At 36.7% G+C, this 53,219-nt stretch overlaps 5 protein-coding genes and 1 long non-coding RNA gene across 7 annotated transcripts; 3 read left to right on the top strand and 3 right to left on the bottom strand.

Annotated features, from left to right (window-relative positions):
- The first annotated feature begins 1,815 nt into the window (after positions 1 to 1,815).
- Positions 1,816 to 7,344, top strand: LOC108999166 (TORTIFOLIA1-like protein 3). Its single transcript, XM_018975968.2, has 5 exons — positions 1,816 to 2,770; positions 3,151 to 3,259; positions 3,745 to 4,319; positions 5,399 to 5,820; positions 6,580 to 7,344. Exons 1-4 carry the CDS (start codon positions 1,997 to 1,999, stop codon positions 5,801 to 5,803), a joined length of 1,863 nt encoding a protein of 620 aa, XP_018831513.1. The 5' UTR covers positions 1,816 to 1,996; the 3' UTR covers positions 5,804 to 5,820; positions 6,580 to 7,344.
- Positions 7,345 to 8,179: 835 nt separating this feature from the next.
- Positions 8,180 to 10,877, bottom strand: LOC118344678. Its single transcript, XR_004798447.1, has 2 exons — positions 10,587 to 10,877; positions 8,180 to 8,454 (listed from the first exon to the last, which is right to left on the bottom strand). It is a non-coding gene; the product is annotated as an uncharacterized LOC118344678 (long non-coding RNA).
- A 2,430-nt stretch (positions 10,878 to 13,307) lies between these two features.
- On the bottom strand, positions 13,308 to 20,218 carry LOC108999167. Its single transcript, XM_018975971.2, has 4 exons — positions 20,012 to 20,218; positions 19,581 to 19,757; positions 16,655 to 18,187; positions 13,308 to 13,690 (listed from the first exon to the last, which is right to left on the bottom strand). Exons 1-4 carry the CDS (start codon positions 20,024 to 20,026, stop codon positions 13,655 to 13,657), a joined length of 1,761 nt encoding a protein of 586 aa, XP_018831516.1. The 5' UTR covers positions 20,027 to 20,218; the 3' UTR covers positions 13,308 to 13,654.
- Positions 20,219 to 21,566: 1,348 nt separating this feature from the next.
- LOC108999165 (pentatricopeptide repeat-containing protein At1g74850, chloroplastic) lies at positions 21,567 to 27,290 on the top strand. Its single transcript, XM_018975967.2, has 4 exons — positions 21,567 to 23,829; positions 25,295 to 25,609; positions 25,690 to 25,797; positions 26,571 to 27,290. Exons 1-4 carry the CDS (start codon positions 21,971 to 21,973, stop codon positions 26,902 to 26,904), a joined length of 2,616 nt encoding a protein of 871 aa, XP_018831512.1. The 5' UTR covers positions 21,567 to 21,970; the 3' UTR covers positions 26,905 to 27,290.
- Positions 27,291 to 44,988: 17,698 nt separating this feature from the next.
- On the top strand, positions 44,989 to 47,179 carry LOC108999209 (transcription factor MYB1R1). The gene is made up of 3 exons (XM_018976032.2): positions 44,989 to 45,537; positions 45,662 to 45,870; positions 46,465 to 47,179. The coding sequence occupies exons 1-3, from the start codon at positions 45,264 to 45,266 to the stop codon at positions 46,900 to 46,902; spliced, it is 921 nt and encodes a 306-aa protein (XP_018831577.1). The 5' UTR covers positions 44,989 to 45,263; the 3' UTR covers positions 46,903 to 47,179.
- An 873-nt stretch (positions 47,180 to 48,052) lies between these two features.
- On the bottom strand, positions 48,053 to 52,247 carry LOC108999208 (serine/threonine-protein kinase AtPK2/AtPK19-like). Of its 2 annotated transcripts, XR_001997458.2 has the most exons (7): positions 51,384 to 52,247; positions 50,908 to 50,990; positions 50,696 to 50,816; positions 50,403 to 50,576; positions 49,411 to 49,518; positions 48,938 to 49,298; positions 48,053 to 48,327 (listed from the first exon to the last, which is right to left on the bottom strand). XR_001997458.2 is itself a non-coding variant. In XM_018976031.2 (6 exons), exons 1-6 carry the CDS (start codon positions 52,038 to 52,040, stop codon positions 49,008 to 49,010), a joined length of 1,434 nt encoding a protein of 477 aa, XP_018831576.1. In that variant the 5' UTR covers positions 52,041 to 52,247; the 3' UTR covers positions 48,368 to 49,007. The 2 variants fall into 2 exon arrangements, 1 of the variants encoding a protein (XP_018831576.1); XM_018976031.2 differs by lacking the exon at positions 48,053 to 48,327 and having other exon boundaries at positions 48,368 to 49,298.
- Positions 52,248 to 53,219: the final 972 nt, after the last annotated feature.

The following is a 53,219-nucleotide window of genomic DNA, read 5'->3' on the forward strand; positions in this document are numbered from 1 at the left end:
AATAATATATATAATTTTTGTGTAATTTTTGCGTAATTTTTGCATACTCTTTTAAAAAAATAAAAATTTTAAATTTATCCATTTAAAATAAATACTTTAAAACTGCACACTCCAAAATACAAATAGCATTCATCTATCCCCTTCATGGAATAATGATACAGTAACTACCAACAAATCAGCAATCAATCCACAAGTTGTTAATAAATTAATATTTTTGAAATTTTATATACATCAAATCAAGATACATGTCAAAATAATTTTTTTTAATATTATTTTATTTGGACATTCTGTGAAACCAATTTATCTATAACGGCGGCAGGTCGCTTGTAAGTTAAAAAAATGCGACGACCGTAGTAGAAGAAAGTATTACCACGTGGCAGGCGGTACTATTAGTCGGCAATGCCCATTTTTAATGAGCTCCAAAGTCAACGACAGAGATCATAATTTTTATATATTAACCAATCACTACCTTTCGATCTAACATGATCGAGATTACATCAACCTAATACACATCTTTTATGGTTTTCTTTGACTACAAATACTTTAGTTATAAATGATTAAATACATAAAAATAAATTTATAACTTAATAAATTAAAATAAAACTATTTTTATTATAAATTAAATCTAAAAAATTACATAAAATCACATCAATTTATAAATTTATTTTTATGTAATTTGTTTTTGTATATATAGCATTTCTCTTCTTTTAAATCCTTAATTTCAAGAATATTGTTAAAATTGGATTTAGATTATTCCTTAAAGGAGATGATTATTGATAAAAATGAGATTATGTCTCTCCTCCTAAAAAATAACATGAACGTAAGCACAAACATAAAATAATAATAATAATAATATTAATATTAATAATAATAATAAATCTATAATTATGAGATAAATGAACCATATATTTAAAATATAATTATTTTTTATTTGAAATATTGTTATTTTCAATCACACTTATAAATCGACATGTTTAGTAGTTTCATAAGGCAATCACTTTAAAAGAGTCAATTTAAAATAAAAAGTTATACTCATCATCTTCACATCATACATAATTTTTTATTTTTTTTCACTTACCAAATGTGCGATATATGGATAATGAGTAGAAGAAATTAATTAGTTTAAGAATAATAATAATAATAAAAAAGAGTAGTATGTGGTTTGTGAGGATAATAAATAACAAAATTCATTTAAAATACCTAGTTCGAACCAACCATAGCGAAAAAAAAATTCTTTTTGTCAACTACTATTCATTATCCACATCTCACATTCTATGAAAAATACCCATACAATCTATGAAAAAAAAAATTATAAGTGTGGGATGTATGAGTGAACAGTGATTGATACATAGTATTTCTCATAACAAAATTTAAAAGGAAACAAATAATCTCTCTATGATATTATAATATTTATCAATTTTCATGAATCATAAAGACAACAACATTAAATAATGTGAAAGTATCACCTTTTTAATAATAAAAAAATGTTTAATTATAAGGATCGTAATAATTGAATTTAGTTTATTTTAAAACTATGTAATTAGGAATATCCAGCTATGCTTGTACACTAAGAAGCAAATTGCCTGCAAAGGAGAAAAAAGAAAAAGCTAAAATTGCCCACTTTGAGTAAAACTGCAGAAAGGGAAACCTCCCTATCCTTTTCATTTCCATGTGTATAAGTGAACGCCGTTTATCGTTTACGTAATTGTCGTTTAACGCTTCGAAGTTAAGTTCTTTGAAACGCTGCCGTTTTAATTTTGTTTTTTTGCTTAATATATTGTCGGTAAGATTACCGTGACCGTATCATTCCCTGTGAGCACGTGAATACTATAAAAGCAAAAGAGCACCGACTGCTCTCTCACTGACTGATAACGGGCTAAACCATCATCGTCTCCGGCGATGTGGCCGGAAATACCAGAGGCTCCACCGCCAGACTTGTGAGTAACCACTCAAAAAATAAGAAAGAAACACGGCCTAAACCTCAAAAACACAAAAAATGGCCCAAAACCTCAAGCACCGAGTCTTCACCTGCCTCACCAAACTGTCTGACCGTGATACTCACTCCATCGCCGTCTCCGAACTTGAGTCCATTGCCCGGACGCTGGAACCGGCCCACTATCCTACCTTCCTCTCCTGCATTCACTCCACCGACACCTCCGACAAGTCGCCGGTGCGCAAACAGTGCGTGAACCTCTTGGCAATTCTCTCGGAGAATCATGGCAACGCGCTCTCTCCTTACCTCTCCAAAATGCTATCCTCCATCACCCGCCGCCTCCGCGACCCTGACTCCTCGGTCCGATCCGCTTGCGTGAATTCCGTCGCGGCTCTGTCGTCTCACGTCACGAAGCCGCCGTTTCTCTCTTTCCTGAAGCCCTTGGCCGACGCGCTATTCACGGAACAGGACCCGAATGCGCAGATCGGAGCGGCTTTGTGCTTGGCTGCGGCAATCGATGCTGCTCCGGATCCGGACCCGGCGAGACTGGCAAAGCTGTTGCCGAGGTTCGAGAAGTTGTTGAAATGCGAGAGCTTTAAGGCGAAGGCGGCGCTTCTAGCTCTAATGGGGACCGTTGTTAGCGCTGGTGCGGCGTCGTTTAACGGGGCATCGAAGAACTTAGTGCCTTGTCTGGTGGAGTTCTTGCGTAGGGAAGACTGGACGGCGAGGAAGGCTGCGGCGGAGGCTCTGCTGAGTTTGGCGGTGGTGGAGAGGGATACCCTCGCGGAATGTAAGGCCGGCTGTTTGAAGGTCTTCGAGAGCCGTCGATACGATAAGGTGGACTTCTTCTTCTTCTTCTTCTTATCATAGCTAATGTATATTCACTACTTTTGAATTCGGTCAATCGAAATTCATCGGTCAATCGAAATTCAACCGTCGATTACACATTGTTTATATATTTGTCATGTGATTGAAGTTTTAAGAATATCCCACCGATGAAATGCGAGATTATAATTCGTTTCTCTAATTTTATTTTTTCTTCAAAAGAAATCATAAAAGAATGAGCTTGTAGGTCTGCTGAATGTTATATACTCTTGATGTGAAAATTTTCGAACATATATATTTGGTCACGTGACATTTACTAACTGGTATACCATGGGTTTTTGTACTGATTTTAGAGTGTCGGTTTAGATTGTGCCTTTTTTTTTTTGGGACAGGTGAAAGCTGTGCGGGAGGTTATGAATCAAATGTTGGAGGCTTGGAAGCAGATTCCTGATGTTTCGGATGAGGCATCACCACCTCCGCGATCGGAATCTTCTTCAAAAGGTTTAAATCCTCCTTCTTTTCCTTTGGTTAGTATTTGAATTTGGTGATGGATAACCAACAAGAAAAGGACAAGAGAAGTTTAGGATCAATAAATATTAAGAAACCAGTACCATTAATATACTGTAATTTTAACTTCTACCTCATGTGCTTTTAACTTTGATAAAATCAATTTTTCTATTAGTACACCGTTAAAACTGTGTTAATATGCCACATAAACACCAATAACTGCGTGTGTTGTATAAAAAATGAAAAATAAAACAAAGTATTTTGAAAAACCTACACACCCAGGTAGGTCAACATAGTGGGATGGGGGTGTAATATACAATATTTTCCTCTCTCTTTTTATTTTTTTTTTTATTGTACCAATAGGCTACAAAATTTTATCTACTTTGCGTTCCATGTTCAATTGACATCCATTTGCAACATTTTTCTGATGTTGAGTATATCATTTTCTTTCTGGATTTTGTTTTTTATTATGAGGACAGACAATGCAAGTGATGGACGCCATGCACTTGGTTCCAAAACCCCCTGTGCTGCTGGTTTGGAAGCTCGTCAATTGAGGAAGAAACCGATCCTAGCTGGTCACTTGACCCCATCTGATAGTTCATCTGCTATCAGTGCTAGAAAGAGAAGTATTCTGGAAAGCAATGGCAATAAAACAAATCCACCAATATTTCGGAAGCTGGACCACAAGAAAGCTTTAGACTGGAAAGTTGAGATTACAGTACCTAATGTTTCTGGGGCTTTTGAGGTTGATTATAAGGAAACAGATGAGAATGTCCCCGAGAAAAGGAATGTTGAGAAAATTAGGTTATCAAAGGCTGAAACAAAACGGTCGCTCTTCAGTAAGAACTCTGATGACAAGATGCACAAGTTTGGTGGGACCAAGAGTGAATCTCGTGTGGTTCCATGTCAAGAAGAGAGCCCAGGATCCACTGTTGTTGTCAGTAATGTTACTGATTTCCCGAGGAACCAGAAAGAGTGTGAAGATTTAGCTTTAATTCGCAATCAGCTTGTTCAGATCGAAAAGCAGCAATCTAGTCTCCTTGATCTCCTGCAGGTTTGTGTTCGTGTTTGAAATTTGAGCTTATGGATTTTATGCAATTGTATCAATAAACTGGGTTCTCTTCAAGCTATAATGTGTGAATTTTTTCTTGTATCATTGGACTAACCCTACTGACAAATAATGTCTGGCCTCTTAATTGGGCATTATCCGGTAGATCCCTTCATTTTTTATATCCTGAAATTACCTTAAATAGTCATTGTTCTAGACTATACTAGCTTAAGATTTCAATTAGGTATGCTACCGAATGATGCATGGCTAGAGCCATCAGTATGAGCAACTCCATTATCCTCATTATCCATCTGGTGCCTGAAAGTAATTCATTATACTTGTCTCCTTGTAGATAATGAAATTATGGGGCTTGCTCCTTGAAAGTTACAATTTTGATTCTCTGTAGTTTCTAATATGCACAATTATTGTCCACACCGGAGCTAGTTTCATGAATCCGTCCATGGAAGAAATTTTAGGTTTCCTTAATATTTCATTTATTGTGGGGGATGTCATAATATTAGCTGGACTTCAATGGTGATATTCGAGATTTTATGAGTGTTGATCTGACTATGTGCCACACATGCAAGTGCTTTTGCACACTCACTCACATGCATCAGAGGCTTAAAGATATAGATGCTTCACCATGAAATGCATGAATGGCTTTTAAGGAGTTACCCTCCGGAATAAGGAGTAAAGTGAAAACTGATTTTGCAGCCTTTTAGGAATTGGTCGGATTAAATATTTGAGTAGATTTAATTGAACCTAGATTATATTTTGTATGAGACTACCGTTCCAGAGAGCTGCAAAACGCTTAAGCATTTTATCTTAAAATTCACAGGTTAATGGCGTTTTTTCACTATCTACACTGACACAACTAGTCACAAGTTTCAGTTTCCTTCCTATTGATGCCAAATGGAGCTTACTATTTGACCTGAACAGTACTTTATTTTGCTTTGTCTCACTTAAGCACACAAGTTGCTTAAGAGTGGTACTCATAAATGTGTTGTATTCTAGTGTGTATAGCACTGATTAGTGAAGTTGATGAAGGCTGCTTCTCAGCTTTCTAATTTTCTTTTTGCATTTAGAGATTCATTGGGAGCTCACAAAATGGAATGCGTTCTTTGGAGACACGGGTGCATGGCCTAGAGTTGGCACTGGATGAGATCTCATGTGATCTGGCTGTATCAACTGGGAGGATGACTAACACTGACTCCTTTGGATCCAAATGTTGCTTGCTACCGGGTGCAGATTTTTTGAGTTCCAAATTCTGGAGGAAGACAGAGGGCCGGTATTCCTCAAGGCTTTCTATTTCCAGAGTCCCCCCAACAGTGCCTGCCATGCGCCACAGAGCTGACAAGAGGGGAAATGCCGAAACGTTTGAGTTAGAGAACCGTATGTCTCGGCTACAGGGTGTTGGGGGTTTCATTTTGAATCCCCTGGCAGAGATTCAGAGTGATTCAAGGGGCATCTCTGAGGTGGCTCATCATTAAACAATGAACAACATCAGGTATTGTACAACTTGCTTTTTTTTCAGCATTTTTTAATTTTAACTTTTTTTAAATATAATTTTCAAACATCAATGAGTGCCATCTTGATATGCAAGCCCCGCGTGTAGTTTTATCCCACTTGCTCATATTTGCACCATGTGCAGAATTTAAAGTTAGAATGGGTTACTTTTGGCATGTCATTTATCTGGTGCAAAATTTAAAGTTAGAATAGGTTAGTATTGGCATGCCATTTATCTGAGAGGAAGATGGAAGTGCTTCAGGATAGGCCTTCGGGCATGAGTTTTCATATCTTCTAGACAACCTGGTGGATTGAAGAATAGCAATGCCATTGTTCCTGGTCATAATTCTTTTGTGGGAAATCAGGGAACTAGGTAATCTGATTTCTACTTTTTGTTTAGTGAGTAGGGAATAGGAGCAGTTTCATAAACTTTTTTGCAAAATCTTCTGAATCGTTTAGTAAGTAGGGAGCAGAAGCACAACTTTTTCAACTGCATATTGGAGTTGGGGACGCCCCTTGCCAAGAAATTTCCTGAGTAACCCTTATTTTTGGGTAATATCTCTGTAGGGGTCAAGCATTACCACCTATTCTCCTGTCACCGTAGGATTTAGACCATTGTTAGGTGAAATATGCTTTTATAATAATATTTCTTAATGTTAAGAATAAGAATCAGCACAACCCTGCATAGAAGTTTCTTTAGTGACTATGTTTCCTGCATCAAATATATGATTGCAACTTCTTCTTGTTTACCGTTTGGCAGATATGATGCAGAGTTTGGGTTGGAACTTTGAGTTTCCTCCAATTCTAATTTCATCTCGGTGTAGAAACAACCATCAAATGATCAAGAGGTATGAAGATGTATCAATTTATGGGATATGTTAGGCTTGTTATGAAGTAGCCTATTGAATGTTGCATTACAACGGCAGCGATTGGCGGCAGCGGTTCTTTTTAATACTATCCCTACTGAAGAAGTCTCATAATAAACTCTTGGAAAAATCAAAAGTACTAATTCACACAAAAATTCAAAAAAGAAAAAAGAAAAAAAAATCGTATTGTGGTGAAGCATTCATTTTCAGTTTGATTCTTCGTAGTCGTGAAATTGAGAACTCGCCCGGCGAGTGAGTTTCCACTAAAAATGCCACTGTCATGATATGGAGGGTGAAGTATTGTGTATAGAGTACAGTTTATTTTTCCTCATTCTTTTGTGGGAGGGGTCGTTCTCTTTTGTTTTGGTTTATAATTACTTGACTTGAAAGGGGCAATGAGGAAGTAAGATGCAATTATGATGATGAACACGCCTACATTGATTGAGTTTTACCTATCCTTTCTTTTCTGTATAAAGCTATTCCTCTTTACTTTCTTTTTAATTTTCCCTTGTATTTTAAGTTTTGAAATGCGTGGGAATTGTGAGGGCAGGGCCACAATGGACATAACAATTATAATGATATCATTGATATGGCTGGCCCTTTGTACTTGGTTAAAGCTGGTTTTCTCTAGAGAGTATCTGGACAGATGAAACCATAAAGCACACTCTTCATGAGACGGTCAAATGTTCATACATGCCTACTATTTCTACCTGTGCATATGTTTCGCTAGATTACGGCCTATGGTTTAAAAGGTGTTGATTTATTTGAGCTGTCTGATGCGGACAAATTACACGAGTTTGAAGTTTATCAGGATTGAAGACATGTAACGAGCAACATTTATTGCCAATGGAATGTAGTAAGCTAATTTATTGCCGTTGCGTTGAGACGCCTCTGATAACTACACGAGCTATGCTGGTGGATTCTTCATCCCAACGTCTCTTAGATATGACCCAACCCAATACCACCAGTGTGTAGCCTTCATGCGCTGTTGTGTCAAAACGCTTTTGTTAGCTACGAGCGTTATACTAGTAGATTCCACCCGAATACCACCAGTGCGTGGCCTCCACACGCTGCCACAACTGTGCACAAAGAAACCCAATCACCGACGGTTCGGGCCATGCAATGCCGTCTATCTACTATTTTCTCGCTTTTCCTAACCAAAGATTTTGAGGATGGGGATGTCAACCTCCTTCTCCAAACATTTGAGGCGGCACCCCTTTGCCGGGAATGAATTGGGACCAACCAGATTCATTTTTCTTTTTTACTCCGCACTTGTTGTAATTGGGTGTTTGTTGAGGAACCCCACCCTCTCATGTATCTTGATTGTTAATGAAATGCTTGCTTTAAAAAATAAATAAAATGCCCACACGATACCATTTTTCTCGAAACAATTAATGAGAAAACCAAGCTTTCAGATGTATCGATAATATTCAAATTACTTTCTAGCAGCGATATTTGTGCCAGGCAGGACGACATACAGATAAAGCATATGGATAACCAAGGCAAACCAAATCATGTTCTGTTAAAGAAATAATTGATCCAAACAGCTATCTGCAAATAACAAAGATCTACATAAAATCTGGAAAGTTAATCCCACAAATTGAGGCTTATTGGCCAGGCATTTTAACTTTATAGATGAGACAATAAAAGTAAGAATATGAACGTTTCTATGGTGCATTCAAGGACAGAAAAATGCAGTGTAGGATTCAGGAGGGAAGCAAAATTTGAAGTCATGGGGCTGGCTCACTGGAGCCTTGCTTCTCCATTTTCTGCAGGAAAAACAAAAACAAAAAAAACCACCTGTCCATTAAAAGTAATTTGACAGAAGTATCTAAACATTTTATGCTGTAGCAGCATAACAGCTATCACAATTTTCAAAATAGCAAGTAATTCTCAAACCCGATTCAACCTATTCAAAACAAATTAAGTTGATAAAACCCGAAGAAACGTAGTTTATCTGCAATAGTATGATATAAGACAGAATGGAAAACCGAATTGCATACTGGGTGAAGCTTAGTCCTTTGGACCTTTCACCACCCATCTGCCGATTGCTTAGTCACCACCAGCTTCTTATGAAATGAACAAGAAGTTCATGCGGGCGACGGTGCATTTCCACTACTGCATAGATTTATAACTCAATACCAGCGTACATATAATTCTCACTCTAACAAAATCACTTCACAGTTTAAAAACACTTGTTTTTGTGGAAAAGTTAACACAGTGAGTCTTGAATCCAAGATCTCACCTTTTTCCCTAGTCTTATGGAAGAAGTTCCAATGGTCTTTTGACCATTCAACCTCTCTTTTATAAATATAGGTTGAAGAACGAGATCCCAACTTCAAATTCAGTAAGAGTAAGTGTGAGTTATGTTTACCTATAAACCATATCCGACTTCCAAAATGTATTTTTTTCACCTTCTGACATAAACAATACAAAAACCAAGTACAGCTAGATTGATTTTGAAAACTATAATCTGTAATCAGCAAGCTTCTACAACTTAAAACTCTTAACGATAGCATAAGTATATTAGAGGTGAAACAACAAGAACCAGGAGGGACCAGCAAGGGTATTATTCTATAGTCAGCATGCTAGAAACTGACCATAATTCCTATCCACTGCATAATGATCATACTGTGAGAGGCTCAAGTAGCTAATTTAACAAATACACAATTGTTGTGTCAACATGATAAACAATCAACTACTTAAATAAGATGGTTATTAGATACCGCTTCCAAATTCGAAGGCATTCAGGCATTGAAGTGCTCTTTCATATTACAACTAAAAGGTTTATACAAATTTATTAATCTTTGAAAGCCATATTCTTGGCCATGACTTTAGTTGAGGGCTACTGCTTCACGTTTTTCTCTTTTCATAATTCATATACAGTAATGTATCCAAATGATATTATCATGTCTGACAAATGTACAACTTGTAATTCCTTCCCGTCATTTTCCAAATATTTTCTAACAAGAAGCACCAGCATAACACTATCTATCCTCGTAATCTTCTATGAAATCACCACTTGTCTCAAAAGCTTAAACTGATGGGAAGAGATATATTTAATTATTTGTATTATATTCTTAACATTCCTCCTCACATGTAGGCCAAACTCCCCCTTAATGACTAGGCCCAACACGTGGAATATTTAATTAAATGAAGTAGAGTATAGAGTCAAAATTCGAACTCAAGACCTCTGCTTTGATTTCATATGAAATCACCACTTGTCCCAAAAACTTAAGCTGATGGGAAGAGGTAGATTTAATTATTTGTATTATATTCTTAACATCTTCTAAACTTCTTTCTTATTTGCCCAGTGATTGCACGGCATATTTTGTGTTTGAAATAAGTAAGCTAATCTATATGTATGATCACGTAAGGTGTTGCTCGAGTGTACAGGGCATATACATGAGATACACCAATCAAGACATCTACATATTCAAAACAGAAACCTAGTGTGAGTGACAATCGAGCCTTGACATATTGAGTAGAGGAATTACATTTATGATGTCGTGTGTGCGCAACAACACTCACCATGTTCGAGTTACATGAACAGTGACATTTCCTATCTAAGTAAAATCATAAAGCATATAACTTTATAATAATGAATAAGGCAAAGCATGATTGCTAAAGGAAACTAGAACTCATGAAAGGGTCACACATCTATTATTTTTGTTAAAAAAAAAAGGATCTTGAACTCTTGAGTGAACATTGGGGCCATTACTGATAATGTACAAATTGTACCAAAATTAACGACCACACATATAGCAGGAACACTACCCGGACAGTAAGAAAGCATGATCAAAGAAGATAAGACCTAGCTCAGATTACAGTCAACCAACCATAAATGAGGAAATTAATTAGAATAAAAAAGAACAAAGAAAAATAGAGAGAAGGTGGGTACGGATTGAGCGTTGTGCCAAGCAAGGCCTCGGTAGACGTTGACAGAGAAAGTGGCTGTGAGGTAAATCGTGGCGACACCCAGGCCTGCCGTGAATGCTTTGAATGCCCAATCTCCTGCCTTACTCGCTATCCCCATCTTCGATTCTCTTGTTGTTCCTTCGATTCTCTCCTTCAGACTTTCTCTGAGGTTCGTCTCACTCGTAAGGCAACAGAAGCTTTAGCTGAGAGGGTTGAACAAAGGCCCCATGAAAATGGACAATCGTAAACCCGTTTTAGTTGCTTTTTTGTTTTTTGTTTTTTTTTTTTCTCGGCAAATTATTTAGTTAAAAAAAATCGAAAAATGCATCTGAATTAAGATGGGAGAGAATATTCCAACGGGTTAATCTCATATGGGTTTGGGCCATTACTCAAGCCCGAAGCTCATCTCACTACTTGAAGCCCAACTCGATATCAAGAGGATCCAGTCCATCGCCAATACCAACTGAATAATTATCCGACAGTGGCATGAGATCGAGACGGTTATCATTCAAATTTATTAAGGAATGAACCCTCATCTCTAGGTTTGAATTTGAATAACAGACATGTCATTATTATTTAATAACATAACAGTTCAAAAGCTCTATATAAGAGAAGAATCTTGATATGTAAAGATCATCTGATTTATTGGTATTAAAGAGTTATTTCGGTCACTGACTTAGGCATCATAGACATTCTCTCGAACCCCATAAACTGTCTTACTCTTTGGTTGCAGATGACCGTGAGGCGGTGGCAGTGAAACACATCCATAACAAAGATCATGCTTTAAAAAATTAAAAATTCGACCTTCATTTTATACCAGTTATTGTTCAAATGAATGATTTATGGGAAAATATTTTTTGCAAAAATAAGATGTATTTCTTTATCTAAAGATAGTAATTATAAAAATTAATATCTTGCATTCTCCAAATTAAAATCATAATAAAAAAAGAATTCCATAAGATATAAAAAATTATTAGGTACACTAGAATGTGGATGATATAATTAAAACTTTTATTTTTTCTCAAAATATCATATTATTTATATTTCGAACGCACTTAATATTTACTTCATGACATCTAATATAAATCTTTCCTATAAGCAAGGCGGGCCATTTTCTTTTAAAGATAAATAATTTATATAAATTTCAAATAGACAAATCCCTTGGAGCTTGTACTTGGCATTATTTTCTTTTAAATTTTTTACTTATTTGCTTTTCAAATAGCATGGTTTATTTTTTATTTTTACATTATCTTGAGGGTATGGATGTTAGCATAAATTTGACCGAAAAGTCATTTATTTTTTAAATGGTAAAGTGAGAAATCAATATGTTTTATTTATTTTTAGAATTGAGCAATATATTTTTCTAACTTTTAATTTTCCCTTTTACATTTTTTGTTTTATTTGAATGGTGAAAACTCATAAAACAATCCTACTAAAATGTGTTAAAAGAAAAATATATATTAATCATGTTACAAAACAAACGGATGGAAAGCCACATGCAAGAAAACAGGTGACAAAGTAAATGTGTGCAAATTTAAGTTCATTAGTGTTGAAACATTGGAGCTTCAGAAAAAAATTGGTTCCACGAAAGTTTCTTACTTTTTTTTTTAGAGGGTGAGAAAAAAAATATCCTCAGCAACTCTCCTTGCAACACAAATGACAAATCATCTGCAAACAAGTGAGTCAATTCTGGAAGGAGAACTCCTAAACGGTAATATATGCTATAACCAAAGAATCTTCTTCAACTCAGTGGCAATTAGCATCGATATTAGATGACATTAGCAAAAGTCTCAATCCTCGTGTAAATTGGAGAATCAAGAAAATAAACCGATCTTAGAATCAGTGTGCGCATTCTATAACGCAATGGGCAGCGACTGAATATATTTTTGATCGAATATCCCTTATTAGTATTCCTAATTGTATTCTATATATAGATAGTGAGAATGATCCTCCCTGAACATTGTAGTAACTCTTTTCTATTAATACATATAATGCATGCTTGATGAATAAAAAAAAAAACACTACCTTGACTTTTGCCCTTGGAAATCTAATAAAGAAGAGGAGGTTGGATGAACATTCCTTGGATGTTAAGCTAAGCTGAGTTGAGATGAGTTCTTTATGAATAGTAATAAGTTAGACGGTAGATTGAGTTTTGTAAAATCCGCCTAAGATGGATTTAAATGTGTTTGAATGTTAAAATAAATTTAGATGTATTTATGAGAAGTTAAAAAAAGTTATGGATCTTGCGTGTAAAGATATATTGAGTTGAAAAAAGTTGTGAGTCTCACATGTAAAAAAATTTTGAGTTAAGAAGAATTTATTGATTTGAGAGTCAAGTGTTTTGATGTTAGACAGCTTAAAATTAGACTAAAATGAATTAATCTCAGTTCAGTCTAAATTCCAATGATTTTACAGCAGTACAAGTAGTCGGAGTAGAGTTGAGATCTCATTCTTTGGACCTCTTATTGTATCCTCCGTCTTCACCAGTTTACGTTTCAGAATAAATAACACAAACACAGTCCCAAAACATGTTAATTTTGCTGCTGAATGACCCCTATTGTAAAGAAGTGATGTTGCTTGCCCTCCAAGAAATAGAACACAAACTGCAGAGATTGGCAGCTCGATCTCAATGTATGATACATGAAAAAGCGTTTTCAAGAGAAAAATAGAAATGGGTGACTTCTTAAAGTATAGATCCGAGACGTCAAAGCACTGAGATGGATATCAATAACATAAAGAACCTTGTTAGGGTAAAAATTGCAAAGGAGTCTTTTAAATAGAATTGGCCCAAGCTGGACAACAAGGCCAATTACAATATAAGCTATTTTTAACTTTTGATACTATGCAAAAGAGAGAGACATCAGAGAGAGGCAGCAATACTAATAATGGATATGTGATGCTCATGCATTATTTCGGGGTCTATAGCTCTTCCTTGATAAAGCGACTGACTGTTTGTCTGACCTTTTGATAACAACACAGCTCTCCAAAATTTCAGTGCAGCCAAGATTCGATTTCCACTCCAAGTCGATGGTATGTGAGGGATAGCCAGATCTACTTCCACCACTTCTTCTCAGACAAAGATATAAGCTGTGAAAGAGAAAATGCATTCAGATGGAATTTCATAAGCATAATTCTGAAAGCACCATATAAAACTTGTCATGCTGACTGAACCACGAATATTACAAGGAACAAATCCACCAAGGAATAAGCATCATCCAAGCTTTTGTGGAAGCAGCATAGTTCTCAGTGTACAACCAGCACGAGACTTGCTTCTTCCTAAATGGATCGGGATTCAGACTTCTGGGCTTAGATCAATCTGGTTTCTAAAAAGTAACAGAGTTTATCCTGAATACTAAAAAAGATTTCATCATTGGTTTTGCCCACATGTTGATAAACACAGCAACCGTGTTTATGAGTGCACCGCATTAATATCATATGGTTATGATCATATTCTATTAAAAATAATTAGTGTGCATAAGACGTAAATATTTTTCCCACCCCATATCATGGGCATGATACCTTGCGCCCTTCAAAGACTTGCACATAAGAAAGAACTTATGCACAATTTTGCCTCTGAATTTGGCCCACCCCAATTAAAACCATGCTTCTGAAATGTAATTTAAGACAACGTTACCTCTGACTTGGCCCTAAGGTTTTTTGAGGTGGGTCCTCTCTTTCTTGTTACCCGCCCCAAGAATTTATGTATATATGTTTCTAGTTTTTTTTTTTGTATCTTTGTTAATGGTGCTCCTCACACAATTTCAATCAAACAGCTTATTTCATCCCAAAAAAATTCCACCCCCCAAATAAGTTGTTACAGGCGTTGACTATATGTAAATCTGTTACTACTCTTCAGTGAGTCTTGCTATTATTCTTGCCGCTCCAAGAACGACTGGGGTCTTCTAATGTTTGGCTTTCTCCAATAGTTTCGTCCCTAATTAAGGGAATGAATGAACATGGAAAATTATTGTTGAAGATTGGATATGACATACCAAAACATATTTGATTGCAAAAGTTCAGTACAAGATCCTGAAAAGTAAGTAAAGTCCAGGGGCACTAACTATATAACGAGTGTCCAACTGTCTATGACAAGTTTTTTTTATCAGTAACAGTCTATGAAATAAATGATCATCAATAATAACATATGAAGAAAACAAGTCCAAAAGAATAAGGTATTATCTCATTAAATCAATCAAGGACTTGAACAATTCTTTGAAGGAAATTTTCTCTAGCATGATCTATGGTATACATATCAGCCTGAGTATTGAAGTGACTGAATGAATCATCTTTCAAGTTTCAGAAGGCTTAAGAGAATAAAACATCCAGAGCAATGGTTTATGAAACCAATTGCTTCATAGATTGCAGCTTAAACTGAATAATAACCTTTAAGCTCCAATCAACAAAAGCAAGAAACTGAAAGCCTATTTTCTTTACACATTGAGTTTCAAAGTGCCTCTCATACCCTTGGGGTGGTGAACCAGAGAGGAAGGTAGCCCAAACGAGATTTTAAATGCAGTACTCACCTCCTATTATTTTACATGTTAATGAGTTCACCAGGCCCAAGAATCTAGACTGCTGGATGCCACATGAACTACTAAGGCCAGATGGTAAAAGCCAAATGAAAGGGTATAAGGACTATAGAGAAAGAGTAACTAGAAGCATTTCATTTTAACATGGAATCTTGGGAAGCTTAATCAATTGGATGGGATTCGACACTGTTCTCTAACCGGTTAGAGAAAGATACAGCACTGTTTACAGTATGATAATTCAGTTGCTTTGGGTGTCATGGTCTAGCTAATTGAATGGGCTTTATATAGGACAAGCGGGTGAAAGGTATGACAAATCCAGTTATTGGCAAGTAAATGTTTCTTCTGTCTTACTATCAGGATTTATGACCCGTATATGAAAGGTCATGCATGTAGAAGAATTTTTTTATTTTTTATGACGACCCATCGACCATGTCACAGTTCTTTGGACCCAACCCTAGGAAGTAAACACTGGATACATGACTTCAACTGTCAAAGCTGGATATCATGTAATCCAAGGGAATTTCTAGTGTGGAATCGAACCCAAGATACCCAAGACTACAGCCCATCCCAAAACCGCCCTTTCACTGCTCGGCTACACCCTGATGAGTTCCTTTAGAGGAAATCAGGTAATGTTGTTTCACTCAATTGAGGAAAGCTACAGTGATAGTATCTAACCATCCATGGACCATGACCAGATTTTCGAAATTTGTAACTCAACTATGTCATGTGTTTCCTTTTTGCCTAAGCCTGATATGCTCCCAAAGTTGCAGGCAAGAGATCCATCCATCATAACCAGTTTATCATCTCATCAGATGTTCAAAATTATATGGCAGTAAGAGTTCTGTTCTAAATATCAATCCAGTTTTCCACATTCCACATTAACTAGTACTCATCACCGAATTTGATTTTTAAACAATATAGCTAACGAGGAAACTAAATGTTGATGTTTCAATCCAAGGTATTAAAACAGGGCCTCTGCTAGATATGCTCTACAAAACTATTAAGGATGATATCAGTTAGATCATCCCGTATGCAAGGAAAAAGAACAATTGTGACAGGCTGGGACATTGAATGATCATTATAAATAAGAAATTCATATAATGACCAATCATTTGTGGGGTAGGAGCAATCTTCATTGGTGAATATTCAAATAAATAAGTTGTTTGGGAATCTTTCAGATCAGTTACATCTGTTAGAGCATATATGAAAGGCAGTGAACATATAGACTAGACATCTAGTCTATATGTTCACTTGACTTAGTATTCAACTTTGAAAACAACTTGACTTAGAATACAACTTTGAACCAGCTCAAACTCGGCTGAAATTCATTAAGTCATTTTGCAAAACACAGCTAGCTAAACATTACTAGTTCTAGATGTAATTGTCATGCAACTTTAGGTTTAGCACAAGCTACTAATCAGGAAAAAGAAAAAAAAAAGAACTTTTAGGTTAGCACAAACACATGCTCACACAAGAACAAACCACATGCGCTCACAGTCACACATATAAACATATCACTAACCTGACGAGCAACCTGTGCCAGTCGTCGACTGTCTCGAGATGATTCTGTTGTCAAGCTAGAATTCTGTGGTTCCGGAGAACCATTCCGTTTCTCCACTGTCTTTCTCTCATTGTCAAGAGATGAATTGCCATCTGGGCTGCATAAAGATTCCTTCTTGCGCTTTCTCGTGAATGTGTACTTGAGAAACCTGTTAGTTACAGTTTGACTAACCACATCATTTGAATCTGATGCTTTCAGACTTGAGTTAAGTAAGGACTTATCAAATGTCTCAGCATCTGTTCTGCATCCCTGAACCTCAGAATTCCCTGCAGATAAACTTTCCTGTCTTGTCATATCTGATTTATTTATCAAATCTGTACCATTGTTCATTGTGTTTCGAGCACCACAAGCCTTGACAAACTCCACATCATTTTCAGTTAAATCAACAGATCGTAATTCCATACCAGTTAAATCTGAGTGTGGCATCATACCCTCAGTTGATACTGGATCCGTTTGACCTTCATTCTCAACTATCTTAGAAGAGTTTTCTACCAAACTTGGGGAAGTTTTGGAGTTACAAAGATCAGAGATTTGATGCATTTCTATGAACTGATCAGTAAGGGAGCTACATGAGGGATCTTTACTTTTAGTGTATCTAGCAGCTCGTTTCCTTTTCCTGCAAAAGGACTTAACAACCTGCAAATGGATATCACCTACATTTGGCTGCATTGTTTTCACTTCATCTAGGTTCTTCTCCTCTACTCCAAGCATATTCTCAGCCTCATGAGTAGGTATCACACACATCCCATTAACTTGTTTACATGAGGGAGCTTTACTTTTCTTGAATTTTGTGGCTCTTTTTCTTCTTTTTCTACAAATGGACTTAACAGCCTGCACTTGGATCTGACTACTATCCATGTTCATCACTTTAAGTTCATCTTGGTTCTTCTCTTCTACTCCAAGCATATCATCATGCTTTTGAATTGCCGTCTTATACACCCCTTTACCTTCTTCACCTCCTTTGGCAAACACTTCATTCTTTACATCATCTACTTTTCTAGTAAAAGACAACTTTCCATCCAAAAGGTACTTTTCGAACGCACGAATTCTCTGGGTGCATCCATTTCTGTACAGCTCAGGTTCTTTGCTCCTCATTACTATGGAGGCAAAATAAGGATTAGGAAGATAACAATTATCCATATGCGGATCATTTTCACCATAGCACTTATTGCCCGCATGTGCCCCACTCGTAGTAAAATTCTTCACGTCAGATGCTGTGAGTGGCTCAGGTTGTGAATGAGGTAGAGAAAATATAGACTTAGAAGCCATGAGTCCATTCTCTTGTGATATTTCTTCATGAATAACAGTATCACCTGCTAAATTACGTTCGTCCAGAGGCTGCAATTGGTCATTTGTCACCTCCTCCAGTTTATCCTGAACTTCTCTCAACTCTTCTCTAAGGTCTCTTACTATATCCTCGGCTTCCTGGAGCTGTGCTTCAAGCTCTTCAATTTTCTTCTGTTGACTTAAGGATGTCGCCTCTGCTTCAGTAACCTATAAACATGGACACAGACTCAACCGTCATACAATGCTGTATTTTTTTTAAAACATGAATTCCACACCAGAAACGGTTAGATTAAATCAGAGCAAAATGGTCCCAATCAATCTTAGGAACTTTTGATGCTAAAATAGACAACATAATGTTTAATTGCCTTAAGCCTGAGCTAAAGAGGAAATAGCTTCCAAAGACTGGTTTGTGCCTAAAGACTGAACTAGTTTTTCTGTAGGATTGAGTCAAGTGAATATAATTGTGAAGCTCTATGAAATTCCATAAACTCCAAAAACTGACTTATGATTTCAAAGCCATATCAACAGATAACCAAATGCAGAAGTAGAAACTTTAGACAGTTGAAACACATGCTTGAGATTTCATAAAATTCTTTCAAAGCCCGTGTGACAAATCAACTTATTCAACTTATCAATTCTGTGAAACATTACAAAAGGCTGAAGTAGTCACGGTAGATCTAGGCCAAGTTCCCCATCTTCCTTACTTCTATCCGTGCAGTCCCATCCTGACAAAGATTGTACCAATGAAGCCTAAACCCTTGCTTGTTCATGTCAACCAACTCAGTATGTAAAGCCAACTTTTCTTAAAGTAACTGACAAGAATAAAACAAGACATTAAAACCTAGACGAAAAAAAAAAAAAAAAAAAAAAGTGGTGAAAACTACCCCTGTTTGGCTACAAAATTAATCACTTGAGGAAAAAAATTGAAAAATACTTGTCTTTCAAATTGAACAAACAGGTATGAGTCTGACTTGCTAAAGATAATAAATCAAACACCATTTCCTAGTCAAGGATACACAAAACAGTCCACTTTAAACTTCTAATCAAGTTTTAAAGATAAACCGCATCAAGGACAATGGTATCTCCCAATGACACATTTTGTATACACCGTCAAACATCAACACCATTTGCTAGTCAAGCATACCTCAAGATGGTAACTTTTAAGATATAATGAAGTTTTAGAGAGAAAACCCACCATTAAGAAAAAAATGGGATTTCCCAATGACACATTTAGTTCCCACCCATCAAACATTGAGAGTAAAACCATCAATCACGCCCAGTAACATCTGGAGGCGGGAGACAAAGACCCTATGACTTCTAAAAACATCACAAACAGCTTGACAGAAGTTTTTCGAGCTTAAACTAAAATATTCATCAGCAATGCACACCACCATTGATATCAAAATTAAAAAAGTATCCCGACGAAAGTTTAGTAAAGATCAGAACTTTCTTCAACAAACGAAGATTCACTCCAAACCCACATCACAAAACACAACCAGAACAAAACCAAACCACATATTCCCATCGCTACATCAACAGACAGAAAATCAAAACAAGACAGAATAAAAAAGTAACCCCATTTGAGTAAAAACCACCATACCTTAGAATCCAACATCTGTTTTAGCCTCAAAAGCATCCGAAGCGCCTCCTCTTTCGTCGAGAAGAGTTCCTGCTGAAACCGAAGCGCTTTCTTCTCCGATACCATAATACGTGCCGCCGCCTCTTTCGCCGTGTTGAGGATTATCTCCGCATAGGCCTTCTTAAGAGCCGTCAATTTCTAAAAAAAGAACCAAAACCACAAAAAATCAAACAAAACCCATTGACGGAAAACCCGTAGGATACCAAAGGAGCAAACGGAAAGAAGATCAAAATCAAACCCCATTCAAACATTCTCCAAAAATCAAAATAACCCGAAAGAAAAAAAGAAAAGAAAAAAAGGGTGGAGGTAGTTGGCGGTGGTAGAGGTTGTCGAATGGTGTTTCAGTTGTGGTGGGTCAGATTCTGTCACAGATTTAGTCACATAAATTTTACCTCGGAGTCGTCCATTTTCGTTAATGCGCAGAAGCCTTTGGGTTGTGGGGGGGGTCTCCGACCAAGTCGTGAAGACGAGAGGGAGGTTTGTTCTGTTTTCCCCTACTTTTCCAGCAGCTGTCTGTTAGGAACTGAACCCTTACTGTATTACCATAACGCCCTCATTGCATCGCCGCAATCACGGAGCTGCCACCTATGAAGACAGAACCAATAACATCGGTGCGGTTTTCGGTTCTTCGTTTCTTCCCAATGGGCGCGCGAGAAGAGTTGTCCCCACCAACCGGTCCATGACGTGGACGAGTTGAGCTCGTACAAGTGGAAGATGCACACGTGGCTCGATGCATGAAGCAATTTTGGGCGAGGTTTTTATAGGGGAACGGTGCCTTGGGAGGCGTGGCAGGTGACAGTGGCGGTGGTGATTGCGGACCTACGGTGGGGAAGCGGAACAGAGAAGCGTACCGCAATGTGAAAACGGTTTGGGGAACCTTCTCTTTATAATGTATGAATGAATGGTTTGGGCAGTAAAGTGATTTTAGGTCACCTGTAACAGTAAAAGAAAAAATATTAAATAATAATAAAATATTAAAATTTCGTTTGTTTTTATAATTTATTTTAATTTTTTTCATCTCATATCATCTAATTATTATAATTTTTTTAAATTTTTACACAAAATAAAATAAAAAATTTAAATCTTTCAAATTTTAAAATAAAAATAATATTAAAAAAATATATTTTAATAATATTTTATTAAATTTTTAACTTTAATCTTAATTTATCTTATCTCATCTTATACGTGAAAACAAACGAGACCTAAGTAATAATAAAAGAAGACTTGAGTTGTCCTGACCGATAGATATATGAAGAGGATAATGATAAGTTTATTATCTCTTATTATTCATTTATTACTTTGTAATATATTTGAAATTTTTATTTTTTTTATTATTTATTTAAATATATTTATTAAAATTTTTATTAAAATTTTTTTTTAAAAAAAATATAATTTTATTAATAATAATAATAATAATAAATAAATGATAGAAAGTAATTAACCGTAAGAATTAGACTTGTGTTGTGGTTTTTGTCATTTGTCTGTCAACTTCGTCAACACCGTCTTACGTTGGTGCTGATGCGGCGATGCCTTTACTTCGAATGAGGGCTCTTCTGTTGTGTATATAATGTTACTGTTTTGTAAAAGAATCCAAATCTTCTTTTTTTTGAGAAATTGTTTTTTGAAAAACTTTTTTTAAAAGAAGAATATGATCTTTTATCTTATAAAAATTATTTTCATCTTCAATTCGTATTGTTTCATTAAACGAATATCTTATATTTAACTTACACAATCTATGGATTTTGTTCTCCTTTATTATCTTCCCATAATTACTAAATATGAATATGGCAAGTGATTAATAACAATCCCCTGTATAAATATTTAAAGAATTTAAATATTTTTTAATAAAATAAAATCATATTTTACCCTTCAAATAGTTGCTGATAATTTTTCTCGGAAAACCAAAAACGGATAATTTATACTTGGTAAAATGGGTGGACTCGGGGCAGATAACCCGTATACCTGCCCCGCGGCCCACGACCCTTCGTCTTCTTCTTCCCTCCAAGAGCAAGACCCTGTTATCCACAAAAACTCCACGTGTCCTTTCTTCAAGCTAGTTACAGCTCTCCTGAGTCTTTCCCTCGCTCTAGTCCTTCATTCTCTGTAACTTTCCCGTCAAAATTATTTCATAAAGATGATAAATTCAGAGAGAAGTATTCTCTACCGGAGCTAAACTTCTCCTGACTTAAAAAGCTATTCACTTTCTCCTGAGTTTCCCGTAAAAAATCTGGGTGAGAAACAGAAGATGAGGTTTTGTTTTTGTCCAATTTTACCGAGAAAATCCATTCCCTTTTAGCTCCCAAACAAATTCATAAACGCTTCCTAAAGCTCATGCTAACCAAATTACCAAAATGACCCTATCACCCTCTCTCTTCCTACCCCACCCTTCATCTATCTCCACTTCGCTCTTCAAACCCAACCCTAACTCCAACCAGTTTATATTTCCAACCAAAACCCCTAAAATCTCAATCCACCGGAGATTCCTATCCGGATACTGGATATTACCCTCCGATAGCCCCGGAAAAGCCAGGGCCAAGACCAGGGAGCTCATCCTTGGGAACCCCTCGGTGACCGTGGAGAAAGGCAAATATAGCTACGACGTAGAAACCCTAATCAACAAGCTCAGCAGCCTCCCGCCACGGGGCAGTATCGCGCGGTGCCTGGAGATCTTCAAGAGCAAGCTCTCTCTCAACGACTTCGCGCTGGTATTCAAGGAGTTTGCTCAACGCGGCGACTGGCAGCGCTCGCTTCGCCTCTTCAAGTACATGCAGCGACAGATATGGTGCAAGCCCAACGAGCACATATATACCATCATGATCAGTTTGCTCGGCCGCGAAGGCTTGCTCGAGAAGTGCAGCGAGATATTTGAAGAAATGCCGAACCATGGCGTGGCCAGGACCGTGTTCTCCTACACAGCGGTGATCAACGCTTACGGGCGAAACGGTCAGTACCAGACTGCGCTCGAACTTCTTGATAGAATGAAAAAGGAAATGATTTTGCCGAGTGTGCTAACCTATAATACCGTGATAAATGCTTGTGCGAGAGGTGGATTGGATTGGGAGGGTTTGTTGGGATTGTTTGCGGAAATGAGGCATGAAGGGGTACAGCCCGACCTTGTTACTTATAATACTCTGCTTAGTGCTTGTGCTAGTAGGAGTTTAGGGGACGAGGCAGAGATGGTGTTTAGGACTATGAATGAGGGAGGGATAGTTCCTGATATAACGACTTATAGTCATCTAGTTGAGACGTTTGGGAAATTGGGGAATCTTGAGAAGGTCTCGGAGCTTCTCAAGGAAATGGAATTAGGAGGGAATTTGCCTGATATAATGTCATATAATGTGTTGTTAGAAGCATATGCACAATTGGGATCGATTAAAGACGCAATGGGTGTGTTTAGGCAGATGCAGGCGGCGGGGTGTGTGCCGAATGCGGCTACTTACAGCATTTTGTTGAATTTGTATGGGAGGAATGGGAGATATGATGATGTTCGTGAGCTTTTTCTTGAGATGAAAGCGAGCAATACCGAGCCGGATGCAGCTACATATAATATTTTGATACAGGTGTTTGGTGAGGGTGGGTATTTTAAGGAGGTGGTGACTTTGTTTCATGATATGGTGGAGGAGAACATTGAACCAGATATGGAAACTTATGAGGGGTTGATATTTGCTTGTGGGAAGGGAGGGCTCCAAGAGGATGCCGAGAAAATTTTGCTTAAAATGAATGAGAAAGGAATAGTGCCAAGTTCCAAGGCGTATACTGGGGTTATTGAAGCATATGGGCAAGCTGCACTATATGAGGAAGCTCTTGTTGCCTTTAACACAATGAATGAAGTGGGGAGCAGCCCAACTGTTGAAACCTACAACTCGCTGATTCATACATTTGCTAGGGGTGGGTTATACAAGGAGTGCGAGGTTATTTTGTTCAGAATGGGTGAGTCTGGTGTTGCACGGAATGTGGATTCCTTCAACGGTATTATTGAAGCTTTTAGGCAAGGAGGCCAATTTGAAGAAGCTGTAAAGGCCTACATTGAGATGGAAAAGACAAGATGCGATCCCGATGAACGGACCCTTGAGGTAGTTCTAAGTGTTTACAGCATCGCAGGTCTAGTTGATGAGAGTGTAGAGCAGTTCCAGGAAATTAAGGCAACAGGAACATTGCCCAGTGTCATGTGCTATTGCATGATGCTGGCTGTTTACGCGAAGAGTGACAGGTGAGCATTCATTCAACTATTCAACAAGTTATTATACTACTTTGTAAAATTTACAATAGTAGTTTCTTGACATGGGTTACAATTATGTTTTCACTTGTTTTGTGTGAATAGGAGCAGCCTGTGACATATCTCAAAGGAACTGAAAAAAGATATAAGTAATCCAAACCCAGCTTTGTTTATTAGTGGCGTAAGCTGTACATGATTGTTAATTTTTTATTTTTATTTTTTATAAGTAAGCAATTATATTAATGAGATCAGGCATAGCCCAAGTACACAAGAAGGTATACAAGGGGTAACACCTATCTAGGATGGAGAAATGGAAACAAGAAAATCACGAAAATCAAGGCCGTTGAAGTCAACAGTTTTGGCCCATAAAAATAAAGTTCTAACAAAAAGTAATCTAATCTCCTCTAGAGAGTTCTCCTTGTCTTCGAATGTCCGGTCATCACGCTCCTGCCATAAGCACCACAAAATACATAGATGAACCATCTTCCACACAGATGTGATCTGTGGAATACCGCCTAGGTTTGTCCAACTGGCCAAAAGCTCAACTACTGTGACAGGCATAACCCAAGCTAGCACTAACTGTATGAAACATCTTCCCATAATGTTCTAGCAACCTCGCAATGCAGTAGAAGATGATCCATAGTCTCACCGTTTTTTTTTTGCACATGCAGCACCACTCCACTATAATCACCCTGTGTTTCCATAAATTATCCACCGTCATAATCTTTCCCAGAGAAGCTGTTCAAGCAAAACATGCCGCCCTAGGAGGAGCCTTATTTCTCCAAATCCTTCTCCATGGAAAGTGATTGTTCTGCAGTTGTGTGAGGGACTTATAGAAAGAACGAACTGAAAATATATCTTTCTAGTGGGTACCCACTGCAAAATGTTAGTTCCTTGAGTACTCGGTCTCAGCAGTACACGATTGTTAGCTAACTAAACATAAGATGGTCTCAGCATGAGTGCTGGAATCTTGTAATGTCGATGGAGTTTCATCTGACTCAATAGCGAAGTTATTTTTAGGTCCACAACTTTTGTGTGAAAATATGGATCATGTGCTATTTTCTTCCCAGGTGCTCAAAATAGACATACCTACCTTGCCCTTTTTCCGTGGGTTTGTTTAGACACTGCTGACTAAAAAGTGCCGCAAGTCATGATATGAAGCTTTTGTACTTGGCTATTAACTATCTTTTCTTTTCTTTTTCTTTTTCTTTTTTTTTTTCTTACTTTGTTCATTCTATGGAGGAAACAAGCTTTTATGTGTTTCTGGTGCATTCTTGTAAATAAAACATTGGGTTCTACTATTCAACTTGTGCTAAGCATTGATTACTCATGAAGCAAAGTTTTTTCTTTGAATTCTATAGATTCTACCCAACCAATCATCCTTTTTTTTGTAAGTAATAAGAGAATAATCATCCATTTTACTGTTTGGTGTTTTAGTTCTTGGATTCCTTGCTTTCAGGTGGGATGATGCCTATGAGTTGCTGGATGAGATGCTGACAAATAAGGTATCAAGTATTCATCAAGTGACTGGGCAGATGATCAAGGGAGATTATGATGATGACTCTAATTGGCAGATGGTCGAGTATGTCTTTGACAAACTTAATTCTGAAGGATGTGGGTTGGGAATGAGATTCTACAACACACTTTTAGAAGCACTTTGGTGGCTGGGCCAGAAAGAACGGGCTGCAAGAGTGCTTAATGAAGCATCAAAGAGGGGGCTTTTCCCTGAACTCTTTCGTTATAGCAAACTTGTGTGGTCTGTTGATGTACACAGGTATCACTGTAATTATTTTCTCCTTCAAGTTGCATTCTCTTAGTTTACTTTGTCTCACCTTAACATTGACCATTTTGCAGGATGTGGGAAGGTGGAGCATATACAGCAATATCACTGTGGCTCAATAATATGTATGAGATGTTTATGACTGGAGAAGATCTTCCCCAACTAGCAAGTGTTATTGTAGTGTAAGCTGCTTTTCCCTTACAATCTGTTTTTTATTCTTCTTGGGACAATTATCCCAGGGAGAGAGGGAGAGATTCTGCTCCTACATTTTAGGTTGGGCTGATTCAATATCCAATAGGTTCAGTGTTTTGAAGCCTGATTCTGCTCCTACATTTTGGCTGGCTGTGCTTGGGCTGACAGTAATGAAGCCTGAGGCCTGCATTGGTGTGGCAGAGCCTTTTAAATAATACAGTAGAGCATTAAATTCCAATTACTCGGGGCCATTACATAATTCCCTGATTTTATGGCATTATTATCCGCTGTATCATTTGCCATGATGACTTTTCTTTTGGTTTTAAAGTGAATTAATAGAAATTAAGTCTGATGGAATGTGGCCGGGGCCCATCCAACATGGGCCAATGCTCAGGCTGATGCATCACAATTATGTATCTTGTTGTAGGCTAGATACTCACGGAAGCTACCCGTCGCTTCTATTACCAGTAGGTCCTTGTATAAAAGATGATCTTGGATCTGTTGCCATATTTTGACACATCAGATAATTATAGTGGGCTGGGCTGGTATTCAATCTAGGTTTTTGACTCGATGACTACAGTGGTTTTTCTTTTACTACTGGTTTTTTTGTTTTTTTTAATGGGTGTTGGGGGTTGGTGGCTGTATAGAATTTCCTAATGGATTTCACTTGGTTACTAGATTTACTTAAAACCATAATTTGTCAATTGAAGTGCATCTCACCTAAAGTTTTATGACTAACATTTGTGTATATTCCATTGATCAGGAGGGGGCAGATGGAAAAAAACTCAATTACCCGAGATTTTCCCGTTGCAAAGGCTGCCTATTCATTTCTGCAGGACAAAGTGTCTACATCCTTTTCTTTCGCTGGCTGGAACAAGGGTCGAATTGTATGTCAGAGGTCACAGCTCAAGCGGATTCTGTCAGAATCATCTTCAGATGCGTTCGAAAAGGATAAAATAGTTGATTTGAGGAATTCCCCCTTTAATCCTTCAGGGACAAGACCTTCCAAAAACGATGTAAAGAGTAGCCAGCATAAAGATGCTGATACTGAAACTAGAATCAGGAAACAAACGGAGCTTGTACCAAGCACAGTTTAGAGAGAAGTTCAAAATGCACTCGTCTCTTGTTTTAAGGGCTCAGAAAAGCTCGGTCTCTGTTTCTATGGAGAAAAAGTGAACATTTGTGGATGAATTGGCTGGGGAATGTTTTTATGATCTTTACTAGGTTTGCAACCAGCTTGCCAGTGTCAGGTGTGGCACAACAGTGGAAAAAATAATGTTACATGTGATGCTCATATTTAAGGTTTGGTTGACTGCTGCATACCAACTTGATTCGAATTCAATTTTGGTCCTTGCATTTATCATTGGGGAGACTTGAGATGATGGATAGAATTCTGGTTTTGTAGCTGAGATTTTTCTTTTCATATGTAAATGTACATCATATTTTTCATATATCACAATCATCAGAATAGTTTAAGGGTGGCGGGTCAGTCTCAAAATGTACTGAACTGTATGTGCTTAGATTATGAACAGATAGGTGAGTCTTTGAGTGTGAAAGCACAAATCAAGTATTTTCTGTACTTACAAAAAAAAAAAAAAAAAAATTTCTGTGATCTATCGGGGTGCACATTCTGGAGGTTGATGAACAACATGATGGAGTTGATGCTGGAACAATGCAGATTTGAACTGTAAAGATGCCATGCGTTCTTGAGTGAAAACCTGGTGATTGGTAGGATTATTTCACATCAAACAGAGTTGATTTGTGGAATACATGGTTTTTTCCTGATACCACTAGATCTGTCTCAAACTCATATAAATGACAATGTCGTCTGCTGACAAACCTGATAGACTATCTGCCTACACTTTTCCTATTGAGCCATACCCTTGACCATGTGGCCTCCAACATTAAAGCAAAAGCAAAAGGGGATCAATGAAGCAGCATGGGTGCCTTAGTACAATATCAGCTGTTAGGTTGGTTATGGAGCACTAATATTACTCAAATTGGAATACAAAAACTAATAAAAGAAGATATTGAAGACCTAATATGCATGGAGAATCTTATCCAAAGTAAAATAGCTGACAATCATATCCAAACTTTCATGGTTAAATTAATGTAGTAGCTAAACATGGTCTGTCCACTTACCCCCAAAAAAGTCGTTTTATTTTAAATTGGCTAAAATCAAGTAAACTTAAAAGAACCACACATGCATAGAGATTTAATTCTAAGGATAATATAGATATATTATATGAATCCTACTTATACCTACTTTCAGCTTTTTCCTCCAATCCGATTTTTTTTTTTTTTTTTTTTGTGAAAGTAGGATTATCCTTAAAAAAATCTGCAGTACATGTCACATTCTTGAACTCACAATGCGATTAAAATTGCCAATACTTTTGTTACACAACTCTCTCTCTCTCTCTCTCTCTCTCTCTCTCTCTATATATATATATATATAGATATAGATGTGTGTGTGTGTGTGGCACGTGCCCATGTGAACACATTTCATATTTGACAGCACTAAAAGTAAAAAGTGAATTGCCTAGCTATAACTTTCTCCCCTGACTTTATGAATTGAAATCCATGTGACATGCATGCCAGCTTATATTTTCTCTTTAAGGTTAAAAGAGAGCTCATTTCTTAGAGACTAAGAAAACGTTTTGTTACTGTAACAAAAGGCAAAAGCTAAGAAGAAAATGATGTCAGATTGATACTTTCGAAGGAGACCTGGAGAATGATTTACACGCATGCAAGGAGACCATCCTAAGCAGAAATGTCATTACTCTACAATTTACAAGCTTTTATAACCTACCTATATCCGCCATCCTCTCCTTCAAATCAAAACAAAATCAGTTTATTAGTGCATGATGCACCTTAAAACGAAAAGTCTCTTTTTTGTAAAATAAATAAATAGGTAGAAGTGGTGGATCTAATTATTACAGGTGACGCGTACGTCCTGCAAAAAGATACAAAATGTTGAAGATAAGATGAATATACTAGTTGTTGGGTCAAAATGAGCGCAAGTAGTAAACCCAACGAAGGTCCCTATAGAAGATTAAGGTCCACTATGTCAAGATGCTGAGGAGAAAGGGAGAAAGAGATCGTTTGACAATGACAAGCTTGATTGGGCATGGAGGGAGGAGGAGACATAAAATTGGAAGACGACATAAAGTAAGGGGAATAGACTTAAAATAAAGGAGAGGATACAATCTCCTAGAGCTGAGTAATTTTAGAGAGTTGAATAAGAATGAAGAGCTTGTGTTTATAGTGATTTTACACTGGATGTAGGCCTTAGTGTCAACCCATATAATTACTTATCTTCTTTATTTTTTTGTCATTTATCATTAAGAAAGTTGTGAATAAGCACTCCAGACACACCACCACCTTTAAAAATCACCACGTAAGGAGAGAGTATCCAACCATATTATTGAGGTTGAGAAATGTGTTGGGATTAACTAGTTATCAAAAGCTAATTTGAAGTATAACAACATAAGCAAATAAAATAAATTATAACAACAATCACACACAGAACACTAAGATTTAAATGGTTTGACTCAGCGTGAGCCTACATCCACTACCGTAATCGTCTCAATGAATTCATTATCAACAAAGGTGGAATACAAGAGATCAATCACAAAGTCTTCAATCCCAAAACTCCAATACATCTAATGATCTTTGAGATTCTCACAAAAGAACCACACACACACACACATTCTCTATCTATATTGTATGTATACAGCTATCTCAAAATGCAAAAAGTACAAATACAATTAAAACCGTCTGTATATTGAAACGGCGCGGAGTCTTTAAAATGAACATTCGCTCGAGCGATGTATCAAGCGGTGCTCGAGCGAACGTTAGGACTGGTATACCGCTCGAGCTGATTATCGACTGGGTCCAAAGCGAACTCACGTGTTGCCATCCCGCTCGAGCTAAGTGTTGAACGGGGGTCGAGCGAACTCACGGGTTGTGTCTAGCTCGAGCTAACTGTCGAGCAGCTAGGGGTGTTAATATGTGACACGACCCATTAACCCAACATAAACACGACACGATAAAAGCGGGTTCGGGTCAAAACAGGTTGACCCGCTAAGACACGATAACTTAACGGGTTGATAACGGGTCAACCCGTTATAACCCGTTATGACCCGTTAAGAAAGTTAAAATTACAATTATACCCTTCTACCTAAAAAATAAAATTGTTGGGATTTTAATTTCGATATTTTTATTGTTTAGATTGTAATTTTGGACTTGTAGTTAGTTTTATATTTTTTATAGATATTGTGATTTTAACATTTATATAAAATTATGCTAAACTTAACTAGATTAAAGAGGTTAATTTTGGGTTTGTTTCAATCCATTTACATAAATAGGTCAAAACGGGTTGACACGACACGACCCGTTATGTTATTGAGTCATGTTAGGGTTTGAGATTTTGACACGATAAGCTTAACGGGTCGGGTTAGGGTTGACCTATATAGTATAATATACATGTCTTGACATGATACAAACACGACCCCTTAACACGATTTGACACCCCTACGAGCAGCTAATGAGCGAACTCTCGGATTGAAGCTTGGCTCGAGCGGTAGAGACACCGCTCAAGCCAACAATCTACATAGGTGTTTTTTCAACGGGATTCAAACCACATCTTAATAAATTTCCACTCTAACTTGAATTCCACCAAACTTAACAAAATTCATTAACCAAAGAACTGACTCCCTCCACCAAATTCCTAAAGGGAATCACAGATCTCGAACACCAGAGTTTGAACTTATACACTGAAACTGGCTTTGTCATCATATTTGCTGGATTCTCAGTAGTAGCAATCTTTTGAATTTCTAATACACCCTCCATAACAACCTTTCGAAGAAAATGATACCTGACATCAATATGCTTTGTCCTTTCATGATACATTTAATTTTTGGTCAAATGTATTGCACTCTGACTGTCACAAAACACTGAAATTCCATATTGTTGTAATCCCAAATCACTGATTAGACCTTTAAATCAAATGGCTTCCTTAACAGCCTTTGCTGCTGCCTTATATTATGCTTATGTAGTTGGTAAAGTAACAGTGGATTGTAGTGTTGCTTTTCAACTAATAGCAAAACCACACAAAACGAAAACATACCCTATCAATGATCTTCTCTTATCTAAGTCCCCATCATAATTAGAATCAATATAACCAACAATCCTGGAACTGAAATCAGTATCTCTATAAAAAAAACTAAGCTAAAATTTGAAGTCCCTCTAAAATACCTGAGTATCCATTTCACAACCTGCCAATGAGGCTTACCCGAATTAGCCATGTACTTGCTAACAACGTTCACTGCTTGTGAATCTGGACGAATACAAACTTTGGCATACATAATACTGCCAACTGCACTGGAATAAGGAACACTAGCCATTAACTGTTCCTCCTTGTATGTTTGAGGAGATAGAAATATTAAAAGTTTAAAATTTGTAGTAAGCAATGTACTTACTTGCTTGGAATTAGACATTCAAAATCTCTCAAGAACTTTCTCAATATACTTTCACTGGGACAAGTATAACTTTCCAACTTTCCTATCTCTGTGAATCACCATCCCCAAAATCTTCAGATATGCCTAAGCCTTTCATTTCAAACTCATTACTGAGTTGGGTTTTCAACAAGTTAACATTAGATATGTCTTTAGCAGCAATAAGCATATCATCAGCATAAACTAACAAATGAATGAAAGACCCATCAAATAACTACTTGTGATAAACGCAACTATTATAGCTACTCCTCAAATAACCATGATTTATCATAAAAGAATCAAAGCGTTTATTCCATTGCCTCAGGGACTGCTTCAAACTACATAATGATTTCTTCAATTTGTACGTATGATCTTCTTTTCCTTCAACAATGAACCCCTCTAGCTGATGCATGTAAATGGTCTCTTCAAGCTCACCATGAAGGAATGCTATTTTAACATCAATTTGTCGTAGCTCTAGGTCATACAATGCAACTATAACAAATAACACCTTGATTGAACTGTGGTTCACAACTAGAGATAAAACTTCATTGGAGTCGATGTCTTCTCTCTAACTGTAGCGTTTTGCAATTAAGTGTGCCTTGTACTTTGCATCTGCAACACCCTAAATTTCCTCTTTTCTCTTGAAGACCTATTTGCAACCAACAGTTATCATTTTCTTAGGCAGATTTAACCAAATCTCAGGTTTGGTTTTTGTAAAGAGACTCAATCTCTTTAGTTATCGCTATGCACCATTGTGTAGGTTCTTTACTCTTGACAGCTTCTGAATAACTGGAAGGCTCCTGACCAACAATATCCTCTTATGTAGTAAGTGCATACATCATCATATCTGCATGAGCATATATGTGAGGTGGCCTGATCTACCTCCTAGTAGATATACTGTAGTCTTGCTCACCCTGAGCGCTATTATTAGAATCAGAATCATGCTCATCAGCAATAGCATGATCTTGGGTGACACCTGCCACCCCTTGTGAAGCCTCAACCTGCAACTCCACCTTCTTGACATTACCCTACTCTTCATCTGTAGACACAGTAAACTCGTTTCTCAGATTTAGCATGGATTGTTTATCAAATACAATATCTCTACTAATTACAAATCTGCGTGATTTGGGATCAGTACACCACAACTTGAATAATATTTTCACCCTACTGGCATATCCAATGAATATGCCCTTCTTTGCCCTTGGTTCATTTTTTCCCAAATTAACATGAAAATATGCATGATAACAAAAAAATTTCAAATTTGACTAATCATCAGGAGTACCAGACCATACCTCATTTGGAGTTTTCAAATCAATAGTTATGGGTGGAGAGCGGTTAACCAAATAGCAAGTTGTGTTAACTGCTTCAGCCCATAAATCTTTAGACAAACAAGCATTCGAAAGCATACAACGACTTTCTACAAAAGAGTCATATTCATCCGTTCAACTACCTCATTTTGCTGTGGAGTATGTCTAACTGTATGGTGCTTGACAATACCTTCATCTTTTCAGAATTCATCAAACTCACTTCCGCAAAATTTCATACCATTATCAGTTTGAAATCGCTTTACTTTATTGTTTGTCTAGTTTTCAATCAAAGCGTTCCACTGTTTAAAGTTAACAAATACATCGCTCTTTTGTTTAAGAAAATAAACCCAAACCTTTCTTGAGTAATCATCAATAAATGTAAGCAAATACTGAGCTCCACCTTTTGATGAAACATAAGATGGATCCCAAATATCAGAATGAATATAGTTTACAATACTTTTAGTTTTGTAAATTCCTGTAGTAAACTGAACTTTGCACTGTTTTCCAAACACACAATGTTCACAAAATTCAAGTTTTCATATCTTCTGATCACACAACAAATCCTACTTACTTAGAATAGATATCTCATTTTCATTCAAATGACTCAAATGCATGTGCCACAAACAGGTGATATCTGAGTCTGGATCATTTGAAACAGATACTGCAGCTGCACCTGTCACTCTATCGCCCTGAAAGAAATAAAGACCATCTATCTTATCTCCTCTCATTACAATTATGGAGCCCTTACTGACTCTAATAGCTTCACCTTTGCTGGTGTACCAAAAACTTAAAACATCAAGAGTGTCTAAGGAAATAAGATTTTTTTTTTTTCAAATCTAGGATGTGTCAGACATTAGACAATGTCCTAACAATCTCATCAAACATCTTAATCCTAACTGAACCAATTCCAGCAATTTTACAAGCCATATCATTCCCTATCAAAACGGAGCCACCATTGAGTGGCTCATAATTAGTGAACCAGTCCCTCTTGGGACACATGTGAAAAGTATATGTTGACTCAATGACCCACTTGTCACCAAAGCAACTATTATAGTCACTAATTACTAAGACAATATTTGAACCGTTAGACTTTTCATTAGCAACGCTAACAACATTAGAGGAACAAGTGCCTTTCTTTTTGTTTTTAGGTCTAGGACACTCATTTTTGTAATGACCAAACTTATGACAGTAATTACATTTAACATTTTTTTTTGTTAAAGTTCGACTGTAAACTGCCCTTGGATTTAACCGTGTTATTCTCTGAACCCTTAACAAACAAACCACTAGCTTGATTATCTGTGCCCTTCACAATTAATTTAGTTCTCAATTCCTTAGAATTTAAAACAGATTTTACATCTGCCAAGGAAATAGTGTCTCTGCCATACATCATGGAATTAACAAAATTATCAAATGACATGGGGAATGAACACAAAAAAATTAAGGCTTGATCCTCTTCTTCAAACTTATTGTCAATATTCTTCAGATCCATAATAATCTTATTAAATTCATCTAAGTGTTCAAAGATATGAGTACATTCCTTCATTTTGAGCGTGTATAACCATTGCTTCAAGTACAAACGGTTGGTGAGAAATTTCTTCATATACAGGCTCTCAAGTTTAGTCCAAAGATTAGTATCGATCTCATTATCAACAACCTCCCTCAAAACTTCATTTGATAATGACAACTGAATAGCACTGTGTGCCTTCTCTTCTTCTTCTTCTTCTCTTGACAGTGCAAGAGAATCATCAGACACCTTCCCATCTAATACCTAGAACAACCCTTGTTGTTACAGCAAAACATTCATCTTGATGCGCCATAAATTGAAATTATTCTGACCGTTGAATTTCTCCACTTCAAACTTTGTCATAGCCATCCTTCAAGATCTCGCATAAAGCCTGGCGCTCTGATACCAGCTTGTTGGGATTAATTGGTTATTAAAAGCTAATTTAAAGTATAACAGAGGAAGCAAATAAAAGAAATAACGACAATCACAGACAGAACAACAAGATTTAAGTGTTCGGCTCAATGTGAGCCTACGTTCACTGGCGGGATCGGTTTCAATGAATTTACTATCAACAAAAGTTGAGTATAAGAGATCAATCACAAAGTTGTCAATCCCAAAGCCCCAATACATCCAAGAGATTCTCACAATAGGACCATTCTCTCTACTGTATGTATCCGACTGCCTCAAAATGTAAAAAGTACAAATACAATTAAAATAGTTTGTATTTATACTGAAATGGCACGGAGCCCTCACAAGGCACTTAGGGATGGCATACCGCTCGAGCTAATTGTCGACCGGGTCTCAAGCGAACTCACATGTTGCCATCCCATTCAAGCTGAGTGTCGAGCGGAGTTGAGCAAACTCACTGGTTGTGTCCAGCTCGAGCAAACAATTTGTATAGGCGCTTTTTCAATAGGATTCAAGTAACCTTTTAACAAAATGCATCAACACTAGTTGAATCTCGACTCATGTAATAAAGTGAGCCCAACATATAATCCATCCTCTGAGGTGAAAGTCCACTATGGATAAGACAAGAAGAAATTGAGCATAAACCTAGCAAATATGTTTGATGTATTGATTATTTATAAATGTAATATGTGATGTTCAAAAGATGTGATGTAGGATGAGGAAAGTTGAGAATAAGTTTGGAAGAGGGGAGACGGAAGTATGCAAAGGAAGGAGAAGGACTCCACATTCCAAACAATAAATTAAACTATGCTTAGTCAAAAGTGTAATACATAAAACGATATGTGCAGTAAAACAATAAATAGTTCACTTGCCAAAATCTTAATATTGAAATGGATTAATTCGACGGTTTTTTCGACTTGACGACATATTTATGGAATTACAAAATAACAAACAAAAAAAGGAAAATGATAAACATAAAATCATTTTTTTATATACAATTATGTTTTAAATTAGGGGTATTTTTTGTATAGTAACTTATAAAAGTAACATCAATTTATTTAAATACTCTCATTTTAAAATATAGTTATATGAAGGGTTGTAAAAAAATTGTATATGTATCATTACTCAATAACTAATCTTAAAAGAAACATAAAACAAAATATTAACGGTTTATATAAACTACAACTTAAGTTATTCATACCAATTAGATACTAATTCTTTATTATTTATCATGATAATGTAATTTAAAACTTGCAATTAGGTGTCTTCGTCGATTTTTCTTTAGAAAACTAATAAAACTAAGAGTAATGCTAGATATAGTTGTAGAATGGGCAAGCGTCACGCAATCTATCTTTTTTTAAAAAGAGTAGAATTCACTATTAAAAAATTAATTTTTTATCATGTAGGTCTCATATTTATTCATTTTTTAGAGATATTCGTTGCACTTCCACATTCAACAACTACAAATATCATATCTCTAAAACTAAAGTGGTCATGACTCCATCTTTAATTGGTTAACGTGTGGCATTAAAAGATACACATAACATATTTATACCACGTATCAATTATATTGTTTATTTTTTTAACGATAAATTAATGGCAGTACATAATTGTGAGTTCTTTTAAAATTTATGTATTAACTTTATAAAATTTAAAAAACAGAGAAAATCTAATAATAATTATACAATTAGTTAACATAGATTCTATATGGTGTCGTTTTGTTAAATTAAGTTTTCTGAGTTGTTGCAACACATTTCTAGAATCTCTTGCAATAATTCAGAAGGCAATGGTCAGACAACAAGAAACTTTCAAGAAGCTCAGAATCTTGGCCGTAATGGAGACGTAAATGAAGGTGTGGGTGAAGTTTTGCATCGTGACATGGGTGTCAGAGCCTTTGTGAAAGGTATAAAGTTAGAATTTCCAAGATTTGGTGGTAGGAATCCATCAACTTGGATTTATAGAGCCAACCAGTAATTTTCTTTATCATCAAGTACCACCAGGGCAAAAAAAAATTTTTTGCATCATTTCATATGGATGAGGAGGCTCTTATCTGGTTCCAAGATGCAAGTGAGGCAAGTTCTTTCCATTCTTGGGAGGACTTTAATCAGGCTGTGCAGATTAGGTTTGGATCATCTGCGTATAATGATCCTATGAAGGCTCTTACAAGATTAAAACAATTCAGCCCTGTTGCTCATTATAAAGCTCAGTTTGAGTTGTTGTCTAATAGAATTAAAGGGGTTTTAGAAGGATAAAAAAAAAAAAAAACAAGTTTAGTTGCTTCTTGAGTGGGTTGTGTGATGAGATCAGAATGCCTGTAAAGATGTTGAATCCTACTTCCTTGAATGATACTTTTGAGTTAGTTAAAATCCAAAAGCAATACGTTTGGAGTACTAAGAAGTCTTGGAGAAATAATTCTATAGATTTTTATCAACAGAATTCTGAATGGGGGTTTCCAAGAATGCTCATATGGGATCTATTTTAGGTAATCCTAATTCCTCACCTGTTACTAGGTCGCCTTATCAAAAAGTATCCGAGGCCCAAATGCAGGAAAGAAGAAGAAATTGCCTATATTATTTTTGTAATAATAAGTGGCATAAAGGTCATAAGTGTGCTAAGCCAAAAATTTACTTGTTGGAGGGTATGGAGGTTCTTGATAGTGAGATTGTTGGGAGCAAGGTAAGATAGAATTTAATGAGAATTTTGAATAGTGTGGAGATATTGCCCCTATCTCTTTGCAGGCTATTGTTGGTTCCCCAAGTCCTAAAACAATGAGGATTGTGGGTCAAATTAACAAGAAAATGGTCGTTATTTTAATTGACACTAATAGTACTCACAACTTTGTGGATACTGCAGTAGTGACAAAATGTGGTTTGGCTGTAAATGGTGATCAATCGATTCAAGTTAAGAGTTGCTAATGGTGATGTGGTGCATAGTTTGGGCAGTACTGCTGTTGTAGCAGTGCATATGCAAGGGACTAAATTTGTTGTTAATTTTTTTTACCCTTATTCTGAGTGAATGTGATGAAATAATGGGGGTGCAATGACTGTTATCACTGGGTCTTATATTGTGGAATTTTGCTGAACTCTAGATGGAGTTTTCTTATAAAGGCAACACTATTGTTCTTAAGGGTCTCACATCTCCTAATGCTGAGTTGGTTGATAATAAGGAGATATCCAGCATTTCTAAGGTTGGATCTAAAGGGTTTTGGTTGCAATTAATGGTTGTGGAGACTAATCAGAACCTCTATGGTTCTTATGTTGAAGTTGAGGAGTTATTGCAGAAGTATGATGGGGTCTTTGAGAAGCCTAAGGGTCTTCCTCCTCATAGGTCTCGAGATCACCAGATTTTATTGAAGAATGAGTCTGTGCCTGTTTGTTTAAGGCTATATAGATACCCTTTTTATCATAAAACCGAAATTGAAAAGATTGTTGCATAATTGTTGAAGATTGGTGTCATCAGGCCAAGCCAGTCACTATTTTCTTCTCCTGTGTTGCTAGTCAGGAAGTCAGATGGCTCTTAGAGGGTGTGCATGGACTATAGGGTGCTTAATGAGGCCACCATTAAAGATAAGTACCTAATACCAGTAGTTGATGAATTGTTAGATGAGCTATTTGGCTCTATTGTGTTTTCTAAACTTGACCTGAGGTTAGGTTATCATCAAATTAGAATGAGGCCTGAGGATGTACATAAAACTGCATTTAGAACACATGAGGGACATTATGAGTTCGTTGTTATGCCATTTAGACTCACTAATGCTCCATCAACCTTTCAAACTCTAATGAATGATGTCTTTAAACCATTCTTGTGAAAATTTGTAATTGTGTTCTTTGATGATATTCTAATATATAGCAAAGACCTAGAATCTCATTTGTTGCATTTAGCCACTATTTTGGAGATTTTACGCAAAAATTAGTTATTTGCCAAGAAGTCTAATTGCCATTTTGCATGCCAAGAAATAGAGTATTTGGGCCATTTAATTTTCAAGGAAGATTTGAGGGCTGATCCAAAGAAGTTAGATTCTATGGTAAACTGGCCAATTCCAAAAACTCTTAAAGCTTTGAGGGGTTTTTTGGGGTTGACTGGATAATATAGGAAATTCATTTGAAATTATGGTTAGGTAGATGCTCCACTTACTGCCTTGCTGAAAAATGATTTTTTTTTTTTTTGCAATGAGGTAGCTACTTTGGCTTTTGAGGAATTGAAAAAAGTAGTTGTGAACCCACCAGTTCTTGCCTTGCCAGATTTCACTTAGAAGTTTGTAATTGAGTGTGATGCTTGTAGAGTGAGGATAGGTCCTATATTGATGCAGAATTAGAGACCAATGGCTTTTTTTAGTCAAGCTTTCAAAGGTAAAAATCTGTCACTTTCCACTTATGAGAAAGAGGTATTAACCTTGGTGTTAGCTATTAAAAAATGGAAGCTTTACTTGCTGGGTTCTGCTTTTGTCATTAGAACTAACCACCTTAGTTTGAAGTATTTGTTGTAGCAAAATATGGGTACAACAACTCAACAAAAATGGATCTCAAAGCTGTTGGGCTATGAGTTTTCCATTAAGTATAAAAAAAAGGTAGAGAACGAGGTAGTTGATGCTTTGTCTCGAATGGATTTCCAAGAAGATGAAGTTGCAGTGTGTGTTATTTCCTATCCTACACCCGTTTGGTTAGAAGAATTGAAACAGGCCTATCTAGCTAATCCAGTAGTCCAACAACAGTTATCCTTGTTAAAAGATGGCTCTCATTCGACCTCTTCTTTCACTCTTAAGCATGGGATACTGTTTAAGTATAGGAAGATATATGTGCCAAATTGTCAAGAACTGAAGCTGAAGGTGTTGCATTTCATACGTGCTAGTTCATCTGCTCGTTTGAAGAAGGAAGTGAAGAATTTTATTAAAGAATGTGAGTTTTGTAAGAGAAATAAGGGAGAAAATATCCATCCTGCTGGATTATTACAGCCATTGCCTGTACCTCAGCATATTTTGACAGACTTGTCTATGAATTTTGTTGAGGGGTTGCCAATTTCTAAAGGTTATTATGTAGTGATGGTTGTTGTAGATATGCTGTCGAAATATTCACATTTTTATGCTTTTAAAGCACCCCTTTACAACAGCAAAAGTAGCACTAGGGTTTTTTTGACAATGTCTTTATGTTACATGAGATGTCTTAGAACATAATTTCTGATAAAGGGGCCACTTTCACAAGTTCCTTTTGGAATGAGTTGTTTAGACTGCAGGGAGTCACTCTTTCTTATTCATCTGTCTATCACCCCCAAAGTGATAGTTAGACTGAGGTAGTTAACAATGCTTAGAGCATTTTCTGAGAAGTTTCACAGCAGATAAACCAAGGTAATGGTTTGAGTGGTTAACTTTAGGTGAGTGGTGGTATAAAACCACTTTTTATACTTCAACAAAGTTAACTCCTTATGAGGTGGTTTATGGCAGATCACCAAGCAAGTTTCAATCTTATGTTCCTGGTTTAACTGTTAATCAAGCAGTGGATGAAGTGTTGAAGAGGAAAGAGGAAATATTAACTACATTGAAGGGCAATTTGAATGTTGCTCAAGAGAGAATGAAGTATCAAGCTGATAAGAGTAAAACTGAGAGAGAACTTCAAGTTGGTGATTGGGTATTCCTCAAATTAGAACCATATAGACATCAATCCTTAGTGGCTAGGAGAAATTTTAAATTGTCTCATGGGTTCTATGGACCATTCCAGATTATTAAGAGAATTGGCTAGGTGGCTTACAAATTGGATTTGCCTCAGAATTCTGCTATTCATCCAGTATTTCATGTATCTTGTTTGATGAACAAGGTTGGGCAACTTGTAGCTCCTCTGTCAACATTACCACTAGTCAATTTGCAAGGAGAATTAATTCCAGAGCCTGAAAGTATTTTACAACGCAGGACCAAGAAGTTGAATAATAGGCCAGCAATTGAGGTGCTAGTACAATGGAAAGGGTCTGCAGTGGAGGATGCCACTTGGGAAGCTTATTGGCAGTTGTGTGACAAGTTTCCTCACCTTGTGGGCAAGGTTCTCTAAAGGGGGAGGGTATGTTATGGGCTGAAAGAAGATTAAGGGTGTAGTGTGGGAAGAGAATTAATGGTTGAAGAACTGAAGTGAAATGCAGAAGTGTAGAAATGGAATCATCGTGACGATTAGTTAGTTACCATAGATTCTATACGGTATCGTTTTGTTAAATGAAGTTTAATAAGTGTAGACTAAAGACATGTCATAAATGAGTCAAATAGTTATAAAATATTGTCGTTCTGATCATCCTTTTTCATATTAGTATAAAGCAACCACGAGTTGGAAGATGATGCCAACTCTGGTATTCAGTTCAAATTCTCTCTCTCTCTAATTCTTGATCACATTCTTAAAAGTTGACTCTCTCAAAATAGTCAAATTCTACTTGCAAAAGAAGTGTCTATCACAAAATATACTAAATAATTTAATTTTTTTAAATTTTAAAATAATAATAATATTTTATTTAATTCATCTAAAATTATTTCATATCATTTCATCTCATCATATTTTATTTCACTATTAAAATTAGTCATTAACATGGGAGATCGTGGGAGTGAAGTATGAATAGTATGAAGATATGAAGATGGACAGTGAACCCCACAGAACCTTATCTTGGCTTATCCTTGCCAGAGAACCGACGCACCACGAGAGGCCATTAAATTCTATTTTAACTGTACGGATCTTCAAAAGATTTTCTTACATCTAGTACTCTCCAATGGGCAAAACTGGAATATGCCGAGCGGACGGTCCATACACTATACTTTTTTTTTTAAAGTATTATTGTATAATAACATTATACTCTTATTTAGGGGTCCAATAAAATATTGGATTAGGCAAGAAAATATTTAAAAAAAATTAAATTTTCCCAGACAAGTTGGTCTTGACCAGATTCATCTGACTGCATAAACAATGGTTGTTGTTTTTAATAGGATATTTATGTCTGTGAGTGTCTCTGATCTCACCATGTGCACTTGTTTTCTTTTTCTGGATTTTATATTCTGAAGATAACATTAAATGACCAGCTGAATGCTGATTGCTGATACCCACTGCCTTTTCCAACTATTTTATTTTATTTTATTTTTTAAAAAAATGATATCTTAATTTTATTAAACTATTAGTTTTAATTATATTTAATAAAAATATATAATTATTATATTATATAATTATCAGATATTCTCAGAAAAAAAAATTCCTAATTAACAGTTTTGCATCTTAATATTTCTTAAATCATAAAAAATATTATTTATTATCCATTTAATTATTTTTATTTTCATATTTTTACGATAAAAAAAGATAGTAAATAATTTTTTACTTAATTAATAATATATATGACCTCAAAAAACAAAAACAGGACGTATCTTTTTCTGCTTTTGCTCTTTTTGCAGCAGATGCCTCCTACTTGTTAATTTAGCCTATCTCAGTGCAACATGTGGCTGAGGTAGATATGTGTGACCACAATAGATCGTGTGAATCCAGTAGCATGTACGATTGATAATTACATATCCCATACTCTTTTTTTTTTTTTTTTTTTTTTACCTATTCCATCTAGCATTAATTGAATATCTCCTTAAAAAAAATTAAAAGAAATTACCCCAAATTTCCGTCTTTACAGATACATTGAAGTTTATGTTTTTAATTTTTATAAAATTAATATCTAAATTTTTTGTCAATCTCTAATTAAAAAATTAAGAAGAGATTGTCACTTGAGAATAATATGCTACGTATCAATATTTGATTGGTTAAGATGTGACAATATGATATCTAAGTTTTCTTTAATTTTTTATTTAGAGACTAACGAATGTACCTAAGTGTAAGTTGTTTTAGTTTTGTAAAAGTTAAAAAAATAAAAATTCAAATACCGATTTTTCAATTAATTCTTTTTTAAAAAAAAAATCTCGAGCAATTTTAATTTTGAAGAGCATGATGAGTGAAGCTTCGACTCTTGAAGATCAATACATTCTTTTGCGTATGATCAATACATAAACTTCGACTCTTTGTTCTCTTTCTCCATTCTTTGGAGTCTCTAAAGTCTTTCATATTCTTAAAGAGACCCTCCTTATTCTCAAATACTTTCATTATCCTCATCCCTTTTGATTATCTCGATAATTGCTTTTCCATGGCTTTTCAGCTTGTTCCTTTTCCTTCACCTATTTTATATTGTTTCATCTAGCTCATGCATTTGGGAGGTTCATCTATCCTCACTAGGGTTTGCGCACCTTTCTGATCATCTCTTCCTCTCCCGCCCCATTTTTCTCCCATTTTTTTTCATTTTTTTTCCTTCTGTAGATATATTTGTTCCCAAACATCTAATCCAACTTCTCCGTGACCTTTTCATCCCCCCCAAGTCATTTTTACAATTTTTTTTTTATGGCATGTGATGTATATGCATTGTCTTCCCAATAGTCTAGTTTTCGAGATTTATTTCTCACCATATTCTCTAAATCATGTTGTCTCTTTGGGATGACTAGAAATTGAAACGATATGCCTAGTCCTTACTCTCTATGGGATCATTGCCTCTTGTACATGCATGTTATCATGATCATTTGCACTATAACCATTTGTATTAGGTATTTGACTTGTATTGGAAAACCCTAAATCTTGACAAATTACTAGCTACATAATAAATTAGTCGCAGTACCTTTGATTGTTATTTTTACTTGGATTTGCCACCATGCATGCACCCTTTGTGCTACAAGATCATCTCCCTATATTAATAAATGAATACATGTATTTATAAATTTATTTAATATTTCAAACAATTATGTACACATGCAAGACTTTTACATGATGAATGACACAGCCATTATAGATATATAGTCAAATGTCTGATTATAGATAGTATCAAGATGTTTGTATCTTTGAAGTTATGTTTATGGACGTATAATCGTCATAAGCCTTATCAGAAATAATAAATTATTGATGGATTATCTCGTTTATTTACTTATAGTACTTCAATTTAAGATGGGCTCTAGTGTTATTTCAACCGCTCATAGTTCAATTTCTCTCCCCATGAAAATGATTGATCTGACTTTCATGGAGTATGTTGAAAGTATATATGAAGATGAAATGCACTTTCATTGTTCTTACGTGAGACATGTAGTAATATGAGATCCACCAATTTTGACATTTCGTGTCACAGATATTAATTCCTCCAATTTGCATAGCAGCTTGTCGCACTTTACCAATCACACCTAAGCCAATGCATCATCTTAACCCTATGAGAGATTAATGCTTTAGCCAAAGTCCAATAATCTGATCATTATTTCTATAATATTTTATATTATAAATAATAAATAAATAATTTCATTGATTGCATACAAGGGTTGTAGTTAAGTAATGTCCCATCATTCAATATTCCTTAGATCTTAATCATTGTTGTTAAATTTCATGGCTGAAATTTTTTTAAGAAATATAAGTCTTAGTCGATATTTTAAAATTAAATGATTACTGTTAACAAAAAAAAATTGTGATAAATTCTAATCATGGATGCAATCTTCTACGTACTCAAAGGTAAGTTTGGATGAGTAAAGTGTTGTGTTTGATTCATACCAAGAGTTTTTTCTGAATTAACTTTTGATGGATGAAATCGTATAGGTAGGAACTTACTCACCAAAATGGGATAAAAAACCTTATCTTCATGAGATTCAATGCCATAAAAAAAATTAAGAGAAATTGTATTTATAGTCTTAAAGTAGATATTGTACATTTCTTTTAAAAAAAGTGGATAAATCTAAGATTTACAAGAAAAAACTATTGTTTTAATGGTGAATTATACTTTTTTTAAAAGGGAGTACGCAAAGATTGCATACTTCAGAATTGTAACTAGCATTATCCAAAAACTAATGTGATAGAATCTAGCCCCGTTTGGATATTGACCTGAGTTGAGATGAATTGAGTTCTATATAAATAGTAATGAGCTGAGATGATAGAGTGAGTTTTGTAAGGTCCACTTAAGATGAGTTTAGATGTGTTTGGATGTTAAGATGAATTTAAATGCATTTATAGAAAGTTGAAAAAGATTTTGGGTCCCGTATGTAAAAATGTGTTGAGTTAAAAAAGGTTGTAAGTCTCACGTGTAAAGAAGTTTTGAGTTAAGATGAGTTTAGTGATTTAAGAATTGAGTGCTTGGATGTTAGACTCAATTTAAAATTAGATTAAACTAGTTTATCTCAACTCAATTCAAATTTCAAACGGAACTTTTGGAAAAATTATATATATTTATATTTAAGAAAAATTATTAGGTACTTTTGAAATATGGATAACATAGTAATCTCATCTTATCACAATAGTATGTAATTAGAATTTTGATATAGTTATCAGCTTGAACTAATATGTTATCTTAAAATATAGCCAAAGGGTGGATGGTAGATAGACATGTAAAATAAAAGAAGGTAAAACAAGAAAGGAAGGGGACAAATTAAAAACAGAACCTTGTTTTAAGAAGAAGAAAGAGTCGTGGAAACCGCGGAAACAAACCCACAAACAAGTGCCACACCTTTACGCCCCCACCCTGTGCCAGCCTCCCCACAATCTATCTATATATATTATATATATCTAAATATATAAAATCCATATTCCATACATCCATTACAGTTATCTATCTCTCTCTCTCTCTCTCTCTATCTCTCTCTGAATTTTCCACTTGTACGGCCCACCGAGATTTCATATTAATTGATCTGGAGGTGGTGGAGGAGGAGGAGAAGCAAAAAGGGTCGGGCGGAGATGTCTCGTGAGTGCGTCGGAGACTCGGGTGGTGCCGGAGAGATCATGCTTTTTGGTGTGCGTGTGGTGGTGGACGCGATGAGGAAGAGCGTGAGTATGAACAACCTATCCCAGTACGAGCAACCTCAGGAGGAGGGCTCCAAGGTTCAGAACACTGTCAGCGTCAATAACAATAATACCAGAGAAGATGTGGCCGCAGCAGCATCCGGTTACGCCTCCGCTGACGATGCCGTTCCTAATTCTCGCGCCAGCCGTGATCGCGAGCGCAAGCGAGGTCTGATTCGGATCCCCCGATCGTCTGTCTTAATGTTGTTTATTGGGTTTTTCAGTGTCGAAGTATTTGATTTATCTGTTGGAAAGTTTTCTTTTGTGGATGATTGATTATGTATGTTGTGCAGGGGTTCCGTGGACGGAGGAGGAGCACAAGCTATTCCTGCTGGGTTTGCAGAAAGTAGGGAAAGGAGATTGGAGAGGAATATCGAGAAACTTCGTGAAGACACGCACGCCGACGCAGGTCGCGAGCCATGCTCAGAAATACTTTCTTCGCCGCAGCAACCTCAACCGTCGCCGCCGTAGAACTAGCCTCTTTGACATCACCACCGATACGGTGAAATTTTAGCCTATTGTTCTTTTTCTATTCTCTGTGTTTGGTTGCTGTGAAAAACAAACATCTATTTTGAAATTATGTCCGCTTTTTTCTTAAGGATCTCTCTTAGAGCCGGCGAAGTTGACCTGATTTGGGGCAAATAGTTGTTTTAGGATCTTTTCGATCTGGACTTGGTTTTCTTCCCTCATAGAAAATTACGTATGGAAGTGAAAAAAGGTCTTCTTGCTTTCGTATGGATTAAATTCATTGTTTTGCTTTTTAATTTTCATCGTGGTTGTCATTTCTATGTTATTTCTTCAGTTTTATTTTGTTTTTCGTTTTGGTTGTTGAGTGGACTTGGGAAACAACGAACGAAAAGGTAACGAAGAATTCTAGAATGTTTATTTTTGGGTGGTCTTGGTTTCTTAGATGCAAAAGTTGACCCGTCCGGTGGAAAATAGCGTTGAATCGGGACTTTTTTAGGCTGAGGTTTCGGTGCCTTTTCTTTGTAATTCGTAGAAATAATCTGTAATTATTTTGCATTTTCCTTTCATTTTCTCAACATCCAAACGAAGAACAAGCTTTTCATGACATGTTCCCAAATGCGTGTATTAGGTCACGGCAACTCCTATGGAAGCACAAGGGCATCATCAAGACACTGCCTCACATTCTCACCCATCGTTTCCTCCTCCAGCACCAACTGAAAGTTGCAATTTTAGTGGGTTTCCAATGATGGGTGCTTTTCCGATGACTGTTGGTCCGGCAGTGGTCCCAATTGAGAACCCAATGGAAAACCCAACCCTAAGACGGGTAAATGTGGAGATTAATGCAGCCTCTTCATTGAAGCTTGTCCGCCCAATCCCTATCCACACAGCACCTCATGCTTCAACTATAACTGAACTTAGTTCGAATTCAAAGTCAGCTGTTGATCCATCACGGCTGACGCTCAAGCTGTCTTTGCCATCTGATCAGAGGGAGTCGCCGTCAAGGCATTCGGCTTTCCAGGCAATGCCAAGCTTCAACAATGGTGATAGCATTATCACCGTTGCTTGAGGAAGATCCAAGTATGGAAAATGGTTTGAGAATTAGGGCAGATGGATTAGAGGAATGTTTATCTGGAAAAAAGAAGCAGGCAATGGGTTAGAGATGACAAGGAAAATTAGGTGACTGAATTTGATCCTTGTTTGTTTTGTACAGACCCAAAAAAGAACTGTCACGTCCTTTTCTGGTTGTATGCAATGATCTTAGATTCTTCTTCTTTTGTCTGCTTTCTATTGTGGCTGATATTACTGAAAATAACAAAGGACTTGAATGCTCTTCTCTTCTGATATTTGTGAGTCTGGTTCTAGTGGTTTTAACTTTTTATGGTTTTTTTGGATTTTAAAGAAAAAAAATATCAAGTTTGGATTACTGGTAGAGGGCATTTTCTTCCCCTTTTCGGTGACAGGACACATTAATTTTGTGAATGTGGATTTATTGAGTCGACACTCAATAATGGACGATGGTAGTTGTGGATTGTGCTAGTATTATTATTAATGCTGTGATTTGGGGTTCTATGGTTTTCAACTTTCAAGCAACAGTAAATAGGTTAATGTTTGCTTTCTTATCATGCTTTGGTGACCTGTAATTCAAGGGGGCTTGTCTGCTCTCACAGAATATTTTCGATGCTTGTGAGTTGTACAAAAGAGACGAGAAAAAAAAAAAAAGAATAAAGAAGAAAAAGGAAAATGCTCGGCTTGCCTTGTTGAGAAAAGGGAAAATATAAAGAAATAAATGAAAATTTTGGTCATTAATAGTGTTCAGAGAAAGTAAGTTTACTCATTAAGTTCACCATGCTTGTACAGTTTTGATTGCGTCATAATAATGTATTTTGATGCTCCAATTCCAATCCTTGATGACAATCATGCTCATAACCAATTTCTACTGCTACAATTGCTCTCAGACCAAATGAGATGGATTGACCTTAATTTATGATCCATGCAATATATACATATAAAAGAGAATGATACTTGCTCTCTTGGGTTGGGTTCTTCTGGCCTGGGGGATAGATCCCTTTTTCTCATTCCATGAAATAAGGTCATTCAAAGGCCAACTCTGGAAGAATCCATTTCTCCTGCTGCTTTGTGCTTGAAATGTGGAAGCTTAAAACATTTGTTATAAAAGAGTCGTAATTTTTCGGAGGTTCGAACCCAAGACCTCCAAATGGAGGTTTGAATGTTATAAAAGAGTCGTAAATTGATTATTATTGTTGTTAAACATTATTTGCCATTGTTTTGGGCCCTCATCGACTCCTCTGGGCTCTTGGCCTCGAATGGTACAAATATATTCCAATAATTTGTTTTAAGAAAAGCGAGAACTGAGAAGGAACAAGTTTCTTCTTCACTGCTTTCCCCATCGGAATTTCAAAATGCATCTCTCGTATTGTTCACCATTGCTTTGTGTCACCTTCCCAAGGACGTTCCAGACAGCATCCTCTTTCTGTCTCTCAAAAAAAAATTCAAAATTCAAAAGCCTTACCAAATTGTCTCGATCTCCAACTTTAGGCGATGATGGTGGACATGACAATTGACAAATACACAATTCACTTGAGTATTAGATATTTTAAAAACATTACCAGATATTTAAAAACTTGAAGTTTATTAGGCAGTACAACTTTCACAAGCAGAATAAACATGATCAATCCGCCATCATCATAGGGCCAGCAGGATTCATGATAGGAAAGACACACAAAATGGAAAGAGAAAAAAGTTAGATTCATATGATTTCTTTCGTCTCTTTCCCTGTAGCCTCTCACGTCGAACAACATTCCTTTTGCCATTCCTCTTACCCTTCTCGCAGCTTTCACATATCATAGAAAAAACCAAAGCTGTCGGGCAAAGCTCTGATCTCATGTAACATGTTGTAGCTGATATGGCTCACAGCAAAACCAATGAAATGAAACATAACTGGACATATACTACAAGACATTTTCTAAGTGAAAGTTTACGAGTGAAAGCAAGTACTAAGTAAAAATTTATGAGATTATTTATTAACGACAATTTATAAATAATTATATGAGATGAATGGATCTTTATATATATAAACTTACAGACTACAACTGAATGGCAGTCTTGTTTCAAGCCCTCTCCTTCATATAATGCTTTTCTTGGCCAGAAGCCTTAAGTTTGTCCAGACGAAAGCCAAGGGTTAGGAGCCACATAAGTATACCCTTGGAAATGTTCGCCTGCAGTTGGTGTTGAAGCAGGTGAGTCAGTTGGAGGCATTGCTGTCCAGCACCTGTCAAAATTGGCTGTACAGTTTTTCCCAATCACATCAGGCTTAAACTTGGGCTGCAGCTCTCTGGCCTCCAATTTCTTCCAGTTGATTGATTGAAACCATTTATGACTTTTAATCTCATCCCCTCCGTTAGGCCCGCTGCCTAATCTTCTCAATGGTTCCTTCTGCAGTAACTGCAGAAGTAAAGAGAAAGTCCAAGAAGAGCGATGTTACAAGAGAGAAAAAGGGGGGGGGGGGGGGGGGGGGAGAGAGAGGGAGAGAGAGAGAGAGAGATGATAAACTTACTCCTTTGAGCAAAGAGTGAGCCTCGCTGGTGAGGTAAGGCGGAAGTTTTACCTTCTCTTTGATGATTTTCTCCTGAAGTTTCTTTCTATTTGCATGTGTATATGGTGGCTGCAGGAAGAAATATTGGCAACTTTGGAACAAAAAAAAAATGGTAAACTAAGGTTGCAGCCCTTGTGATTCTTTATACAGGCATTGTAGCAATAAATGAATTGATCGGACTAATAATGGAATCAACAATTATAATATATTACATGATACATTTCTCACAAGATCAACCTAGATATCAAGAAAGGAACTCAGTTCAACCAGCAGTACCAGGCAGTCCCAACCATGTGACTCAGTATCATCTGAGCAATAGCACCAGGCTGTGCCGCGCAGGTGACTCGGTAACATCTCAGCTATATGGAACTACGGATACTAAAATGTGAGGAACTGTAATGAACTCAGCATGACAAGCACATTATTGTATGGGTCATGTGTTCAATACAACTCTCGGATACATACTCAGTGGGCATGTCCAACAAAGAAAATGAGGAACAACTTCCCAGCATACCATTAAGTTATTCTGACCATTCCCAAAAATAATTCCCTCTTCCTATGACATCTCAATCTGATGAATTAAAATCCCTTAAAAAGCTGCTGTAGTTTTCTTAGGCACGTCATCAAGAAATAATACTTAGCTAATTCAGTAAGATTTGTCCCTTACATAATTTTTTAACCCCCTTTCTTGCCGGAAGCAAAACATTGACCCTTTGACATAGGTGCACACTAATTAACAGGTTATTTTGACCACTGTGAATGGACTAAGATTAGAATGCTCATGGTCATAAGTAGGCAACCACTGCAGTTTCACAGGCATAACTTTCACTGTGACCACCGTGAATGGATTAAGAGTAGAATGCTCATAATCATAATTAGGCAACCTCTGAATGTCATCTTCGTGACAAACTGAAGTCTCTGATGAACTAAAAATGTTGAACCAGTGGTCTTACCTGCCCAGTTAGCATCTCATACAAGAGTATCCCCACACTCCACCAATCAGCATCTTTATTGTGGCCTTTAGACAGTAAAATCTCAGGAGCCATGTATTCTGTGGTCCCACACATTGAATTTGATCTGCTCGATTCATCAATTTCCTTTGCCAGTCCAAAATCAGTCAGCATAACCTATATCACAGGCACCAACATTAGGCAAAAAACCCAAATCATTTATGCAAGAAAAGCATATTACACGACTTTCATACATATTCCTAGAACAGAAATGGGTAAATGGGCAGGGCCATTACATGCCCATCTGCGTCCATGAGAATATTTTCGGGTTTGAGATCCCGATGCACGATACCGCACTTGTGAAGATGTGAAACGGCAGATACTATCTCAGCAGTATAAACCCTTGCTTGATCCTCACTACTCAAGACAAACCCGAACAAAAATCAAACAGGTGGAACATAAAGTGTGACAAGAAATCTTTAAGTACAAGCAGATCTGCAGAAGATACCTGAAGATCCCCTGCCGGTACAGATGAAAGAAAAGGTGCCCTCCATTTATAAAATCCAGAATCAAGTAAAGCTTACTCTTTGTCTGCAAGGGTCAACCACAACAGAAGAATCAGGACATTATATACCAGTTAAATTCACAAGAAATGGTCCCGAAGTTAGAAGAGCCAAAACAAGAATTTCCAGCCTATCTTCAACTTTTTCAATGAAAGACACAACCATTCCCTAGTGAGAACAAACGAAATTAGCACATGCTAAGCCAAAATCTTCTAGATGTAAGGCTGCATGTTTTTTTTTTTAATTTCCCAAAACAAATCATACAACCAATTTACAATTGATTTGGTAATCTATGACCACCAACACTATCTTTCCAAACTGAGTTGAAACTATTGCCATACGTAGACCAATTTGGTTATTTCTGTAAAGTGTATCATCATATACCCATAATCTTGGTTAAATTTGAAGTCAAAGAGAATACCTGGAAGGAGTAGCGGAGCTGAACAATAAATGGGTGCACAACTTTAGTGAGAATGTCCCTCTCGGCCTTCATGTAATCGACATGGTTCTTCTTTATAATGGTATCCTTCCTCATCACTTTCATGGCGTAAATCCCATCGTCATCGGTATTAGTATCACGATCTCCTCCACCTTCACAATCATTAGGAGTATCCACTCTCACTCTCTTCCTGACTACCTGGAACACTTTTCCAAACGCACCCTGCCCCACAACTCTCAAAATGTCAAAATCACCGGGCCCAATTTTCCCGACTCTCTCGCTCTTATCAGCATTGGAAATTTCGATCTCTGTCTCGGGCTCGGATTCAGATTCGGAGGCGGACTCGGCATGGAAGGGGAGAGAACGGGAGAGGGTGAAGCGAGGGGAGGGGCCCACAAAGGAGTGGGACCTGTTGTGGATGACCGGTGGGTCCCCGGAGGATGAGGTGGACGTCGGTGATAAAGAGGGAATTGGGTTTTGGTGTGGGCTGGAGGGGCCAAAAACTTCAGAGAAGTCGAAGTCGGACTCGGACTCTTTGGTGGAAGAGGACGATGGGATGGAGATGGTGAGCTTGCTACAGAGATTGCTGGCTAACAGAGTCTGAAGCCTTTTCTTCTTCTTCTGAGAATTGGAGATCATCTTCGATTACTCAGTGAAAGAGACAGAGAGAGAGAATTTGGCAGTGTTTGCGTTTAGGATGAAAGCGAGCCAAGAAATCTTGCCTCTCCAGGCGGGCTGAGAGAAAGCCTCGGAGTTAAAAACGTACATCAGAGACAGAGAGATGCAGAGAGCGAGGAGAGAGCGAATTCATTGAGGGCTGCGGCTCTCAACGCGCCTCTTGGTGCTCGTGTCGAGTACTCGCCAGAAAACTGCACTTTCATCGTACTTGTTTACAAAAAGAAAGTAAATGTCGTCGTCTTTTTTTTTTTTTTTAATAGAAACTCCTGTTTAAATAGTGAGAAGAGATAAAATAATTTTAATTAAAAATTAAAAATTAAATAAAATATCGTTAAAATATAATTTTTTAATTTTATTATTATTTTGAGATTTAAAAAAGTTAAATTTTTTATTATATTTTATGAAAAAATTTAGAAAAATTATAATGATGAGATGAAATAAGATGAAACTATTTATGTATCCGAACGGAACGTAAGTGTTAATCGTGCAATGGATAGAATTAGGGCAGTCAGTCCCTACCTGAATCATCTGTCGGCTACACATGGGTCCAAGTGAGCAATCCACTTGGCCTAAGAATACGAGAGGGCGTACCTTTTAAGAAAATAAACATGTAGGTACGGGGGTGGGCGGATGCTACCCATCCACCCGGGTTTCACCGGCTTGCCCCCACATAGGCCGATATATAAGAGAAAAAAACCTAGTTTCACTTTCATTCCTCCTTTATTTATTCTCTCTCAATCCTTCATGTTGTTAGACTTTGACCCCCTATCTCTCAATTTCTTCACTCTTATTCAACTCTTCCTTCATCACCAACCAACCCTACAGTAGTGCATCACATTTCCTCCTCCTCCTCTTTGCAAGGCTCAACCCTTAGGAAAAGCCCAACCCACCCAAAAGAAAGAAAGAAAAAAGAACACCGAATGGTGCATTTTAAAGGTTAACATCTTCTTCCCCAAGCGTTAGTCTCATAATCACATTGTTATTTCCCTAACTGGTACGTTTGGTACCTATTGGAGTTGGATTTATCTCTATTTTAAAGTTAGAACACGTAGATTCTGTGATTTCATGGTTGGTTAATGCTTGGAGGGTATTGCCATAGAAGAAAGAAGAGACAAACTTGAAAATGTAGGCTGCTGGTGT

Source organism: Juglans regia, chromosome 2 (genome assembly GCF_001411555.2).
Source record: "Juglans regia cultivar Chandler chromosome 2, Walnut 2.0, whole genome shotgun sequence".
Lineage (NCBI taxonomy): Eukaryota > Viridiplantae > Streptophyta > Magnoliopsida > Fagales > Juglandaceae > Juglans > Juglans regia.

What these genes read in the sequence shown, in the direction of transcription:
- LOC108999166 (XM_018975968.2), top strand. Translation starts at nt 1,997, where the DNA reads ATGGCCCAAAACCTCAAGCACCGAGTCTTCACCTGCCTCACCAAACTG. An exon ending in AGAGCCGTCGATACGATAAG is followed by an intron (nt 2,771 to 3,150) that starts GTGGACTTCTTC and finishes TTTTTGGGACAG; the next exon opens with GTGAAAGCTGTGCGGGAGGT. An exon ending in GTCTCCTTGATCTCCTGCAG is followed by an intron (nt 4,320 to 5,398) that starts GTTTGTGTTCGT and finishes TTTTGCATTTAG; the next exon opens with AGATTCATTGGGAGCTCACA.
- LOC108999167 (XM_018975971.2), bottom strand. An exon ending in AACAGATGTTGGATTCTAAG is followed by an intron (nt 18,188 to 19,580) that starts GTATGGTGGTTT and finishes CCATGTTTATAG; the next exon opens with GTTACTGAAGCAGAGGCGAC. An exon ending in TGGCACAGGTTGCTCGTCAG is followed by an intron (nt 13,691 to 16,654) that starts GTTAGTGATATG and finishes TCTCTTTCACAG; the next exon opens with CTTATATCTTTGTCTGAGAA.
- LOC108999165 (XM_018975967.2), top strand. Translation starts at nt 21,971, where the DNA reads ATGACCCTATCACCCTCTCTCTTCCTACCCCACCCTTCATCTATCTCC. An exon ending in TGGTCTGTTGATGTACACAG is followed by an intron (nt 25,610 to 25,689) that starts GTATCACTGTAA and finishes ACCATTTTGCAG; the next exon opens with GATGTGGGAAGGTGGAGCAT. An exon ending in CTAGCAAGTGTTATTGTAGT is followed by an intron (nt 25,798 to 26,570) that starts GTAAGCTGCTTT and finishes TCCATTGATCAG; the next exon opens with GAGGGGGCAGATGGAAAAAA.
- LOC108999209 (XM_018976032.2), top strand. Translation starts at nt 45,264, where the DNA reads ATGTCTCGTGAGTGCGTCGGAGACTCGGGTGGTGCCGGAGAGATCATG. An exon ending in TGATCGCGAGCGCAAGCGAG is followed by an intron (nt 45,538 to 45,661) that starts GTCTGATTCGGA and finishes TATGTTGTGCAG; the next exon opens with GGGTTCCGTGGACGGAGGAG. An exon ending in TTGACATCACCACCGATACG is followed by an intron (nt 45,871 to 46,464) that starts GTGAAATTTTAG and finishes TGCGTGTATTAG; the next exon opens with GTCACGGCAACTCCTATGGA.
- LOC108999208 (XM_018976031.2), bottom strand. Translation starts at nt 52,040, where the DNA reads ATGATCTCCAATTCTCAGAAGAAGAAGAAAAGGCTTCAGACTCTGTTA. An exon ending in TCATGGACGCAGATGGGCAT is followed by an intron (nt 50,577 to 50,695) that starts GTAATGGCCCTG and finishes CCTGTGATATAG; the next exon opens with GTTATGCTGACTGATTTTGG. An exon ending in ATGAGATGCTAACTGGGCAG is followed by an intron (nt 49,519 to 50,402) that starts GTAAGACCACTG and finishes TTCTTCCTGCAG; the next exon opens with CCACCATATACACATGCAAA.